The sequence below is a fragment of the Lolium rigidum genome, chromosome 4 (assembly GCF_022539505.1).
Source record: "Lolium rigidum isolate FL_2022 chromosome 4, APGP_CSIRO_Lrig_0.1, whole genome shotgun sequence".
Lineage (NCBI taxonomy): Eukaryota > Viridiplantae > Streptophyta > Magnoliopsida > Poales > Poaceae > Lolium > Lolium rigidum.
This window is the reverse complement of record NC_061511.1, coordinates 233,248,809-233,320,031: the sequence shown is the minus strand read 5'-3', so window position 1 is coordinate 233,320,031 and position 71,223 is coordinate 233,248,809. Positions and strand designations below refer to the sequence as shown.

Below are 71,223 nucleotides of genomic sequence, written 5' to 3'. Positions count from 1 at the left end.
TCTGAGCGATATAATACTAGTGGAACGGTGTTTCATTGGTGTTATATCAGACTTGCATACTACACCATGCAGTGGTATGCCGGGTCACCACAGAAGGATTCTCCATCGACACCACCGCCATCTTCATCAACGCTGCTGTCTCCCATGAGGAGGGAGTAGTTCTCCATCGAGGCTCGGGGCTGTACCGGTAGCTATGTGGTTAATCTCTCTCCTATGTACTTCAATACAATGATCTCATGAGCTGCTTTACATGATTGAGATCCATATGATGAGCTTTGTATCGCTACTAGTTGTGTGCTACTCATGTGATGTTATTAAAGTAGTCTATTCCTCCCGCATGGTGTAAAGGTGACTAGTGTGTGCACCGTGTGGTTCTTGTCGTAGGCTATGATCATGATCTCTTGTAGATTGTGGAGTTAATTATCATTATGATAGTATTGATGTGATCTATTCCTCCTTCATAGTGTAATGTGGACACTTGTGTGCACTATGTTAGTTCTTGGTTTATTTTGCAATGATCTATTATGCTCTAAGGTTATTTAAATATGAACATTGAATTGTGGAGCTTGTTAACTCCGGCATTGAGGGTTCGTGTAATCCTACGCAATGTGTTCATCATCCAACAAAAGAGTGTATGTAGCACATATGAGAAAGAGTTATTTATTATGCGATCAATGTTGAGAGTGTCCACTAGTGAAAGTATGATCCCTAGGCCTTGTTCCTAAATACTGCTATCGCTGCTTGTTTACTGTTTTACTGCGTTACTACTGCTGCGTTACTACTGCTTGTTTACTATCCTGGGCAAAACACTTTTCTGGTGCCGTTGCTACTGCTACTATATATTCATACCACCTGTATTTCACTATCTCTTCGCCGAACTAGTGCACCTATTAGGTGTGTTGGGGACACAAGAGACTTCTTGCTTTGTGGTTGCGGGGTTGCATGAGAGGGATATCTTTGACCTCTTCCTCCCCGAGTTCGATAAACCTTGGGTGATCCACTTAAGGGAAACTTGCTCGCTGTTCTACAAACCTCTGCTCTTGGAGGCCCAACACTGTCTACAAGAATAGAAGCTCCCGTAGACATCAAGCTATTTTCTGGCGCCGTTGCTCGGGGAGGAAAGGTAAAAGGTACTCACACTCCGGATCTCGGCTACTAAGCTATTTTCGCCGTTGTAAGTACTCGAAGCTATTTCCTTTAGATCCTGCAATTGCATCTTTTTGTTTCTTGTTTACACTAGTTTGGCATAATGGACGACAATGAGCTTCTTATTCTATTTCCTGATTTAAGACATGGATGGTTTGATGCGAAAATTAAAAAACCTATGGAACCTTATTTGCATGCTGGTAGTAATATTAGTATGAACGCTTTGAACACCATGGTTGCTAATGATATGGAAAATTCTAAGCTTGGGGAAGCTGGCTTTGATGAGATTTTTAGTCCCCTAAGCATTGAGGAGAAAATTTTCTTTGATGATACTTTGCCTCCTATTTATGATGATTATAATGATAGTGGTCTTTTGGTGCCACCTACTATGGAGAGTAAATTTTGTTGTGATTATACTATGCCTCCTACACTTGATGAGAATAATAATGATAGCTACTTTGTTGAATTTGCTCCCACTACAACTAATAAAATTGATTATGCCTATGTGGAGAGTAATAATTCTATGCATGAGACTCATGATAAGAATGCTTTATGTGATAGTTATATTGTTGAGTTTGCTCATGTTGCTACTGAAAGTTATTATGAGAGAGGAAAATATGGTTGTAGAAATTTTCATGTTACTAAAATGCCTCTCTATGTGCTGAAATTTTTGAAGCTACACTTGTTTTATCTTCCTATGCTTGTTACTTTGCTCTTCATGAACTTGTTTATTTACAAGATTCCTATGCATAGGAAGCATGTTAGACTTAGATTTGTTTTGAATTTGCTTCTTGATGCTCTCTTTTGCTTCATACTCTATTTTTCTTGTGAGCATCATTAAAACTGCTGAGCCCATCTTAACGGCTATAAAGAAAGAACTTCTTGGGAGATAACCCATGTGTTATTTTGCTACAGTACTTTGTTTTATATTTATGTCTTGGAAGTTGTTTACTACTGTAGCAACCTCTCCTTATCTTAGTTTTGTGTTTTGTTGTGCCAAGTAAAGTCGTTGATAGAAAGGTTGATACTAGATTTGGATTACTGCGCAGTTTCAGATTTCTTTGCTGTCACGAATTTCGACCTGCCTCCCTGTAGGTAGCTCAGAAAATTAAGCCAATTTACGTGCGTGATCCTCAGATAAAATTAAGCTCAGAAAGTTCTAAGCTTGGGGAAGCTGGTTTTCATGATATTTTTAGTCCCCCAAGCATTGAGGAGAAAATTTTCTTTGATGATACTTTGCCTCCTATTTATGATGATTATAATGATAGTGGTCTTTTGGTGCCACCTACTATGGAGAGTAAATTTTGTTGTGATTATACTATGCCTCCTACACTTGATGAGAATAATAATGATAGCTACTTTGTTGAATTTGCTCCCACTATTACCAATAAAATTGATTATGCTTATGTGGAGAGTAATAATTTTATGCATGAGACTCATGATAAGAATGCTTTATGTGATAGTTATATTGTTGAGTTTGCTCATGATGCTACTGAAAGTTATTATGAGAGAGGAAAATATGGTTGTAGAAATTTTCATGTTACTAAAATGCATCTCTATGTGCTGAAATTTTTGAAGCTACACTTGTTTTATCTTCCTATGCTTGTTACTTTGCTCTTCATGAACTTGTTTATTTACAAGATTCCTATGCATAGGAAGCATGTTAGACTTAATTTTTTTTTTAATTTTCCTCTTGATGCTCTCTTTTGCTTCAACTACTATTTCTTGCGAGTGCATCATTAAAACTGCTGAGCCCATCTTAATGGATATAAAGAAAGAACTTCTTGGGAGACAACCCATGTTTTTACTAAAGTATTTTTGTTTTATATTTGAGTCTTGGAAGTTGTTTACTACTGTAGCAACCTATCCTTATCTTAGTTTTGTGTTTTGTTGTGCCAAGTAAAGTCTTTGATAGTAAAGTAAATACTAGATTTGAATTACTGCGCAGAAACAGATTTCTTTGCTGTCACGAATCTGGGTCTAATTCTCTGTAGGTAACTCAGAAAATTAAGCCAATTTACGTGAGTGATCCTCAGATATGTACGCAACTTTCATTCAATTTGGGCATTTTCATTTGAGCAAATCTGGTGCCCTAATAAAATCCATCTTTACGGACTCGTTCTGTTTTGACAGATTCTGCCTTTTATTTCGCATTGCCTCTTTTGCTATGTTGGATGAATTTCTTTGATCCATTAATGTCCAGTAGCTTTATGCAATGTCCAGAAGTGTTAAGAATGATTGTGTCACCTTTGAACATGTTAATTTTTATTGTGCACTAACCCTCTAATGAGTTGTTGCGAGTTTGGTGTGGAGGAAGTTTTCAAGGATCAAGAGAGGAGTATGATACAATATGATCAAGGAGAGTGAAAGCTCTAAGCTTGGGGATGCCCCGGTGGTTCACCCCTGCATATTCTAAGAAGACTCAAGCGTCTAAGCTTGGGGATGCCCAAGGCATCCCCTTCTTCATCGACAACATTATCAGGTTCCTCCCCTGAAACTATATTCTTATTCCGTCACATCTTATGCACTTTGCTTGGAGCGTCGGTTTGTTTTTGTTTTTGTTTTGTTTGAATAAAATGGATCCTAGCATTCACTTTGTGGGAGAGAGACACGCTCCGCTGTAGCATATGGACAAGTATGTCCTTAGGCTCTACTCATAGTATTCATGGCGAAGTTTCTTCTTCGTTAAATTGTTATATGGTTGGAATTGGAAAATGCTACATGTAGTAACTCTAAAATGTCTTGGATGATTTGATACTTGGCAATTGTTGTGCTCTTGTTTAAGCTCTTGCATCATATACTTTGCACCTATTAATGAAGAAACACTTAGAGCTTGCTAATTTGGTTTGCATATTTGGTTTCTCTAGAGTCTAGATAACATCTAGTATTGAGTTTTGAACAACAAGGAAGACGGTGTAGAGTCTTATAATGTTTACAATATGTCTTTTATGTGAGTTTTGCTGCACTGTTCATCCTTGTGTTTGTTTCAAATAACCTTGCTAGCCTAAACCTTGTATCGAGAGGGAATACTTCTCATGCATCCAAAATCCTTGAGCCAACCACTATGCCATTTGTGTCCACCATACCTACCTACTACATGGTATTTCTCCGCCATTCCAAAGTAAATTGCTTGAGTGCTACCTTTAAAATTCCATCATTCACCTTTGCAATATATAGCTCATGGGACAAATAGCTTAAAAACTATTGTGGTATTGAATATGTACTTATGCACTTTATCTCTTATTAAGTTGCTTGTTGTGCGATAACCATGTTTACGGGGACGCCATCAACTATTCTTTGTTGAATATCATGTGAGTTGCTATGCATGTCCGTCTTGTCTGAAGTAAGAGAGATCTACCACCTTAATGGTTGGAGCATGCATATTGTTAGAGAAGAGCATTGGGCCGCTAACTAAAGCCATGATTCATGGTGGAAGTTTCAGTTTTGGACATATATCCTCAATCTCATATGAGAATAATAATTGTTGCCACATGCTTATGCATTAAAGAGGAGTCCATTATCTGTTGTCCATGTTGTCCCGGTATGGATGTCTAAGTTGAGAATAATCAAAAGCGAGAAATCAAAAATGCGAGCTTTCTCCTTAGACCTTTGTACAGGGCGGCATGGAGGTACCCCATTGTGACACTTGGTTAAAACATGTGTATTGCAATGATCCGAGTAGTCCAAGCTAATTAGGACAAGGTGCGGGCACTATTAGTATACTATGCATGAGGCTTGCAACTTGTAAGATATAATTTACATGATACATATGCTTTATTACTACCGTTGACAAAATTGTTTCATGTTTTCAAAATAAAAGCTCTAGCACAAATATAGCAATCGATGCTATCCTCTTTGAAGGACCTTTCTTTTACTTTTTATGTTGAGTCAGTTCACCTATTTCTCTCCACCTCAAGAAGCAAACACTTGTGTGAACTGTGCATTGATTCCTACATACTTGCATATTGCACTTGTTATATTGCTTTGCATTGACAAACTATCATTGAGATATACATGTTACAAGTTGAAAGCAACCGCTGAAACTTAATCTTCCATTGTGTTGCTTCAATCCTTTTACTTTGAATTATTGCTTTATGAGTTAACTCTTATGCAAGACTTATTGATGCTTGTCTTGAAAGTACTATTCATGAAAAGTCTTTGCTTTATGATTCAGTTGTTTACTCATGTCATTACCATTGTTTTGTCGCTGCATTCATTACATATGTTTACAATAGTATGATCAAGTTTATGATGGCATGTCACTCCAGAAATTATCTTTGTTATCGTTTACCTGCTCGGGACGAGCAGAAACTAAGCTTAGGGATGCTGATACGTCTCCGACGTATCGATAATTTCTTATGTTCCATGCCACATTATTGATGATATCTACATGTTATATGCACATTTTATGTCATATTTATGCGTTTTCTGGAACTAACCTATTGACGAGATGCCGAAGGACCAGTTCCTGTTTTCTGCTGTTTTTGGTTTCAGAAATCCTAGTAAGGAAATATTCTCGGAATTGGACGAAATCAACGCCCAGGTTCCTATTTTTCCCGGAAGCATCCAGAACACCCGAGAGTCGCCAGAGGGGGGCCACAGGGGCCCCAGATGATAGGCCGGCGCGGCCCAGGCCCTGGCCGCGCTGCCTTATGGTGTCGTCGCCCCGTTGACCTTCTGACGCCGCCTCTTCGCCTATAAGAAGCCCCTCGACCTAAAACCTCGAGACGAAAAAGCCATGGTACGAGAAACCTTCCAGAACCACCGCCATCGCGAAGCCAAGATCTGGGGGACAGGAGTCTCTGTTCCGGCACGCCGCCGGGACGGGGAAGTGCCCCCGAAAGGCTTCTCCATCGACACCACCGCCATCTTCATCAACGCTGCTGTCTCCCATGAGGAGGGAGTAGTTCTCCATCGAGGCTCGGGGCTGTACCGGTAGCTATGTGGTTAATCTCTCTCCTATGTACTTCAATACAATGATCTCATGAGCTGCTTTACATGATTGAGATCCATATGATGAGCTTTGTATCGCTACTAGTTGTGTGCTACTCATGTGATGTTATTAAAGTAGTCTATTCCTCCTGCATGGTGTAAAGGTGACTAGTGTGTGCACCGTGTGGTTCTTGTCGTAGGCTATGATCATGATCTCTTGTAGATTGTGGAGTTAATTATCATTATGATAGTATTGATGTGATCTATTCCTCCTTCATAGTGTAATGTGGACGGTGTGTGCACTATGTTAGTTCTTGGTTTATTTTGCAATGATCTATTATGCTCTAAGGTTATTTAAATATGAACATTGAATTGTGGAGCTTGTTAACTCCGGCATTGAGGGTTCGTGTAATCCTACGCAATGTGTTCATCATCCAACAAAAGAGTGTATGTAGCACATATGAGAAAGAGTTATTTATTATGCGATCAATGTTGAGAGTGTCCACTAGTGAAAGTATGATCCCTAGGCCTTGTTCCTAAATATCGCTATCGCTGCTTGTTTCTTGTTTTCTTTGCGTTACTCTTCGCTGCGTTACTCATCGCTTGTTTCTCGTCTCGGGCAAAACACTTTTCACGAGTGCCGTTGCTACTTGCTACTATATATTCATACCACCTGTATTTCACTATCTCTTCGCCGAACTAGTGCACCTATTAGGTGTGTTGGGGACACAAGAGACTTCTTGCTTTGTGGTTGCAGGGTTGCATGAGAGGGATATCTTTGACCTCTTCCTCCCTGAGTTCGATAAACCTTGGGTGATCCACTTAAGGGAAAACTGATGCTGTTCTACAAACCTCTGCTCTTGGAGGCCCAACACTGTCTACAAGAATAGAAGCTCCCGTAGACATCAGGCGGCAGCCGGGCGGTAGCGGGCGCTACCGCCGGGCGCCCGCGCCACCGCCCCGCGCTGGCCTCTCGCCCCACTCCCGCCCGCCTCCCGCCCCACGCCGGGCGATACCGCCCCCACTCCCGCCCCCAATGGCACCAGCCTAACAGATCCATAAACAAGACAAAATTGTAAAGTAGTAATCCTTATTTTTTTAGTTTTTTTGAAAAATTGACGCAGATCAAATCTCGTATACACGCATGACCCGTAAAAAATTTACAGGGGGCACGGAGAAAATCCCCACCCGATCTGAATATAAATAGGTTGCAAGGCTAAATCGAGTGCGGACTGTACTCCTCCTCACCTAATGGCGAGATGGAAATTCAGCCCCGCCAATTGCTTCCACCCATACACTTGCCAGAGTCTGGCCAAACTTTGACTCCACCAGCTCCCTTCGGTGAGCTCCGCTCGCATTTCTCCTAGGACCACATCCTCTTCCTAGCGATTCCGCCATGGTCATGGACCTCCATGGCCGAGCTTCGTTGCGGGCAGGCAGGGGCAGATGACTAACGTGGCCAGGTAGGGGCGGGAGAGAAGCGCATCCATACAGGGATGGGTGGGCGGCGTGGCTAGGCAGGGTGGGCGGCACGACGAAGAGGGACTGCAGGGACGGGTGCATGGCGTGGCTAGGCAGGGGTGGGCGGCACGGCTAAGAGGGGCACGACCAGGCAGGGACGGGTGCGCGACTTGGCTAGACAGGGTTGGGCGGCACCACTAAGAGGAGCATGGCCAGGAAGGGGCGGGCGGTGGAGCCCGGTGTTGGTGGGGGGCTACGAAGGGGTTTCGGAGGGCCTGCTCTCCAAAACAGCCATGCACGCAGTCGTCGGGATGGGAAACCTGGAGAGTGGCGCCAGCAAAAGAAACTTGGGCTTGAGAGGATCAGCCGATCTATTACCTCAACGTATCAAACATGAAACTCAAACTCAATTCACGAGACGCGTGTACTTGTGATGCAATGTGTGGCGAGGCGAGCGGTGGAGAAGGAGAACCTAAACATGTCATCTCTCTCTCTCTCTCTCTCTCTCTCTTGAGATAGCGAGAAGAGTTATAACGTGTGATGACCCACAAGTATAGGGGATCGCAATAGTCTTCGCGGGAAGTAAAACCCAATTTATTGATTTGACAGAAGGGGAGACAAAGAATACTTGAAAGCCTTAACAGCGGAGTTGTCAATTCAGCTGCACCTGGAAACAGACTTGCTCGCAAGAGTTTATCAGTAGTAACAGTTTTATAGCGATAGCAGTAGTGAAATAACAGCAGCAGAGTAACAAAGACAGCAGTAGTGATTATAGTAAAGAGCAGGATTAAAATACTGTAGGCACAGGGATGGATGAACGGGCGTTGCATGAATGAGAGAAACTCATGTAACAATCAAAGCAGGGCATTTGCAGATAATAATAAAATGGTATCCAAGTACTAATCAATCAATAGGCATGTGTTCCATATATAGTCGTACGTGCTCGCAATGAGAAACTTGCACAACATCTTTTGTCCTACCAGCCGGTGGCGGCCGGGCCTCTAGGGAATCTACTGGAAATTAAGGCACTCCTTTTAATAGAGCACCGGAGCAAAGCATTAACACTCCGTGAACACATGTGATCCTCATATCACCGCCATCCCCTTCGGTTGTCCCAATTTCTGTCACTTTGGGGCCTCGGGTTCCGGACAACAATACGTGTATACAACTTGCAGGTAAGATCATAAAGCAATGAATATCATAATGAATTGATAACATGTTCAGATCTGAGATCATGTTACTCGGGCCCTAGTGACAAGCATTAAGCATAACAAGTTGCAACAATATCATAAAAGTACCAATTACGGACACTAGGCACTATGCCCTAACAATCTTATGCTATTACATGACCAATCTCATCCAATCCCTACCATCCCCTTCAGCCTACAGCGGGGGAATTACTCACACATGGATGGGGGAAACATGGCTGGTTGATGGAGATGCGTCGGTGGTGATGATGGCGATGATCTCCTCCAATTCCCCGTCCCGGCGGAGTGCCAGAACGGAGTTTCTGGTCCCGAGACGGAGTTTCGCGACGGTGGCGGCGTACTGGATGGTTTCTGGCGATTTCTTCTTACCCCACGTGCGTTTTTAGGTCGAAGGCATTAAGTAGTCCGAAGGAGAGCGTCGGGGGCCAGCCGAGGCGGCCACACAACAGGGCGGCGCGCCCCCCTCCTGGGCCGCGCCAGCCTAGTGTGTGGGGCCCTCGGGCCCCCACCTGGCTTGCCCTTCTGGCTCCGTCAATATTCTGGGAAAATAGGACCTTTCGCATAAATTCCGAGGATTTTCCTGAAAGTTGGATTTCTGCACAAAAATGAGACACCAAGCAATTCTGCTGAAAACGGCGTTAGTCCGTGTTAGTTGCATCCAAAATACACAAATTAGAGGCAAAACAATAGCAAAAGTGTTCGGGAAAGTAGATACGTTTTGGACGTATCAACTCCCCCAAGCTTAGCTTATTGCTTGTCCTCAAGCAATTCGGTTGACAAGCGAGTGCGATAAAAGAACTTTCACGAACACATTTGTTCATATGATGTAAATATTCTCATGATATGGCAAGTAAGCAGTTCATAATAAGATACATGCAAATAAAATCATCTAATAGCTATGTCAATCATGGAAAAGGTACCAACAAGTTAATAATGAGCATCATGAATCATGTCTATCAGCAGGATTGCAATGTTCATAGAATGATATGATAAAGTGGTATCTCGCTTACCCGTAATTGTACAGCAAAACATAAATTCTTGGGCACCTTTGAGGTTCATGAGAAGTAAAGATTATCAAAGATAAAAGCATCAAAGTTATACCACAATTAATCACATTTTGGGACAAGCATATTATACTAAGAATGACAGTTGTGCTCTCAAGAAAGTGCTCAAAGAAAGGATGGAGACTCAATGTAAAAGTAAAAGATTGACCCTTCACGGAGGGAAGCGAGGGATTAACATGTGCTAGAGCTTTTCATTTGTAAAACAGGAGTAAAATTATTTTGAGAGGTGTTTGTTGTTGTCAACGAATGATAGTGGGTACTCTAACTACCTCGTCAACCAGACTTTCAAGAGCGGCTCCCATGAAGGACGTTATCTCTACCGGCAAGGTAAATCATCCCCCTTCTCTTTTGTTTACACACGTATTTTAGTTTTATTATGGATGACACTCCCCCAACCTTTGCTTACACAAGCCATGGCTAACCGAATCCTCGGGTGCCTTCCAACAATCTCATACCATGGAGGAGTGTCTATTTGCAATTTAAGTTGCTTACTTGATAAATCGGGGCAAAACATGTGAAGAGAATTATTAATGAAAGTTGATTAATTGGGGCTGGGAACCCCGTTGCCGGCTCTTTTTGCAAAATTATTGGATAAGCGGATGTGCCACTAGTCCATTATGAAAGTCTGTCAAGAGTAAATGACAAGATTGAAAGATAAACACCACATACTTCCTCATGAGCTATGAAACATTAACACAAATTGAGAAGCATTTTGAAGGTTTAAAGGTAGCACATGAGAATTTACTTGGAATGGTTTGAAATGCCATGCATAGGTATTTATGGTGGACACTCTGGAATAACTTGGTTTTTATGTGTTTGGAAGCACGAGCAGCGTTCCCGCTCGGTACAAGTGAAGGCTAGCGATGAGGCGGGAAGCGACAATCAAGAGAGCAATAACTGTCATAATCATGCTTGCGACAAAATAAATTAACGGAGGCATAAAAGTGATACAAGAACTCTGAGGTAAAGTGAATCATCGAGGCTTAATTGACATTTTGTTCAGTCATATGCATGTGTGAGCATGTGCCAAGTTGATTCTAGAGAATTATTCAGAGGAGGATACCACAATGTCATACCTATCTATGAATAAAGCAATGCAAGCAAATATTTATGACATGCTACTCATATTAATAAATTGGAGCTAATCATGAGAGATCATGAACTACTAGACTTTCTTAAATGACATATACCTCACATGAACCAACTAAGCATGCTCACATGGATGAGTATATGTACAAAAATGAAAACAAATAGAGTTCATACCAGCCTCTCACCACAATCAGATCGTCGTATATCGTCATCATTGCCTTTTCACTTGTGTAGCTTGAATAATATGGAATGAAAACCACGCTCCAGCCACCGAAGACCATTGAACTCATAATAAACTTTACAAAACCAAAGAAGAACATCAAATATTTTTGGTGTTTTCGAATTTGGAAGCAAGAACAAAAGGAAACAAGCAAACAAAGCAAAATCTTTTTGAATTTTCTTATAGCAAACCAACGATAGCAAATAAAGCAAGATAAAAGCAAGAAACTAAAATAAACAAGTGGTGAAGAGAAACAACAGAAATATTTTTGGTCTTTTTGTGTTTTAGGAAAGAAACAAAGCAAGAACAAGAAAATGAAAACTAAAAGAGTCACATAAACACAAAGCAGCAGAAATTCGTCAAACTTGACAGCAGTACAGTAATCGATTTTTAAGAAATTCTTCCACTGCTCAGCTCGAAAAGTGTTCAACTAATGAAAGTTAGATAACAACCTGGGGAACATGCACAAAAATTGGCAGCCCAAAATAACGTTCTGGCTGTGCTCACGAATGTTTTTAGTAACAGTCCAGAATCTGTTTTCAATCAGCACTTCCCCAAATATCATCTCCCTCTCATTAGAAAACCACTCAAAGAAACTAAACAAGTATATACAAGTATCCAGCAACCATAATATTCAAATAATGAGTGATGCCGGTATACCTCCCCCCAAGCTTAGGCTTTTGGCCTAAGTGGAGATCAACCCCATGGTGCCCATGAAGTAGCACCTCCGTAGTACGACGAAGATGGATCATATTCCGGGTATGTGCTGGAAGAAGCACCCGGATACGTGACGGTGTAGTCGTAGGAGGGCTCGGCGTCCTCGGAGTCATGCTGCTGGTGGAAGGCTGTGTATCTTCGGCTACTCATCCACCTCCTCCTTAGAGCACGACCACGGTTTCTGTCAATGCCGAACAAATCAGGCTGCGGCAAAGGGACTTCCCTCTCTTCCCCGTCGACAAACAACACTCTATAGACAATATTATCTAAACTAGAGTCAGCTGTAACAAATTGATGACTCTTCATAGCAGCAATATCAAGCCTCATAGGAGTTATTTTCACATCAGTAGGGTTAAGAGGAAGATCTAGATATACTAAAATGCGCGATGCAATAATTCCTCCAAATATGGGCCCCTTGTTAGACAAGCGGCGAGCAACAAGAGCACCAAGATGATAAGGTGTGTCCCCAGTGAGTGCAGCAATCAAGAAAGCAAGATGATAGCTAGATATATTACTAGTGTTCTCCCTACCAAGAATGCTAGTAGCAATGTAATAAGCATAATACTTAATGGCGGGGAGTTGAATGTTTCTTATCTTGCCACGCTGAATGGTGCGACAATCATCATTGGTGATTCCTCGATAGAGCTCCAGCAATTCCTTGGGGTTGTCCCCAATCTTCTTTGCTGTACCTACAGGGGCAATATCCAATGCAGCACAAAAATCTTCCAACTTCATAGTAATAGGTTTACCATAGATCTTGAATGCAAGCTGTCGGGCGAAAGTGCTTGTTGTTGAACTTGAAGCTCTCCACAAAGATTTTAGTGAGCGTGTAGTATTGCTCACTCTCATCTCCCATGTAGGTGGTTAAGCCTGCCTTACCGACGAGGGTCAAGAAATCATCCAACAACCCTGCATTTCTCAAAAAGTCATAACATGGGAAGGATGAAGCGTTAGGGACTCCATTGTCCTCTTCGGGTGCGAAGCTCGGTGCGATGAGGTCCTCATTATAGGATTGCCCGAATCGGGTGGATGACCTTGAGGGCCTCCCCGTGCTCGTCGTCTCTCTTTCAAACACTTCTCCAAAGTTGTGATTATCCATCTTCCTTTTCTGAAATTTTTCAACAAACATTATAAAACTTGATTTGGTGACATATAATTGAGGGAGACTACCATAGGAACTTGCTAGAGTACTAATCATGCATCAAAACTAGTTTCTACCACTTAGAACAAGCATGCAAGCTCACTAAACATGTTACCTACAGCAGCAAAATATTCAAGATATACTCCACCAAACAAAATTCTACTTGGATAATCGGAGGAGTCACATACCGGAGAGCAAATGTGCCAAGTTTCGAGAGCAAATCTGGGCTGAGCAAAGAGATCGAGAAATCTTGAGCTCTTGAGCAGAAACGCGAGTGAGAGGAACCTGGTGCGAGTTTTTCGAGAGAGAGAAGAAAGTGGGAGGAAGAGATGAAGTAGTGGGGCAAGGAGGGGCCCACACAACGAGGTGGCGCGCCCCCTTGTCGGCCGCGCCGGCTCCGTGGGGTGCCACCCGGGGTGCCCCACTGGTCATCCCCAGATGTTCCCAGGTGCCTCGTCGAAAAATAGGACCAATGGTATAATTTTTGTGAATTTTTGAAAACTTTGAAAAATGCACATTTCTGGGTGTCAAAATTATTATTACTGGGCAGAAAAAAGATTTTGAAATCTCTAATTAACTAAAGAACTTTGCAAAACAAAAGTGCTACAGCAAGTAGAACAAATGGAGGAAGAAAGAGATGTTGTTTAGTTCCTCTATGCATATAAAATGAATTTGTTAACAAGGTTGATCAAGTCTTGCCACCAAATAAATTTTACATAGCATAAGAAGAATTAAACCTCAAATCAATCATGTTACCTTGTATTGTATTGATATGGATCCAATCACAAGAGTTTGATATTCTTCTTTAGGCTCATATATAGGACAATCAATGGTTCCCACTTTGATAGTTCTCACATTAGAAATTGTATTAACTCCACATGCTTTCTCAATCCTCTTGGGAAAATAAACGGTATGCTCCTTGTCATCAACATTGAAAGTAACTTTTCCTTTATTGCAATCAATAACAGCCCCTGCGGTGTTAAGAAAAGGTCTCCCAAGAATAATAGACATATTATCATCTTCAGGCATTTCCAACACAACAAAATCAGTTAATATTAGGCAGTTATTAGTAACTTGAACAGGAACATCCTCACATATACCAACAGGAATAGCAGTAGATTTATCAGCCATTTGCAAATATATATCAGTCGGTATCAACTTATCTAAATAAAGTCTCTTATAAAGAGAGAAAGGCATAACACCAACACCCGCTCCCAAATCACATAGAGCAGTTCTAACATAATTATTCTTAATAGAACAAGGAATAGTCGGAATACCGGGTCGCCAAGCTTCTTTGGAACCTTACCATTGAAAGAGTAATTAGCAAGCATAGTGGAAATCTCCTCATTAGGAATTTTCCTTTTGTTAGAGACAATATCTTTCATATACTTTGAATAAGGAGGCAATTTAATAGCATCGAGTCAAAGGTATTTGCAGGAATAAAGGTTTCATCCAATCACAAAATTTGTTATAGTGTTCTTCTTCCTTTGATTTTTGTTTCTTAGCAGGAAAAGGCATTTGCTTTTGAACCCAAGGTTCCCTTTCACTACCATGTTTCTTAGCAATAAAATCTTCTTTAGTATACTTTTTATTTTTAGCATGCTTTTCAGGTTCTTCTTCAACCTCTTCTTTATCAGAAGCATCATTCTTATCATTATCTTTATCATGTTCATTACCACTTTCAGTTTCAGCATCAGAAATAGAAATACTATTAGGATCATTAACAGGCTCAGAGGATTCTACAACGGTTTTATGTTTCTTTTTCTTTTTCTTAGATGGAGCACTAGTTTCAGTTCGTTGAGAATCTTGTTCAACTCTTTTGGGATGCCCTTCAGGATATAGAGGATCCTGGGTAGAAACACCGCCTCTAGTTGTTACTTCATAAGCATGTTTTTCTTTAGAATTATCTTTTAACAAGTCATTTTGCACTTTAGTGAGTTGATCAATTTGAGTTTGAACCATTTGAAAATGTTTAACAAGCATCTTAACATCATTGGAGGTTCTCTCCACAATATCATGCAATTCACCAATAGCTCGAGAATTTTCCATTAAATGATTCTCTACTCTCATATTGAAATTACTTTGCTTAACAATATAGCTATCAAACTCATCTAAGCATTGAGCAGGAGGTTTTGAATACGGAATATCTTCTCTAGTAAAGCGTTCAAGAGAGTGTACCTCAATCATGGATGAAGGGGAGTGATCTTACATGAATCTTCTATGGGAGGTAAATTCTTCACATCTTCGGATTTAATACCCTTCTCTTTAAGAGATTTCTTGGCTTCCCTCATATCTTCATCATTTAATTTAATCATACCCCTCTTCTTCAATATTGGTGTCGGGGTTGGTTCAGGTGTAGACCAATCATCATGATTCCGGCCTATTCTCGCCAATAATTCTTCGAGCGTCGTCCGGAGTTCTTTTCTCGAAAACACAACCAGCACAACTATCCAGGTATGCCCTAGACTCAATGGTTAGTCCACTATAAAATATATCAAGTAAATCATGCTTTTCCAAATCATGGTCGGGCCGAGCTCTAATAAGAGAGCAAAATCTAGCCCAAGCCTCGGGCAGTTTCTCTCCATCTTCCTGATCAAAATTATAAATTCTCTGCAAAGAAATATGTTGAGCACTAGCGGGAAAGTATTTCCGGAAGAAAACATCAAGCAATTCTTTTGGACTATTAATAGAATCAGGTGGCAAACTATTATACCAAGTTTTAGCATCATCCTTTAATGAGAAAGGGAAAATTTTAGCAACGAAATAAGTACGCTTCTTAACATCATCTGAAAACAAGCTACGAAGAGTAGACAACTCAATCATGTGTTCTACATCACTTTCTTTTTCAGTTCCACAAAAAGGTGTTTTCTCAACAATAGATATATGAGACAAATCAAGAGAAAAATCATAATCCTTATCCTTAATGTTTATAGAAGATGTGGCAAATTTAGGATCGGGAGACAGTTTATATCTAACGAGTATGTTGTGCAAGCAACCTTTTAATTTTTCTTGCATCGGTAGTAGCATTGCATTTATCAATAAAATCATCATCAAGTTCTACATAATCTTCATCAAGATCATCACTAGAGTATTCAACGAGACTCGGGTGAATTAACAGGTGTAGCAGCATTTTCATTAGGAGTTTCAGTACTTTCAATTTGTCTAGACCTAGCAATTGTAGCATCTAGAAAAGATCCCAATGAACCATCATTATCAAGCACAACAGAAGCATCATCAATATTATAAGAATTTTCAGATCTACCAGAAGTACCAGCATGTGAAGCATGTGGTGGTGAAACAAATTTATCTATCACAGATGGTGAATCAAGAGCAACAGAGATACTCAGAGTTGTACCTTTTATTGTAGTGGATGGTAATATAGCGACTTTAGGATCGCGAGGTTTACCCATGATGGAGAATTTGCAGCGAACAATATCAATCCAAGTGAACTTACAAATAAAGCTATGCTCCCCGGCAACGGCGCCAGAAAATAGTCTTGATGACCCACAAGTATAGGGGATCACAACAGTCTTCGCGGGAAGTAAAACCCAATTTATTGATTCGACACAAGGGGAGACAAAGAATACTTGAAAGCCTTAACAACGGAGTTGTCAATTCAGCTGCACCTGGAAACAGACTTGCTCGTAAGAGTTTATCAGTAGTAACAGTTTTATAGCGAGTAGCGATAGTGAAATAACGACAGCGAGTAACAAAGACAGCAGTGGTGATTATAGTAAACAGCAGGATTAAAATACTGTAGACACAGGGATGGATGAACGGGCGTTGCATGAATGAGAGAAACTCATGTAACAATCAAAGCAGGGCATTTGCAAATAATAATAAAACGGTATCCAAGTACTAATCAATCAATAGGCATGTGTTCCATATATAGTCGTACGTGCTCGCAATGAGAAACTTGCACACCATCTTTTGTCCTACCGACCGGTGGCAGCCGGGCCTCTAGGGAATCTACTGGAAATTAAGGCACTCCTTTTAATAGAGGACCGGAGCAAAGCATTAACACTCCGTGAACACATGTGATCCTCATATCACCGCCACCCCCTTCGGTTGTCCCAATTTCTGTCACTTTGGGGCCTCGGGTTCCGGACAACAATACGTGTATACAACTTGCAGGTAAGATCATAAAGCAATGAATATCATAATGAATTGATAACATGTTCAGATCTGAGATCATGGCACTCGGGCCCTAGTGACAAGCATTAAGCATAACAAGTTGCAACAATATCATAAAAGTACCAATTACGTACACTAGGCACTATGCCCTAACAATCTTATGCTATTACATGACCAATCTCATCCAATCCCTACCATCCCCTTCAGCCTACAGCGGGGGAATTACTCACACATGGATGGGGGAAACATGGCTGGTTGATGGAGAGGCGTCGGTGGTGATGATGGCGATGATCTCCTCCAATTCCCCGTCCCGGCGGAGTGCCAGAACGGAGTTTCTGGTCCCGAGACGGAGTTTCGCGACGGTGGCGGCGTACTGGATGGTTTCTGGCGATTTCTTCTTACCCCCCGTGCGTTTTTAGGTCGAAGGCATTAAGTAGTCCGAAGGAGGCGTCGGGGGCCAGCCGAGGCGGCCACACAACAGGGCGGCGCCCCCCTCCTGGGCCGCGCCGGCCTAGTGTGTGGGGCCCTCGGGCCCCCACCTGGCTTGCCCTTCTGGCTCCGTCAATATTCTGGGAAAATAGGACCTTTCGCATAAATTCCGAGGATTTTCCTGAAAGTTGGATTTACTGCACAAAAACGAGACACCAGAGCAATTCTGCTGAAAACAACGTTAGTCCGTGTTAGTTGCATCCAAAATACACAAATTAGAGGCAAAACAATAGCAAAAGTGTTCGGAAAAGTAGATACGTTTTGGACGTATCAACGTGGACTTTTAACTCTCGGATGCTACACACTCCCATACACCCCCAAAAAAAATAGTGGTGTAAAATGGCAAGAAAAAAATTTAACCTTCCTAAAAACCAAGGGTGATCAAGTTTGTACTAGTAAAGAAATGTTTGGAAAAAAAATGATTTCCATGGTCTTCGCTCTTCAGGGCATAAAAACAAAATTATGACGAATATAAAGAGAATATTGCCTGGTCATGGGGTGTTTTGAGTTTGTTTTTTACCTAGAATACAATAAAAATAATTCCCTAGGAAAATATTTTATACAAGTACAAATACTTGGTTATCTTTGATTTCAAAAAAAGTTCAATTTTCTTTGATTTTTTTTATTTTTTTTTATTTTCCAAACATAGAGGTATGTAACACCCGTGGGCTGCTATACATTTCTCTGAAGAGCTGCAAATATAAACTATTCTAACATTATGTAGGACTAAACTTAATCAGCCAAATGCACGGGTACAAAGCACTTTGCATTAAGAAGTTGGTGTGATGTGGATTTTGGGCCTCGTTCACGTGCGGTATGCAAATTCAACCGATGTTCTTCGCAATTTCTTCAAGATTTAAAATAGCGTGCTAAAAGAAATAGTGGTGGCATCCTTCAAATGTTATGCATGCTATATCGTGCTATATTTCAAACAAAAACACCAGATAAAATCTAAAAATAAAGAATATCAGTCTAAAAATGATAGATTTGCACATACATAATCACACAGAAAATAGTTCCTCCAATTTTTTAGAAGCCTAACATCAATATTTGACGAGGCAACCATATGGTATAAATTGTTTATTAAAAATTATCAGTACAGCCGATATAATCTTCCGATTCAGAAGAGAAATCAACAGATTAACATTCATCACCACAACAAACAAAAATAAAAAAATCAGCAAGGAAAACTCATCAAATCCTTGTATCAATAAGATGTAAAAAAATAGCAAGCTAACGCTATAATGTTTTAGCACGATATAACCAGCGGCGGAGCTAGAGCATCAGGAACCCGGCACCCGGCTGCCCACATGGTGCGTTAACAGATAAAAAATAAATTTTAGGGATGCATAAGTGGTGAAAAATGCCAATTAACAAAGAATTTTATTTTGTACCGGGGTCTTGTGCACCCCTATGGCTGTGAGTAGAATGTTATCACTGGATATAACATTCATATTTCGCAAATAGCTTCATAGTGAGTAAAATTATTAAAATTTAGTGTAGATCGTCAAAATATGCTATAGCACGCTATTAGCGAAGAAAAATGGATGAAACCTCGAAAGGAAAAGAGCAAATAGGCTAGCACGAATGCACGAGGGTCGAAGGTGAAGGAGAACAGTGACATCCTCCAACCACCTTCTGGGCTGCCCATCTGCCACGCGACCGAGACGGCGCGCGAGTCCGACGTACGGGCGGTGATCTGGCAATGCATGCCGCCGAGCCTCCTCGTGGCCATGCGTGCGCCGAGCCAGCCACGCTTCCTCTCCCTTTCCGCCTGGCTCGTGCGCGTACTCGTCGACCGCCATCGCCGGACACGACGCCGACGGCGACGCGCCGTGCGACGGCGACGCCCGAGCCGGGTGCGCGCAGCTGCCAACCGCACGGGCGCACCGGGTGCCGCATGCACTGGCGAAAGAGAGAGGACGCCATGATGAGCGCGAACATGGGGCTGTACGCGCGGCCGGGGAGCAGCGGCGCCTTTGGCGTGGCAGGGCAGCTAGGCGCCCACAACTGTCGCCGCTCGGTCGTCTCCTCCAGCCGCCACCAGGAGATCATTGGCTGACCCAAACATTCCTGGCCCCCGGCCGGGCCTGCACAATACGTAGGTGGTGACGGCACCACGGTGCTCGTTCGGCGAAAATTAACCGCGGCTGGCGACCACCGCGGGTGGCTGCTGAATGCTGAGTGAGCGAGCGAGTGGTCGAGTGAGCGTTCATCTCAAAGTCCTCAACAGACGTCATCAACACAGTTTTGAAAAACGCGCCATCGCAACGTTCTAGGACTAGTGAATCAGGAGCATTTCTCCAAACACGTTTTCAGCCCACTTTATAAATAAAGCCACACATGGTAGAACCAATACAAAATGGTGAGTAAATCCTCTTACAAAGCAGATCAAAGATATAAACAAATCAAGACTTGCGACGCGACGCCCCCAATGGGTAACGACACAACATGTCGCTATCATTGAAACTTACAGTCAAGCGTTCCACATGTAGATAAGGTGCCCACATAGGCATCCCCAAGAAGGTTACGGGGCCCATGGGCCTCACCGCTGATGGCACCGGAGCGCTGAGCTTTCGTCCCGAAAAACTCACGAACCACATCCGGTATTATGGGCTGCCCACTATCCCCCAGCCAGATCTCGAATTCATAGATTTGGGAGCTGCCTCTGCTAAAGTGTCTTCTTCTAGATGATGAGGCGGCGGCTACATCCTAATGGCCGAATAAGGTCCTCCCTGCTCTATCCTCGATGCGGTGGTGTGCCTACCGCCGGTGGAGGGCGCGTGGAGGTTTGTGTCCGGCAGATCTCATGTGATTTGGCTTGTTTCCATGTTCGTCGGTGTGGTTACAGTCTTGGCTCTTCTGATCTACGGTTCTCATAATTGGCGATGGTTGTTGCTCTGATGAGTTGGTCCTTTGAGGCCTTAGTGTGATGACTTCTCGTCCGTCTAATACAACAAGCTCTCTTTCGATAAGATTTGACAAGCTCCGATGAAGAAGGGGTTAGGACGGCAGCGTGCCTTCGGCCCACTCTAGTGTGACTAGTCTTTACTACATGGTCCAAAGACCTATTTATAATTTTTGTTACCTTTAATATTCTTTGTACTGTTGTTGATGATATTAACAGATCGAATGTCTTTTTTCGCAAAAAATAGGATACCTACCAAAGCTCCGTACTTTTAAGGCTAGCCAGTAATAGCTTGATAAATAACCCTAAAATGATTAATTATGCCATTTCTCTCGCCATGTTCCAAACATTTTCTTATTTGAGTTTGAAGATGGACTGGTTTTGTGATATGCACTTATACACTCCTTTTTATGGCTGCAATCAGGATAGTTATTCAGTACGCTTGTAACGCTGATATTTTTGAATTTTTAGTCACATTTTTTAGTTGATATGAGTATATGATGCCTAATTTTTCTAGAAATTTTTTTGTGTGTTTGGCAAAAACGATAATTGGTATAACTTTCTTAGCTGTTGAAAAATGCCACCGCTAAGAAGCACACCGGTTGTTTTAAACTTTGATCATGAGTGGCTTCGCCTATGATCAAGGAAACAACAGCAACAGGAACATAATATTTTGACTCGTAGATCCAGATGCACTTATTATAAAGTACATTTTAAATATATTTTCAAATGTCAAAAAATTCTTAACAAAAATTCCCAGATATTCTATGATTGCACACAAAGTTTTGTGAAAAAAAGACATTTTGTGGAATTAAGCTAGGCATATTAGTGGAGAACACTACCGTCAAATCCTAACACTGTCTTACACAGGCCAAAATGTCTCTGTTTTGCGAAATTTTGTGTGCAGACATAGATAGAATGTTCGGATATAGAACTGAATGTTTTTTCAGAATTTTTGTATATTTTATAAATTATTTTTTAAACAATGGATGCATCACATCTATAAGCCAAAGTATATCTCCGCAATGATGATCCTTTCTGTCCTAAGCTAACTCTGGAGGTCAGTTCAGATTTATTTTTTCTTCGTCCACGGCTCTTGTTACCAGTGAATGGTGCCGTGCGTGAGCTAGTTGCCAAGTCAAGAGTGAACGTCACATATACACGGATGTATATATATGTACACAATCTGGTGACGGGAACAGATAAATGATTGGCTTGAAACGGAAGAGACTTCTTCTGCTCCGTTGTTTTATATACATACACAAGGACCTCTTCATCCTTAGCTTTTCCCGTAAGGAATCACTGCGATGAAGAAATACTAACGGGGAGGTGACGAAATTCCCATGCTGAACGAACCACGGATATGAGTTGTCAGCGCCTGATGATTTGCCAATTGTATGTGGAAACATTCAACCGGACTTCCATGATTCGCCAGCTCGTGGAGGAAAGATATAAATATTCGTGCGTGAGATAAAGATCGTGTTCGTACACCACGCACATTTCTTGAGATTCCTCAAAAACAAATGTTAGTTAACAAGCTCAGTCAATGCATTGCCATGTCAAATCCTGGCTTGCTTTAACAAGCTATGAAAGTGAACTATGCTAAGCTATGCATATTAGTGGAGCACAACATGAGCCTGTGATCTGTCAATAGCCCCATTCACGTCTCTTTGCAATATCTTTTCATGATTTTTTTATGAAAGGTCTCCTAGCATATGTTTACTCGTAATTAGTTAACAGGTTAAGCAGGGGCTTCGACCTTTTCTCTAAGAATTAATTAACAGGTTCTTCCTCTTTCGGCTGACAACATATAGAAAAACGAGTGGACGTTTTCAGAGAGAAGAGGGAGCAAACTACCAAACTGCTTCTTGTCCATGTAATACATGAACAGAAGAGCAAGAGATGCAGGGGCTGATAAAGTAGAGTTTCGAGTTGACCTACTAGCATGTTCTGCGTCTGACTTTCGCAACGGGGGGCGACGACCTTGGACAAGTCATGTGGCATCGCCACGAGAAGTTGCCCAACAGTTTCTGGATCGATCCCACTACTCCTTCATGATGATCTTAGCAACATGCGCAATCCGGCATCCATGAGAGATTGATAATTGTAGGTTCAGATGCCTCATTATATGTCATCCTCCAGGGAGGAGGAGGCCTGAACCTGCACATAAACACACTGTACTTCACATTAACCTAATCAGACGCAGCTTATTTCGGTTGCTGCTTCCAGTACTAATTTAGCACAACTAGGCTAATCCGACGTCATGTAATGTTACATCACCGAATCTAGGAGCACCCAAAATCACGTCTGAAAGTTTATCTTTCCCAGGCTGCCTTGTCTACGCATGCTTTATGTTGATACAAATACTATACTGCAGTACTGTACTGACCAACCGACTCAGGCAGGAACTGGCCACCAACTGAGTGCGATTTGAGCACTCAGCAGCCCTAAATCTCTTCGCATCCATCTCACCGCACCTAGTATATGATAATGAACAGACACCAGATCGGCCATGCAAAATCGAAAACGATGTTCCGCGTCGTTTCAGGGGAAGATCGCTTTCGTTCTTGCCATCGGCATACCTAACAGTAGTCTGAAATCAAGAGGAACCTACCCCAAGAGCCTCCCAGATGAAGGAGAAAGCAACGGCAACCCAAAGATGGACAATGACACCATGTGCCAACTGCTGAATGATGTCTGTGCTTAGAGTTTAGGGTTACCAAAAAGGTCCCCAGGAGATGCAGGTTCCATCAGGAGAAGGGGCGAGTTAAAAGCAACAGGGTTAGAGAAACGAGCATGTATAAGGATGAAAATAAGTAAGTTACACAACTGGGGAGCTGTGAATGAAACGCTAACAGCAAGAAGGGCCAGGCAACGTGCAGACATATTGCTGTTATGGTAACTTTTGCAAGTCGACATGATTGTCTGTTCTTCCAAAAGAAGATGAGATGCGGCCAATTCAACAGAACTTCACAAGAACTCCAAGACTTCAGATGCAAGTTTCATCAGGACAGGCAAGAAGTTAAAAGTAATAGTCCCAGAGGGCATGTGAAGGGATGTAAATTACCAGAACAGGGGAACCGTGCATGAAATGCTGCCTGCAAGAAGTGGACCAACAAATGTGCAGACATATAAATGTCATGATAAATTTTGCACACCCACATTTTATAGATCGGCATGCAGTGGCTATTTAAGGATGGTCTGTTCTCTGAAGAGAAGATGATGCGGCCTATTCGACGAACCTTCACAGAGATTCCACGACTTATATGAAAGCAAGTACTAAGAAAAAACTGTCGACCCTAAATGACCAGATCTTCTTTTGTCATGCTTAAAAAATGGGTAGTCTTTTGGTTGCCACCTTAGCTTTATTATACACAAGACACAAATGACCAATTCTAAAGGATTATTGTCCGTAAACGTAGCAACTTATCACAAAAGATGTGCAAGAAGTACAGTACATGTAACCTCTGTTCAACAGGCAACCAGACATAATAACAGATAGAATGTGATGCGCTACCCACCCACCGCATCAGTACATTGCAAGGTTACAACCTGAGCTGTAACATTATCAGTTTACTTTCGATGCAACAGTAACTAGTAGATTGAATTGTTGAGGAAGGATTTTTTTATAGAATGCTAGCTAATCCTTCCTTCTTGACAGGCGGCCTATTCCCGGGGAACGCAGTGCGTGATACATCAACAAGAGCCTTGAAGCTGTATGGCTCATGCATCGACAGCTCTGAAAGCACCTTCCTGTTGAGTTGGACATTCTCCTTGACCAGTCCATGCATGAAGTTGCCATAGTTCACCTGGATGGTCAGTTAAGACAAGTACATTAAACAAGTGCCTACAGTAGCAAATTAGAAACCCCAAAACTTATGGCTATGGCATCTTATTCTGATTGTACGTAGGAAAACATAGCAGATGGTTTATTTGAATTTTTATTTTACAATAAAAAAAAGATTGACCGTACTGGGGAGAAACCAGCAGCGCTGTGTTATTGATAGAAGTAATTGTTGCACAACACCGAGAATGCGAGTACGGAGACTCGAACTCGGGCGGGCTGGGAGCCAATCAGCAGCTAACTGCCACCAGGCTATGCCTTGGTTCACAATTTTTATTTTACAATAAGAATGCAAGAAACACATTTCCTTGTAAAACCTCATGCGTAACTGGATACATACCCCATGGAGCCGTGTGCCAGCGTTGATTCGCTCAATCCAGAGAGATCGCATGTCCCTTTTCTTGTTGCGCCGATCCCTGTACGAATATTGCAATGCTTTTTCCACACGCTCCCTGGCTATTCTTATGCAGTTTTTAGCCCTTCCTCTGAAACCCTTGGCTAACTTAAAAATCTTGCCCTTGTTCATCTTCAAGTCCTGAACTCACACACTATAACCTCCCTATATTCGTAACATCAAGAAACAATGGACTAATTATCAATCACTGTAATGAGATAAGAGTTCAGACTGCACATATACTTATGACATTTATTCCCTGGGTACGGAAATGCATACAAATGAGACATATCAGGAGATAATTTCCATATTTAGCTTCATCAATACCTTACACAACCAGGGATAGTTGTTTAATCTTAATTCTCAAAAAATAGTTGTTTAATCTTCTATTCTGTGTGTAGAAGTTTTATCCTGATAAAGGGATACATAGTCTGCACTTTTGTAAACGATGACATGAATTGTATGATGTTCAGAAATCAATTCCCTTATCTCTGTACAAAAAGGTCAATTAATTTTGCACATAGGCTTGAACTATCATAAAATTTATCCCATCGACCCATCTTATGACACCAATTAGTAAGCTAACCTATGACACCATATAATGTGCTATCACGAACAATCTCAGACAATGGGTCACCAACACATAATCTATTTCACAGCATAATCCTGTGATTTATATGTTTGATAGCTGTCAATTAACAGGCACTGCACCAAAATGCAACTAGCGCAGTTCTCCTCACTCAAATTACAAGGTAAAACTATAAGATACTGCAAGTCCGCAACAAACATAATCTCGTCCAAATCAAATATATACCAGTTAAAGCACTTGCCCTGTGGTTTTCTGGATACAATATCACCTAAATATATGTATATTTGTCCCAAAATGGACAAGCCTTTGGGACTGTAGCTTGCAAATTTATGCCGATGCCTGCAGGCCTCACCCATCAGAACAATCTAGTCTGCAGTTGCCCCTACAATCCAAATCCAAGCGAATGTTCCCAGCTATGAATCCTGTCAAATATCGGGCCTAATAAAGATTCTTCCGGTTCCTCTCGTTAGGGTTTATCTCGACCAAAAAACCGGAAACTGCTAACGAATCCCCTACCACCTACGGATCTCCCGCGCCTAGAACCCTAGCGCTGAGGTTCCGCACATGAGAAACAAGCATCACAAACAAAATCCGGAGTTATATTGTGCAGTGAATACCTTTCTAGACGGCTACACTCCCTGCAGCGAACTACCTCGGCGCCGCGCAATGTTCAGGCCTGGCAAAGCAGCGAGGGAGTACGGTGGCGGCGGCCGGCGGCGAGATGGTTACCTGATGTTGTGGGGAATGTGAGGGGAATGTGAGGAGTAGACTCTTTGTTCAGACGCGCTGAGTGGGCCGAATGGTCTTTACACGGTTTGAGATAGGTTCGTGGTCCGTTCGGTAATGGGCTCTAGTGGGTGGCCTCGCTGAACAGCCCATTTGTGTGGTAGAAGACTAGAGTATATTATTGCTAATCAACTTCCGCATTTTTGTAGAAACGTGAGTACTCCGTATATTTTTATGGAATAATAAAATAATTAAAAAATCTCCATTTTTTTTTAGCAAAGGTAGTTTTCTAAGATTCCCGAAGAAAAAAAGAGAATACAAATCAAACTCTTCCTTGCTACACTACATCCTCCTCTCTAAATTATAATTTGAATTATTTTGCATGTGGTCAATATTATAAAATTTTACCACCAATGTGCGCAGAAGTAAACGGATTGTGTACGCAATAATAATATTGTTGTTTTTTCTTGTACAGTACTTTATGTCATATATATATATTATTTTACGAAATAGTGTTTTATTACAAACTAAAATCATGATCAGTGTTGTGCATGGAAACTATGAAAATTCAAATTCGGCCTATATCTTTGGAAGGATGGAACAAAATGGATATTATTCTATGAATTTCCTTTTCTATACATTTTGGTAGGGAGTTATCATTTTCAATTTTATGTATTATTATACACAATCTGCCTCTCCCGAGAATCTTTTCATCGATCATCCAAATTTACCCCTCCAAAACTGCTTTTGCATACACTTTGTTACATGTCTTTTTGTCGGAGGGACGGTCCGACTTTATTACTTGACCCTGCTAATAAAATACTCCCTCAGTCTATGGATACAACCCACTAGATATTTTGTGCCATTACGACTCACACTTTTTTGGGAAAATTTCACCGATCTATGAATAATCATCAATAGTACCACAAATAACTTAAAAAGTAATAGAAATTATAAATAGGTACTCGGATCACCTAGCAACGATTACAGACATTAGCATGAGCCGAAGACGCGTAGCAGTCCTCGCCCCTCCATCACAAGAGTCGGGCAATACTTGTCGTAATAGAGCTTGTTGTAGTAGACAAACGAGAAGTCATTGTGCTAAGCCACCAAGGACCAGCGCACAGAGCAACAACCATCGTCAATGCTAACAACCATAGGTCGGAAGAGACTGATACGAAACCACACCAATGAACATGAAATCCGATAGAATCTCGGGAGATCCACCGGACACACGACTCCACATGTCATACAACTGCGCTATATGCACCACCAGAGCGAGGATAGGGCGGGGAGGATCTTATTCTACATTCAGATGTAGTAAATGCCTAACATCCCGAAAAAGACATTGAAAATAACCTAAATAAGAACGGAAACTCCCCACCGGCGAGGGGTTGTGGTCCACCAGACCTCAAAGGCCCCAAGGTAAACGGCAGAGCGGACTGGTGGCGTCGCCGGTGAGGAGAACATAACCGTGGATGGGTTTGTGCCCGCCGCCTCCTGATCGCCTCTTCCGGCTGCTCTCACATACCAGTTCGGTTCTTATGACAAATAATTTGACCAGCAAAATATGAGGTATATCTCAATAAACTATATCATGCGATTTTTTTTTCAAATGTGAATCAAATGACATAATTATGTGACATATAACTCACATTTTTTTGATAAATTTAATGGTCAAAGTTGCGTCCAAAATATAAAGTGCCCTTGTGTGGATAGAAATATATGCCCTACAAAGTGATAAACAAATATATATCCACTATCAGTACGACGAATCAAGAGAACCCTCCATCAGGCCCGCTGCATGAAGCCTGGAACACCATCGTTACATCAGTTGTCGCACCAAAATCATAATGGCATTTGTGGTACGCGTAGTAGTTTTGACAAAGGAACAGAATGGATGGAGTGCGCTAATTCTTGTGTAAGAGAGAATTACACCCTACAACACAGGGATGGGTAGGATATACAGTACATGATAGACAGAATGGAATCAATTGGTAAAAAATGTAAGATTAATTTGCACGATTACCTGCATTATTTACAAGGACGAGGACTATATATCTGCAATGACATACATTTTTACATGCACCATGCATGGAATCAACAAGTACATATCTGGATCAGCTGCTGTATAATTGTATATATGGTGACCGGGAGGTAGGACAAGTTTTTTTCCTTCTCTTTCCGGAAGTGAGTACGCTGGGCTGTGTATATATATGTAGATCAGTGTGTACGATGTACGCTCTTCGCACAGACGATTAAATGACAGGTTAGAGCTGCGAGAGGAACTGGAGCTGCCTGAGGATGGGGCTGAGGGCCTCCATGAGCTTCTCGCAGGGGTGGTTGTGGACGCCCTCGTACGTGGTCACCACGATGCTCGTGTCCTTGGCCAGCCGCTGTACTTGCTTCTTCACGTTGCACGTGTGGTGTGTGCACCGGTAGTAGCTCCTGAAACATCACAAAAATGTTGTCAAGGGCATGCATTAATCGGCGAAAAGAATAAGTAAAGCCAAAATTGCATATACTAGTACTGGCATTGCATACTTACTAGTTGCTCCATAATCAATCGGTGCATGTAGCTGTGTTTACGGTTTGGGGTTTACGGCAACAACGATAACGGATGTGTCATTTCACCATATGCATGCATGGTGTGTATTTGCATGTGTTGTTGCGGTACATTACAAAATGTTTTACAGATTATACCACATAAGTTTCAAAAAAAAAAAAACACTAGTGAGGCATAGAATTGAGCTATGAAATCAAATTATAGGCGCTTCAGTTCGATCTACTAGCTATCTCTCCGATATGACTATCTAGGGTCAAATGCGAAAATATAGGGATTGGACGCCTGGTCAACCTAGCCATGTTATGGAGTGAACGCTTGAATACCGTCCGATGTGTGTAGGGGGTAGATGTGAAGGAAGAAAGAAGACATATACGTGGAAGAAATAATTCAATGGAGAGAAGGAAGGGAGAGGGACAGAGGAAGCAGGTGGATGAGTTGACCATCTACAAGTTGACCATAATGGCGATGGGGGCGGCTACCCTCTTTGCTTCTCCTTCCCATCAATCTTAGTCGAATTCCTGGTTGTGTCATCGCAACACTACTAGACATAATCTTACTGGAAGGCATCATCGTGGCGCAACACCCCTATAAGGCATCACATAGCTTTTGTGCCTACGATTGAGGAACGGGTGCGATGGTGGAAGAAAGGAGTTAGAAGAGAAGGTGGAAGTTGGGGAGACGAGAATGCGAGAAGTCATGCACATAAGAAGACGGTGTATGTGGTGTATGTGTTTGCCGTTCGGTTCGTGTAGCAACCTCAAACATGATGCAAATCGCAGTTCACCCTTCAACCATCCCAACCATGAGTTACGCTGACATGACAACTTTAGTCCGTTAGTAGCGTGGGGCCTAACTATCAACACTTCTTGCTTCCTCCTTCCTTCATATGTTTAGATTTATTCCTCATCCCTCTTTGTTAGGTCTTCCCATCGCTTCCTCTATCACATACAAGCCTTGATCCCATAACAACGTGTAGTTCCACCTCATACTTCCTCGCCAAGTCACGATCGTGCCGATGCAAGAAACAATGTTGATAAGTATAGTAATGACTCAACAATGGGGATCAAACTAGACGAGGCAGCGCGCGGGAATTACCAAAAAAGACCCAATTGACATTCTCGAAAGAATCAATGTTTATCCTACTAGTTCCTTGGCTATTCATGCGAGAATCGGGTAGCAGAAGCAATCCATACAGAGTCTACTTTATGAAATTCAACTGTTGAGCAACACAAATGCAATTATTTTTTGGAGAGATCACCCACAATTTGATTATGATGTAGCTTTATGATATATCTTCTTAGTGTGTAATTGAGTTAGGAATTTTAATAGATGCCATCTGCCCTAAGGTTCAAGCAAGAAACTAATATGGCGAATGTTCTTGGGAATATCAGCAAATCTATGCCTATTCTCAATTGCTCTAAGCATTTTTGTCCCTTGCTACGCCCATTTAATCTTGTTCGACTAGCTACACTACACCGAGCACACAACAAAAATAACACACATTAATTTGGACGTATGCATGCATCACATGCTAACCTGCAACGTACCACAAGTTCCAGGATGAGAAGCAAGCAGTATAGTATACCTTGGGAAGGCGCTGTTCTTGACGGCCTTCTGGCCGTACTTCCTCCACCGGTAGCCGTCGTCGAGCACGTCGTTCTCGCTCTTGGTCTGGAACGCGAACCGCGGCCGGGTGGCCTTCCTCCCACGCGAGCCGCCGGCCTTCCTCTCCTTGGTCACCTGCTCCCCGCCGCTTACCCCGGCCCCTGCGCTACTGCTCCCGCCGCCGCCGCCGCCACTAGCGGCTGTCTCCATGCCGCTCATCATCTCCTCCTGACCCGTACCCGCCGGCGCGGCGACCTGCTGCGACGTGCCGGCGCCTGGCCCCAGCGGGAGGAGCAGGGACGCCCAGTCGACCAGCTCGGGGATCGCCGACGACGTCTGCGGCTGATCCATCAAGGCCCCCGGATGAGGCAGCGGCGTCGGAGGGAGGTACTGCAGGTGGCGAAGCAGCTCGTCGTGCGATTGCAGGTCGTGATCGTCCACTCCCTCTGGAAAGTTGTCCATGGATAACCGATCGACGATACGCACGCACCGCGCGCGGCGGGGCTCTCGAGGGGCGGGATAGAGAGGAGCTAATCGGCGACCGGAGAGCAAGAATGACGGAGAGGGCGCCGTGGTATATGTACAGGCGGATGGTTTGCAGCTGCCGGTAGCTGTGACTGGGGGGTGAGAGGGGAAGGTGGGATCGGGTGGGCAAACCGGGCGTGCATGCAAGCAAGCCAGGGGCGAGATGGATCCACAAGAGTGATAGAGAGGGAGAGAGCTAGCTCGTCTCACGCAACCGTTTCCCAACTACCTGAATCTGTTCGGCTCAACTGCCCCGTCCGTCCCCCGCACGCACGCACGAGCGAGCCCTCGGATTTTTTACGTGTGCGTTCGAGTACGTATTGGCTAGCTGCGTTGTCTCATGTGAGGGGCTGCTTTGGTTACGTGGAGGAATGCGAAATCTGTGTGCGTAACGTTAGGGAAATCTGTGTGCGTAACGTAGCTCAAAGTCAAAACAGAATGTCGTCGGTCTGACCCTGATCGATATGGACTTGTTGGATGACCTGAGCTTACGGCCCAATACAGTGACTCAGGCCGGGCCTTGCGGCTCAGGTTAGATCGCAGGCTGATCAAACGAAAGGAGCTACCTCGGCAAAACCTATCCATCGCTCGCTCAACCGGAGGGACTGTCCGCCGACCTAGTCGGCCCGGGCGGACCGCCGCACACCCAGGCGGGGAAAGTTGGGCCGGCCAAGTTTCTTTTTTTCCTTTCTCAATTTTTCCCACTTCTTCTCTTTCATTTTTCAAATTCATTGCAGATTTGAACAATTTTTGAATCTGGTAATTTTTTAAATTTTAATAATTTCGAATTTGAACACTTTTTTGCATTTGAATATTTTTCGGATTTAAACAATTTTCTAACTTGAACATTTTTCAAGAACAAACTTTTTTTCGAATTTGTTTTTTATTAAATTTAAACAATTTAAATGTGCATATTTTTCAAAAATATGAACTTTTAAAAAATTTAAACGTTTCTTAAAATTTGCACATTTTCCAAAAAAAAAATACTTCTAAAAATCTTTGCCCGACCTATTCGGTGTATATGCAGGACACTATATGCCGACCTGGTCGGAATGTTGGGCCAGCCTAGTTTCCATTTTTTTTTCTCTTTTTTGTTCTCTCTATTTGATCTTTCTTCAGTGTTTTCTTTTCTTAAATCTGAACATTTTTCAAAAAACTAGCATTTTTCAATATGTACTTTTTAAGAAAATTGAACTTTTTCAAACTTTGAACATTTTCAAAAGATATTTTGTATTTTTGAAATTTCAAGATTTTTTGAGATTCAACATTTTTCCGAAATAAGCATTTTTCTATTTTTTTGAAATTTGAACATTTCAAAAAATTAACGCTTCAAATTTTCGAAATTGAACGGTTTAAAATTTGCACTTTTAAATTTTTTAAAGTTGAATCTTAATAATTTTTTGAATCTTAGAAGAAAGGGAAACTAGAAAAAGAATCTGGAGAGAAAAAAACAAAAGAAAATCGAAGAAAAAGTTATCTTACTTGTAAATTTAGAGTGGGAGTCGGAGCGCATGGAGGAGCAAAAGTCCTTGGAAGGCTGGAACCAAACTTTTGAAGCATAAATGGCCTTTTAATTTTCTACCTCGTATTGTTTGGAAACTGCAAGTTCCACCCAAAATCAATTTTTTTATATGGAGAGCTTTACATGGTTTGATCCCTGGCTAACCGTCATATTAAAGTGCCGGCTCAATGCCCTATATGTAAGATGGGGGCTGAAGATATTATGCATTTGATGTTCACGTGTAGCCGAGCAAAAGAAGTCTGGACAGCTTTAGGTTTAAATGATTTTATCATCCATTGGTCTAAACTTGACTGGTCCGGGAGTGTAGTCTTGGAAGAAATTCTTCGGTCGGATTTGATCATCCACTAGTTCTTGGTCCGCTTAGTTTGAAGGAGACAGTGGCGGTGGCGGCATGGCATATCTGGTGGCAGCGTCGAGAAGGAGTGAAAGGAGAAAAGGTTGCTTCACCAATTAGTTCAACGTTTCCATTAAAGCTTTAACTATGAATTTTGCTTTGTCAGAACCGGGAGCAACGCCAAAGGTGATAACCTGGAGTAAACCCCCGGCTCGCCACTATAAGCTGAACATAGATGCATGCTTTTTCCCTAATGGGTCGGGTGCTACGGCGGCTATTATAAGGAATGATCATGGTAAGGTTATTGGTGGCGAGACTTGGCCATTGCTGAACATATTAAGTCCAGCCTCTGCCGAAGCTACGGCTTTGAAGAATGGCATGTTGCTGCTGGAAAATATTGGATGTTCTCCTGTAGTGGTGGAATCTGATAGTTTGGAATTGATTACAGCTTGCAATGGAGAAATTGAGCTTTGGAGTCCTTATTCAGCAGTTCTGGCGGATTGCTTTCAGATTGCTTAAAGAATTGGAAGAATCCCTTTTCAGCATTGTCCCAGAGAAGCAAATAAGACGGCGCATAATCAAGTTTTGAGTCTAATAATTTTTGTATTTGGGATAGTGATCCACCTCAATCTGTTTTGACAAATGTTTTGAACGATGTAACTGTACTAAATGTGTAAAGCAGCAAGTACCGGACGCACTTTTTTCCTTACCAGGGTACCGAAGGGGACTGGAAGGTTTTTAATGAGGCGGCTTGCTGGCTTAATATATTGATTATAGCAAAACAGATGGATAGCCAAATCTGTGGCACCCAAGTTCAAGTATACATTGGAGTAGCTATTAGACAACGGGGTATTTTAGGCTCACGGGTGCATATGCACCTATTGTGTGAAAATACATTTGAAAATTTCAGAAATGCCGAAAACAATTACGCACGCTACATGTAGACATTATATGTATGCACACAAGTTTTCAAGGGAAAACTTTTGTATCATGTGTTAAAAAAACAAATTTTGATGTTCTAACATGTCTATTCACGGGACAATGTTTTTGTCCTTTTTTACACATGGCACATAAAAAAATTTCTTCCATGAAAACTTGTGTACGAACATAGAATATTTGAATGTACACGCGAAATTTATCTCAGGATTTTTGATATTTTTAAATTTTACATTTTTTACATATTTTATATAATAGTTTTATATGGACCTATGTGTCGGAACACCGCCTCAACAACTTGCACGACGTGGTTTCCTAAGACTTCTCGCTTTTCACACAGTGCACAAAAATGCCCGAAATAATTTACCCGTAGCGTGTAGAAGTACAGAAAAAAACACAAATTGGTACTCCCTAAAGCACCCTTGTTTTCCGTGGTTTTTTTCTTTGACTAAGAATTACTCCAAATATATAAATATTGTTGGCATAAAATTAGCATCATTAGAAAGTGTGCGCCTTCGGCTCATTTGATTGCTTGTAGTTGTCGGCTGGTAGTCCAAAGACCTATTTATAATTATTACTAGTTGAAGGCCTGTGCGTTGCTACGGCGACTCAAGTTTATTCCCTTGTACAAAAGGCACATACAATTCATGTGTATAGAAAAGATAAACACATATTGGAGAACCAACCTGAGGTTGGGTGGTTAGGAGGGTGGTTGTACCCCCAGCCCACCAGAGTTCAAACCCCAGGTTTGACATCTGCGTGTCTCATAAAGGCGGAATATTCATTCAGTGGGAGGCGACGTTCCCGTCGACAGCGAGGCGCCTGTGGTGACTTCGTCAATTTCAAGATCCAATCCGCCGGCTCAGTCTTCCGGAGGTGCTCATAGGGGTAGGGTGTGCGTGTGTGCGTTCATAGGGGTGAGTGTATGCGCGTGTATGTGAGCGCCTGCGTTTGTACTGTGTTTCTCAAAAAAAAAAAAAAAAAAAGATAAACACATATTACTCGAAATATATTAGAATTATATTTGCAGAAATATTATTTTGGTAAAAAGGTAAATCTATGTGGTATGCAACCTCGTTTCACCCCATACCGAGTGAACCCTCTGGTCTAATGCTTCCGCCAATGGTGTGGGAGTAGCAGCGATCACATTCTTCGTTGGTCTCATTTTGTCTCCCTACCTTAACTTTGTCGAGATGTAATCAAGATACAAGACAAGTGAACATGGGCTACATCAGATGCATCTGTTCGGAAGGACACTTACGAACCGACATACCAGTTCCACAAAAGCAACCGTCACCGCTAACTACAAGCATGGATTATCAGAATTAATTAAATCCTAACATGCTACAATCAACCACCTCCCATCCCGAGGAGTTGATAAATGGAAACACCTGACCTGCAATAGGAGTGATAGTTAGCTTCCTTTCTAGATTCAATTCGCATGCTGCAAGAACTTCACATCAACCTGATTAGAGCAAACAAAAGCATCCAATTGAGTACCTCGGGAACTCTCTGGTTCAAAAATAAGATAACCAGTGAGTACCACACATGATTAGTAGGTTAATACAAAATACAATCAATGGTGAACATGAGCTCACTGTAAGTCTAAGATAGTGAAAGGCACATACCAACAACTTGTGATAAAATCTATCCTCTACCCTGTGTAATAACTTCGCACCATCATCCATTACCTTAAGGACATCAACAAAATACTACTAATACTAACATGGCACGGCTAATAATAGACACTAAATCCACGTTGTATTACAACTTTAACCAATAGTTCACGTTGATAGACATCGTTACCGTTTTGTTGGAGTAATGCACTTCCAGCTCACCGGGCGGTGCCACCTGAGCAATTGTGTAGGGCATCGTCGTCAGACCACCGAAACCAAGATGACAATACACAACTTTGAAACAAATGGTCCAGCCTAAGATAGTTCAATTTGCAACAATTAGTATTACCCACCAAGTGAGGTAACAACGGTTGTAAGGAGCATACATAATAATAATGTATAAATGCAGCTGGAAGCAGGGTCATGTAAGAAACCCTATAAACAAAACATTATTCAGGTGCCGATTAGTGACTCTCTCAATGGAGATAAACATCGTGTGGCAATAAAAAAATCAGTGGGACACTTCCTTTTCTAAGTTCCTGGTTTAAGAAAATATACATTATTCAGTAATAAATATTCTCTGACAAAATTCTTCTCAGTTAGCTTCTGAAGCTCACTGCATATAAGAAAGCTATATGTGATCAAGCAATCTAAACTTTAGCTGACAGAAGTAGTTGCAATCAATTTTTTCCAGTGAAAGAGCAATGGCACCACAATTACTGAGTCTAAAAATGATGCTCGTTTAGACTGAAGTTACGTTGCTGCTTGTGCAGTTGTGCTGGTTAGGTCTTGGACAATAGCATATGATGCAGAAAAATATACCCGGCCTAATTTTTACCTTGATGCAGATAAGGGGATCAGGCTGTAGCATGTATAGTACTACGGTTCTGGCTACGTCAAAGGTAGGAGCGCTTCAGCGAGGCAGCAGTGCATTGTGTAATCGAGTGCCACCCAAAGAATAACATGCAAATTTAATTGATAGTAAGAGAGGAGTGAAATTATTAGCAAATTTTTTGCTGCCGTTCACCTTGAATAACTTGCATCCTCCCTTCACATGAGTGGCAACCGCAGTGGTGCCTAGAGCTGGTGCGGACGGAGCACGGTGAGACCAATTCGAGTCGGATAGGGACGCAGGGCGAGGAAAGCACACATCAGCGGCGCGACCGCCTGTGACACGTTTCACTGTACATCTCACTGCGATCTGGACAGCTACGCATCGTTGGAGGTTGGTCGAGGAGGGGCTTGAGGTAGCAGGACAACAACAGGCGAGTCAGTCAAGCGCCCTCGCATGGAAGTGCGCCGTCGTCTGGGGAGCCGGCGTAGGCGGCTAGGCGGCAGCGCGTGGAACGGTCGAGATGGAAATGAGAGGAGATGGTGATATGCAATAATATAACTTCTCAAAACCTGATGTTAGATTAGACAAACCTGATGTTATTCACAATGAGAAGAAGACAATTCCGTAAATTCTCTGTGAAGGCGGCGTCGAAGTCCTGATCCTAAGCGCCAATTTTTCTGCATGTCCTCCTTCAGCTCCTTGGATGCAGAGGCCGACAGAGATTCATTCCCGTTGTCGGGTTTGTTGTACATCAGCTATAACATTAACGAATAACGACTCTGCACAAGACGCACATAAGCTTGGTTACCCATCTCTCATATTCATATGTCGATATTCACTAAGACAGATTACATTCTCTGACATTGCCTAGCAAATGTGATGGTAGAGCCATCTAAGAAATGAATCCGAAGTTGCAGAGGCATGCACCTAGGACGTTCTCCCCTTATATATATATAAATATATAACCTACATCCACTCAAGTGTGTGGCAGCCATGAAAAACATAGATTCCAAACAGGACCATATAACATATGAGATTGTACAAATTACGAATAGAGCAGTGGGAAGGTAGGGAGGCACGAGCGTCACTCGTCCTTCATCCCATGCGCCAACTCCTCGAACGTCTTCACGGCCACGACATCTCCATCCCATGTCGTGCCGCCACCACGGTCGCAACCGTGGCGCGCGCCCGCGCCTCCGTCGCGAACGAAGATCACGGCATCTCCTCAAGCGTGTGGTGCAGCTCGTCAACCTCCAGGGAGGAGACGACCTAGATCGAAGGCCGCCCCGGCTGAGGATGATACAAATTATGTGGGTGCAGGGACTCGAGCCGGCAACGCGCGTTCAAAGCTCTCTACAAAGGTTGTGGGTCGTGAGACGTTTAAAAAAGATGCGTGAGGGTGGATGGCATTAGGAAAACAATCGATCTCCTTGGGTGTTTGTGACTTGTGCGTATTAGCTCGTTTTTAGTTTGATAATAATAAGGCAGCAATGGATACTGATTTCATTGCATGCAAATTTACTTCGATAATAACAAGGCGACAAGGGATACTAATTTGATTGCATGCAAGTACTATTAGCAAAGAAAAAATTGATTCTCTTGGATGCTCCTGACTTGTGCGTACTAATTCGTTTTTATTTCAACACTAACAAGGCAACAAGGATACTTATTTGATTGCATGTAAGTAGGAAAGAAAAAATTGATTTCATAAGATCCGGACTTAACACTAACAACCAGGAGGGTGGACGAATTAAGCCATCGGACGGCTCAAACATTGAGGTGGTGTGGTTGGACGGTCAAGATGTCTCCAATCTTTGACATCAAACATTTTTTACTACGTACGGATCACATATAATAGTAAAGAAGATTTCGTTGTATGGTAATTTTTTGTGATTGATTCCCGTTGAATGGATTCCCGTGATGTATGGCAATTTTTTTGTGATTGATTCCCGTTGAATGGATTCCCATGATTGATATATGGGAAAACATATTTATGGGAAGTAAATGGATTCCCGTCCGTTGTAAATTTTGTTGTATGGCAATTTTTCCGTGATTGATTTTCTGTGATTGATTTCCGTTAATGGATTCCCATGAGGATTTCCGATCTGATTTTGTCGTTTGTTTTGGTAAGTATATAACGGATGGCTGGATGGCAAGCGGGAGACGTTTAGTAAGATTGGATGGTCAAGATGTCTCCAATCTTTGACATCAAACATTTTTGACGACGTACCAACTCGAATATAATAGTAAAGATTACTTTTGGATGTTCTTTTACTACTATTCACTCAATCAAGATATTGTTGTTTAATTTCTTTAGGTAAAGTTACGGCTTATTTATCGAAATGGAGGTAGTATAGAACTGTGGTTAATTAAGTGGAATTAAGTCTGGACATTAAATCCAAGTATCCATGCAGCATACCCCCGATAAAAGGTGAGAGATCAACTGCGCTGGTACTCAATATTGTGCAGGTTGCCTAGATACAAGTTCGTAGGGGAGAAAAAGGATAGTTCCAGCTGAGCTGTTTACACATTGTATGCCTTGGCATATTTTTTCTGTTAGACCAGGAGTCTAGACTAGGTGACAGATCTATGAACCTTTTGCCATGAAGTCAAAGTATTCTTGTAGTTCACCCTCCCCCAATGGTATTATTATATATTGCATTCACCCTGTTAAACAATGTGCGCGGATGTCACACGAAACAAAACCTAAGGACCATACTTACCAAGTATCTATTGCGATAGGTTTGATATAACTATATAAGAATCAATTTCCAAAATGGCAGGGTAAATGATAGATAAAATAACATTTTCATATCTAGAGTCAGATTGACAAGTACATGAAACAACACATATCCACCGAAGCGGTTCCTTAAATGCAAGTAACTTTCTCTTTGTTATTAAAGAAAACCGGTGCACTGGAAGTTGTGAGATAAAAGCGAAAGGCTTATATTTCAAGTAATCACGGTTCGATCTTCTTAACTATGCACCTGTGATCATCATATGACCTAGATAAACCGATTGCTCCAGATAGAGGAAATTATGTAATCATCATTTGAAATTTGAATCATGATGCTTCTGAAGGATGGCAATAGGTTATATAATCAAAAATAAATTTCATCGTGAAAGGATCAAACAATCATACTAATTAATAATCATCGTAGGCTTCATGAAACCATGAGTCATCCAAAAAAAAAAGCTGAATTCAAAAGAGAAGCAGCTAATATCGCAGAGTTAGCCTCATACAGAAGACAGATCCACATAAATAAAATTCAGACATATGCTTGTCTACTTTAGTTTAAGCCTTGCCTATATAACAAAAGAATAAAAACAAAAAAGGGAAAAGATCAAAAACCGAAAGAACATGAGGACAAGAACAATCTGATATTTCCATAAATTCATTTCTATACTTCTCAAAGATTATCTTGAGCAACTCAGATTGCACCTTTTTACAGAAAATGAACTACCATGATGAAATATAACCGTACCCGCAAGTAAAAAAATCAAAAAATTGAAGTGGAGTGACCAAAGATTATGATGTGCCTCTTAGTTCTAGGGGGCATCACCCGAAGATCTTTCTAACTGTACGCATCTTGGTGTGATGGTGATAAAATCATCCTCCTTCACATGCGTGCTCGTTGTAAGAAATGTGTTCTGCAAGAGGACGCTAGCGGGGGGGGGGGGAGAGAAGATAATATCATCATCACAACACGGGAGCGAGAGCTGAAGGATAACCTAAGGCAGTACAGAGCGGAGAGATGAGCCTATGGTATGCATGAGAGAGTTCGGCTAGAGGTGTCATATATAGACAAGGTGAACGCTAGGGTAGTACGCAGACACGAGGAGGAAGCGGGATAGGGTGAGCCACAAAACGCTACTCTCACGTCAGATTTTCGAATGGGCTGGACTATTTCATCAAATCTTTCCATCCTTTACTACGGTATCAAGACAATTATGATGATCTTCTAAAAACACAATTATGATGAATATCTACTGCATTGAATTGAATCCAATGTGCTAGCAGAGGACCCGGTAGAGCGGCCGCCCTACCTAGATTTTGGGGGAAAATGTTTTATATGTATGCATCGCATATGCCGCTAGGTTCCATTCTTGTTCGTGGCTTACTGCGATCATTTTACCGGCGTGTTCATAACGGAGCTCAAAGTGAAAACATAATGCCGTATATCATCGATAGACCTAGCTCGACAAGCGAAATGAACTTCTTGAATGACCTGAGCTTGCGGCGCAATCGATGAATAGGGCCGGGTCTTGCAGTTCAGGTTAGATCTGTAGGCTGACCTGACAAAACGTGCTAGGATTCCCATAGAAAAAAAACGTGCTAGGTCATGTAAAACTTCAGCTATTAAAACAAAGGTAAATCCTTATGCCTCGTTCGTTGGCAGTGTTTTCAGAAGTGTTTGGGCCGGTTTTGGAGTGTTTTTCTCGGGCCAGATTAAAACACTACAAAACACTTCAAAACACTCGTGGGCCGTTCGGTGGACCGGTTTTGGCTAGGTTAGGGCCCAGAAAACACCCGAAGACACGTCGGGTCGGGGTGGAATCGAAACGCTCCACCCCCCTCGCGTTTTCGTCGCTGGCGGGGAGGGAGGACGACAAGACGCGACGTGGGGGACGAGAGGCGACGCTGGCCGGTCGCCGCCACCGACGCTCCAAGACCACGTCGGCGCCGCCGCTGTCACCGACACTCCAAGACGACACCGCCGCTCCCTCACGCTGTCCCGCAGCCGCTACCTCACACTGTCCCGCCGCCGCTCCCTCACGCTGATGCTCCCGCTGACGGCGCCGCCGATGTTCCTCGCCGCCGACCGGGAGCTCCTGCCGCTGCCCCCTCCTCTCGTCCGAAGCTGGAGTCGTTTGTGAGTTCCATCCACCTCCTCTCCCTGTAGTGAAGACTCTAGGGTTCTTGATTTCTAGGGTTCTTGATTTCTAGGTTTGTTCTTGAATTCTAGGTTCTTGATCCCTGTAGTGATGATGAATCTTGTAGATTTCTGCTGCTTGTGACATTTGACTGAACTTGTGACATTTAGCAAGCCTGGAGCTGGATATTTTGTGGTTTTTGGTAGTAGCTAAAGATAAGCAGTAGGAGTACTAATAATGCCATCTTCCCCACCCCTTCTCTATCTGGCTGAAGATAAGCAGTAGGAGATGCTGGTAAACCTACAAGTCATGCGAGGGTTGCTTGTTTCTTTATATATGGTGCTAGGATCTTATGATGCCCTGGATTGACCACAATTGTCTAGCACAACCAACCTGTTTGTGTATCTAAGAATAAGAAATCGGAAGGTTAAGTTGTGATGCGTCAGCAACTTGCATGTGCCAGTCCCTTCTCAGCCTCTGTTTTCGTTTGGTTTGCACACGAAAAAGATGAAGACCCCGCTTAAGAAACATATTTCCATAATTTGCAGCTCCAAATTGACTCCAAGCCAAACAGCAATGGCACAATGGAACTGGTTTTATTTTGTTGTCTGTGTGAAAATATGAATGTTATTTTCTACGAGGTTTTGTATAAACTTGGTTATAGTAACCTGTTGTGGTATATACAGTGATAATATATCTTAGTATTCTGGCTCTGAAGAAAAATGAGAGAACAAGCAGAGGAGCATCTGGATAGTTGATTGGCTTTCATCTGGTATTTAAATGACAATTTGATTTTTCTGAAGCATCCATAATGTCTTCCTGTACTCCTAGCCGAGGCAGATGTTAGGACTTAGGATCATCTATATTCTGGCTGGACTGTGGCTGATGACTGATGTACACTGGCTGGTAGAACAAGTTTGGATTTGTTTTCTGATATATTATTAGGAAGTGTCCTGCTTTTTTTAAATCTCCTTGGCTGTGACTTGTTACAAAATATATTTCAATGCAGTTGAAAAGTACATCATGGACATGGTTTCAAGAAAGAGTAGCTTAGTTCTGACGTGTAGTCAACAATTTCTTGATCTAGATATTTGTTTTTGATTCAGCATTGAGTTCTATCTTCATAGTAGCTTAGTTCCTCAATGCATACTAATGTTCAGACTTCAGAGATAATCGTGCCATGAATATGAGAAATTCATTTCTGATCTGGGGTGTAGATGCTCTCTATTTCTGAACCAATCAAGTTCCATGTTCTTCTGACTTTGTCAGTGTATTTAACTATGTATTCTATCCGTAACTCTCTTTTTACACAGTGCTTGAGTACTGTCGTACAGAGATAATAAATGCTTGCAGCTCATGGGCATGCTCGGCCTCAAAGGAGCAAGCAGCCAAGGTCGTACGCATGTGCCGTGCATGTCGAGTTGCAGGAAGCTCATACCTACAGCCGTGACGTTTGCCCATCCAATCATCAATGCTTGACCACCGTTCACAGCAGTCTATACGGTACAGGTAAAGATATTTCCTGAATTATTGACACATCGCACCTGTTGGGATAAACATGTCTGGCACACACATGCATGCTACCTTATTGGTCCACCAAAACAGGAGCAAATGAGCTCGAGATCAAAAACGCCGTGTCCCATGAATATAATCTATTTAATTTGCTAACCAGGATAATGTGTAAAGCGAATCTTTTCTTTTATATTTCAGTTACATGTTAGAAGCTGCTGCACTAGTAGCTAGCAATTATGCACTATGTTTGACTCAAATCATATGCACAACTACTTCTTATTTTATTATCTGTATATGTTTACATGGGGACTCAAGTGTGTTGCCACTAAAAATTCATGGTGTCCCAGTATTATCTATATATATTTACATGCTTGCGGTGGAGCAGCTCTCCGTTGCCATTGGGTGGTGGTTTCAAAATGACCAGATTGTAGTTTCGTTTTTGTATAGCTGTTATATTATTTCGTTCCTAACTTGCCTGGGTTACTTTACTTAGTTGTGCAGATCGAGTGCATAGAATATTAGCTAGAGTAAGTACCAATATATGCTTCACTCGTATCTACTGATATGTATCTTCATAGTCAAGAGTTGTTATGTATCTTCTTGCATGTGTAATGCTAATGTATATCTTTGTTGCCTAGATTGATCATTTGTATGCACCTCTACTACCAAAGTACTGTAGCCATGAAACAACTAGCTAATGCATGTGGTTGTATATTAGTATTTGATGGTTTACATCTTGTTTCCTGGGCAGGAAACAAGTTGCTTGGACTGATTTTCTTGTGATATTGAAGGGAACAAGCATGTTTTTAAGAGGACTGTCCCGGGCTGAGTTGGTGCCTTATTCAACATCTTGTAGTTTCAGTACTTTGCTCAGAAACTATGCCTGTCCACTTTGAATTCCTCTATTTGTTTCATGTTTCCGAAAAATAGATTATGAGATCTGATGCCATGAGCTAACTGTACCATGGCTGTAATACATTTATGTACTGGTTGCAAGATTATGATCTTCTAGTGTGCTACAAAGATTTGATTTTATTTGTGATACACATCTACTATTAAAAAATTGTCTTTTTATCTATTTATATTAAAAACCTGAAAACACTAGTTTCTAAAACCGGTGTTCTAAACAAGTGTTTTGACAAGTGTTTTAGGTGAAAAGGATTTGTAGTGTTTTGGGTAGTGTTTTGGGTGGTTAGTGTTTTCACCCAAAACACTCCATAAAACACTCCTCAAAACACAAAAATACACCGGCACCGAACAAGGCCTTAGGTGTAAATTTCAAGTGGGAGCCGAAGTGCGTGGGGGAGCAAAAGTCCCTAGCACCAATATTTCCAAGAATAAGGATGTCATCATTACAGAGTTATCTGACCTAGAACCAAAATATCTGCTCCTCGTATCGCTCCCCCGGCGACGCCGAGAGCCTTCCCTCGTTGCGCCGCCAGCAGCCAGCCTGCGCCGCCCCTGCCGCCAGCCCTTGCCGCAGTGGCGGCGGGCCTCATCTCCAAAGGGGTGAGGTGGGTCCAGGATCTTCTCCGTCGGGGTGGCCGGCCCGTGTGGCGCGTCGCCAGCTTGGAGCGTGGAAGCCAAGGTGGCGGCCCTGGAGCCCCGTCTGCTGCTGGGCGCTGCAGGGCGAGGCCGTGGCGCGGTAGCAAGTGGCGATGGGCGGGCCGTCCCAGGCGCAATCTGAGTCATGGTAGGTTGTCGACGTGCAGGTCGCCTGGAGGTGGTGTGGCGGAGGTTGGGTGCGGTGGCAATTGTTGTTGCCGGCGGGGCGCGGCCCTGGAGGTGCGCTGCTGCCTGGGTGCTTGGGGTGGTCTTCTTCCCGAGCGAGTGTACGTAGTGGTCAGGGCACGCCCCTGTGTGGCGTGGTAGTGCTGGGGAAGACACGGTTCAGGGACATGGCCTTCTTCAACGGGCGGTCTGCCTTTGTCGTGGGTCATGATGCCAGGGCAGCCACTGCGTTTTGGGCGCGGCCTGGCATGGCATCAGCCGGGGCAGAAGGGTGTTGCGGCAGATGCGCCATGCGATGAAGCTCGGTGGCTGGCGACATGGAATGGCGGCCTCCTTGCGGCTCCCTATGCTTTACGGTCGGGTTGAACTCTGAGTGAAAGCCCTGCACCAACTTTGGTCACTGCCGACGATGGTGGCACCTTTGGACGTCGTTCTTCTTGTTGTTTTGCGTCGTTGTGGAGTTTCGATCCCGTCTGACGCGAGTGGTTTCAAGTTCTCCGGGTGAAAACCTAAGCTTCGTCGGGAGCGGGCGGCGGTGGCGAACACGCCACTACCTTGTTGAAGGTTGTCGCCTCGAAGCTCTTGGCCTTTGCGGTGCACCAGGTTCACCGCGGTGGGGGCACCTGTCTATGTGGTCGCGAGCAGTGAACGCCTGGGCAATGGCCCCAGACAATGGTGGCACTTCGAGGCGACGGCCTCGATCTTCATTGCAGTTGCGGCAGTCCTATGGGGCCGGGTCGTGGCACTGCTTGGTTTGGGTGGCTGATTCTGGTGTTGCATGGGTAGCAAGGTCATCAACCCAATATCTAGGTTGGCATGAGGTCAGCTGGAGATGTGGAGTAGCAAGACTGTGCGTGTCTGAGTGTCTTCATGCTAGCCTTCCCCTTTTGTGAAGTCGAAGCTGTCCTTTACAGCACAGGTCTCGTGTTTGTCCTATTATTTTCGTCCATTTTTTTTCCTAAAAACTAAACAGCTTCTTGCTTAATTAATGAATGAGGTGCTCTTGCCTCCGTTTCAAAAAATATTTTAGGCGTGTGTAATTGGCTTTTCCAGCAGATCTCCTGAGTTTATTACAGAGCTAATTTTTCTAAACAAACAGTCCAACAAGATTTCTCTACAATTTAGAAAACGTACATTTTATTTTCTGGGCTTATTCTTTCGTAGATTTTTCTTTTGAGCTTACACTCACAGTTACGGAAGAATGAAACCGACAGACCCAAGGTGGGGAATGTACAATCTATTTTCTAGTGTGGATTTCTTCTGCCATAGGCAATGGCTACTTCTTTTTTTTGGAGACACTCAATGGTTACTTACGAACTTAGGAGATCTTTTTTGAAATCCTGAGTAGCATCAAGGTCCAATCTAGCTTCTCGTCAAATAAAGGGAATAATAAACATGTCAAAGAAAAAGTTTTTCCAGTCACAGGATTAAATCAACTCTATTTTCTGGGTACACTTCAAGCTACTGAAGGATTGAGGCCCAAGGTGGAAAATGTACATTCTATTTCCTAGGCCTATCCTTTTGTAAATGCCCATTGTTCAGCATTATGAAAATCCAGCCCACTACCCTTTGCCTTGATTTCGCTTACAATGCACAAGTGAGACTGAACAAGTAGCAAACAATGAAGGACAACAATTGCAGAAGGACAGAGTTACACAAAGATACAAGCATATAACAAGGACAATTTTAGATGAGATACCACAATGGATTTAATGTTACTGCATTTACATTTTTTCCACATAGGATCTACTACCTGAAATGAATACAAAGACACTAAATCCATAGAATCCTTTCCTAACATCATCTAAAGTAACAACTTACATGAATTTTAGTAAAATAAAGTTTAGTAAGATCTTGACAATATCATCATTAGAGTCAGATACAAGAGTATGTCAATCATCAGATATCCACCAAGGCAGACAATAAGAGTGGAGCGACATATTTGAATTCATCATCCTCATAACAGCTTCGTAGTTGTATCATGTAAGGGTTGAACCTGGCAACGTTATTGTTTTGAAAGACAAATTCATAAATCTAAAGTACATACTAAAAAAACAGAGTCAGATTCTGAAGTATGTCAATCAGCACAGATCCACCTAGGCAGACCCTAAGACTGGGGCGACAAATTTGCAATCATCATCCTCAAGTTTAAGGTTTACATCTTGCAAAAACGAGCTATAATCTCTAAGCCTAGTCGGGCACAAGTCCGCTAAGTAATTTTTTAGGACAGTAGACAAAAAGGTCGTCAGCTAGGAGCGAAAGACTATTTTGTTCAAGTAATCACATTTTGATCATCTGAACTATGCACTTGTAATCATCAGCCGACCTTGCAAACACAAAATCTTAGTTAGTTCGAACAACATCGGAAATTGATTGACCTCATTAACAAAATATGATTTCCACATAAAGATAATTGAGACATATGCTTGTCTATTTGTTTAGTCCAATCACCGGCCAAAGAATAAACAAAAAAATGTAGAAACGGAATTTATGCAACGAGGACTCGGAATATGGGTGGTGATATAGCAGGATGGTCGGCAAGGCAAAAAAATGCCAGTTACGACGAACGAGACCAAATATCAATCTTCATAGTCCACACTAACTTAGTGGATGCAGTTCTACAAATATCAAGTGTACAACAAAAAGCATGAAGACAAATTTGATTTATTCTCTAAAGAAAATTTTGCTGTTGGGGTCGTCAGATAGGAGCGAAAGACTATTTTTGTTCAAGTAATCACGGTTTGATCATATGAACTATGCACTTGTGATCATCATCCGACCTTGACTTGCAGATTATTCAAAAGAAACAACAGAGCAAAACGGAAGGGAAAAAAACGACACAACAATTCGATGAATCGTGAAGCCTCAGAAGGAAGGCAGTAGGTTATGTAATCATTAGTGATTTCATTGAGAAAGGTTCACACTAATCATCATCAGCTTCACGAAAGCACACGTAATCAGAGATAAAAGAAAACAAAAAAAGATTTTACTTCATAACTGGCCTCATAGAGAAGATTAGATTGATCCACATGAAGAAAATTCGGACATATGCTTGTCTATAAATTTGTTTAATCCTCGGCCACGATCTACAGAACAAAAACTGAAACAAATCGCAACAACAGTCAGATCTGGTTGTGGGGAAAAGATTTTTGATCGAGAAGAGGACTCAGAATATGGGTGGTGATATAGCAGAATGGTCGGCAAGGCAAATTCATGCCATTACGACGAACGAGACCAAATATCAATCGTCACCGTCCTCAAAACAAGATGCAGAAACCAATTTATTCCCCAAAACTAGAAAAACGGAGGCAGAGTCGAGAAACAAGAAAGATCGAAATCGAAACCCACGAAGAGTGGTAGGAGTAGAAGGATCTATGCTCAGATGAGATGGGATGGGAGGTGGCGGCGAGGATGAAGAAGACTTCTCCGGCTGGTGGTTATATAGGGGGCCTCCAGGGATTAGGGTTTTACAGGGGCGGCGCGGCTCTCTTCGTGTGTTTGTGGACATGGGCTGTATCCCGTCGCGGCCGATCAGCCCCGGGCGTGAGACGGTGGATGCATCTGGTCTGGTCTACTCGGCCCATAGTCTAAACCTAACGAGCCCGACACTTGGCCTGTTTCAGTACTTCATTTTTAATCCTCTAGAACACTTCATTCACTTTTGGAACTTTTTGTAGGCGCAAATCAGAAATCACACATGCAGAACCCTTCAGTCCAAAGCGACCCTTCCTATCTTTACTCACGATATCTTGACAACCAACCGAATCTTCTTTTTACCCATTGTATCTATTAAGGCGAATTCAGTGAGCTAAGGCACAAATGTGTTTTCCCTATATATGTATACCAAAGGTCCGAACTCGGAAGATGAGTGGCTCATGAAGAGACCTGTTATTTGGTGTTTGTCTTGTCGATTTCGAATCCGCATCACCCCAGTTTAACATGTTATGAACATGGGTTCGGAAGCGTTACAACACGATCGGGATGAGCGGCATTAGGAAACCAATTTAACCTATCATGGCTCTTTACCATGCTTGGTTCCCGAGTCTTGGAATTACCTATTGAGAGCTTTTGTCAAAGCCAACCAGCTTTGAATTTATGCTCGCTTTCTAGTTCTAGCATTTCCACTAGTCTAGTCCATGAGCATGTCAAGTTGATGCATATCTTAGAGGTAGGCTATCGAGAACATGCCATCTCAGGTGGCACAACATTTTCAATTGGCTTCATTGCAAGGGTTGCCCAAGCCCACCCAAATATCGGCTGATGGTGTGCATTCAATCCAAGGCCAGCGCAACCTTAGAGCCCTTGCAAAGAAGTCGGCCTTGAGGATACCAAGACCGCCAAGTTTTTTGGGCCTACATACCAAGTCCCATTTCACCTTGCATTGGCCACCGGATACCTCTTCTATGCCGCCACTACCATCACCTTGGGAGACGATGAAAGACCCCTTTTTGGGAGAAGCCTAAAGATTGCCCCGTTAATCTACAAAAAGTTGTACGAGGAAGAAGTGGTGTGTGAAGAAAACCATTCACAACAACGAATGGATCTCAAAGATTAACATGGAAGTGGATATCTCTCTCGAGCACATTCACCCTTTGGATGCAACTTAGAACCATCAACCTTCTTGAGGGAGTTCCGGATGGTATATCTTGGAACCTCACCGATGATGGTCAATACTCCTCCAAATCCGCTTACAAAGCTCCATTATATGGGGCAACCGCATCGCCCGCTACCGCTAAGGTTTGGAAGATTTGGGCAACTCCCAAAGTGATGTTCTTTACATGGTTTGCCATCCAAAATAGGCTTTGGACCGCCAACCGCTTGGAAAAAAAAGGGTGACAAAATTGTGAGGTTTGCAAGAGGGTAACGGAGTCGGGGAATCACCTTTTTGCCAATTGTCGCTTCACCATTCGTCTTTGGGGCCTTGTCAAGGATTGGCTTGGGCTTCACTCTATTGACCTACAACCTTGGCCAACGATCTCAATGCACCAATGGTGAGAATCTATGACTAACCGTACGGATTTGGCCTTCATCACTTTCCTCATCTCTTGAGAAATTTGGAACAAGAGAAATGTGCGAGTCTTGAAGAACAAGCAAGCTCCTCTTGCGGTCATACTTGCAAAGATCAAGAGGGAGGCGAAGCTTTTGGTGTTGGCGGACGCTGAGTAACTTGATACCAGATAGTAGATTTTTGCAAGTTGTAATCGTTTCTACTTACTGGTGAAACTTCTATCTTAATTAATGGAAAACGGCAAATATTTTGCCCTCGTTTCAAAAATAAAATATTGGCTTTAGAGGTTAGATAAAAATTTCATTCAAATCAATCATTTATGATAAATTATGACTTCTACTATTTTTATAGAGAATTCTAATACACGGTTTGTTCACAGACCACACTAAAAAAACTAAAAATCAAAGCTCGAATTAATCAGGCCACTATGCCTTCGATTTTTCACTCCTTAGTGATCAGCTCAGTGTCACTATGAAACTGCAACCATGCGAAGTTTAGGCATAAAGAGAACCATCCACATGGTCATGTAGCACAAAAGATTACTATGATTACAAGCAACACACTGAATCTTTGAATGGTGGGGTAGAAGATTAAGAGGACAAAATAATGCTGAAATTTCAAGCAAGGCACCGAGAGAACGTTAATTTGTCCAAGAATTCAACATAACGCACCTCAAACATTTTCTTCGCAGTAACACCTCAGACATAGTTGATACCAAAAGCATGTGGCACTCAGAAAGCTACAAGAAAACTAAACAATAGTAAAAAAAAGTTACAAATATAACTACAAAGCATATGAGGTGGTACAAGGAACAAGCCATTCTACAAATTTCATCAGATCAGCAACACGTGTCATCACCTACTTCTACTTAATTACATATCCCTGTGATCCTCGAGCCTGACAAGTTGCTAATACATTGTGCTCAGGATCTTGTTCACCGCACTTGTGTAGTCTGTGAGAAACTTTTACTTGTTATAGATGACCAGGTACGCAGGGAGTTTGTCTCAGCTTCTGCTCGCTCCGCTTCGGTCTGTGTGGATTGTATGAGGATCCAGGGTTGACAAAATCTGGGGCATGGACATACCACCAGATACAACAATCTCTACAAAACAGTGCATATATGTTGCATCATTCCACATTTTCAAGTAGATTATCAAATGAGATACTGAGAGGAGAGTTCGTGACTTACCAATGCCTTCGCGCACAGAAAGATTTGGCCTGATGACATCCTTCGAGTTCACCATGAAGATGTCACCAATATAAAGATGGTTGGTCGGGACATAGACACAGTAAAGTTCCTCTTGACCAGCATAGCTCTGTTACAACATAATGATGGGACCAAATATTCAGACAGGGTAAAACTATATGGTAATCAGAAGAAATAACAGAAAGGTTAAAATAAATCTCATCATTTGGGTTTTTTGTAAGTATTCTTTCTATCCTGCACATGGTGAACCAGTTATTTTTTGCTTATTTCACCCAATAATCAGTACAATTGAATTTCAACCTTCAACCATGCAAGTACTCAAACCATGACAAAGACTGCAAGGTAGCATGGTTAGAATAGAATAGATAAAATAAAATCATATGCCAACATTTTGAGTACTTTACAAGTACTCAACCTTCAACCATGCAAGTACTCAAACCATGACAAAGACTGCAAGGTAGCATGGTTAGAATAGAATAGATAAAATAAAATCATATGCCAACATTTTGAGTACTTTACAAGTACTCAACCTTCAACCATGCAAGTACTCAAACCATGACAAAGACTGCAAGGTAGCATGGTTAGAATAGAATAGATAAAATAAAATCATATGCCAACATTTTGAGTACTTTACAAGTACTACCTCTGGTCACATTTAATTGACGCGAGATAACACTACTTGCATGCTAGGATTAGCACCACTCTGTGTCAATTTAATCCGAATGGAGGGAGTAGTGATTAATACCCAACACATTGTAGAACAGATATGCTTTTGTTAATTTCATATTTCACCCAATAATCAGTACAATAATTTCATCACTCCACCACACAAGGATTCAAGCCAGTGACTATGATTAAAGGGTAGCATAACTACAGTATGTGCATAAAATAATAGCATTAAGCATAAAAGAAGCTAGCCTTGCACACCTGGAGAGAGACTGATGAGGTGATGAATCCAAATGCATATTCTCCAACACGAGGATGTCTTATGATGACTGCTTCCTTGAATGCCTGTTTGTTCTGATCTGTACAAACAACAATTCAATAAGAACCCAAGTGACTTTGCAAGTTGAATACAATTGGTTGAATATATGGATAACTGTGAATTTACCTGGTGATATTGCGGCACTTATTTGCTTGGATGCATTGTAGATATGGCGCACAAGTGGCATGCGCTTAATGATCCATTCACCAAGGCCGAGGACAGATGCTCCAACCCAAGATGACATGAAGACTCCAACGAAAAATATGAACGTAACAGAGGTGATGAAGCCAAGACCTGCAGATTCAAAAGAGCAGAAATATTATTGATTTCAACTACCAAATTTCAAGCCAAGTTTCTCACATCTTAACAGAAATTTAAAAATCTAATGCCACTGGATAAACTATAACTTAAAATAAGTATGCACCAAAAGGTTCAGCATATAAATTATGCAGACTATCTTATCCGCAACAACATAATAGTGCAGTATAATACTCCGTATATAGATAATAACGCTACAGGATCAAGCCCCAAACTGGTCACCGAATGAAGGTAGAAATTACAACATAATGGCAAACCATTCAAGAATTTGATATTTCTATTAAAAACAAATTGGAATATTTTACATACCAAAAATATTGATTCCCAGTTGTGCATAGATTGGAGAGAAGAATCCATCAACAAAATGAATGAACCACCAGGTGAAGTAGAATGTTATCGCTATTGGGAAGAGAATTACACTGGCAGCGTCCCAGAAAAGAAAGGACAATAAAACAGTATCAGTGCATGTATGGAAAAAAAGTTTTGATATAAGATCGTTGCCAAATAATTACACATGAGCATCGTGGTGGTAATGGCTGGTAGGTTACTTGGTTATTGCAGAATAAACAATGCAACCTTGAGTGAGATTTATTGTGTTCAAGCAGTATTTGTGATGCCTGAATTGGTGCCTTTAAACAATGCCAGACTTCAGAAAAAAGAACGAATATATATATTACAGGACAACTGGACTAGATAAAAATGGGGAACAAGATTTTCTGAATGCAGAAGTTAACTGAAAACAGGATTCCAAAATTCAGTGTTAATAGTAGCTTCTCGGCTAAGCACCTGGCAGGCATGCTATTGGAAAAATATGGTAACATATTTCCTCTAGATTCATGCTCCATTCTAGTTGTTGGATAATCGCAAATGTAGATATCAGGAAAGTGAAAAGTTGTAAGAAAAATAATATATTCATGCATCAAGCATGGCCTGGAATCAAAGACGACGCACTGGCCACTGAGAGGCTATCCGTACTAACTAGCTACACTCCTAGCAGCCTTATGACATAACCTGCCTAAATTATTTCCTACAGCACAAAAGAGCACTGGAAGTGAATGGTGGCAGATTATACAGATCTACTATCTGTTACTTTGACCTTTTTGGTTCACATCTGAACACAATTAAGGATTTACTAGCAAAAGAGCCCGTGCGTTGCACCGGAAAAATAAATATTCAAAAACTTCCAGCAACTTATCTGTTAATTACATGTGTCCCTAATAACACATCGGTTTTGCCACTTCGCTTCTTTACCAACATCATCGATGTGGTTAGTTGTTCACCTATTCACAATGAACATCATCACATTCTAACACGCCGCTTCGCGAGTTCACATAAGCCCTTGTACTTACTTCGATTTTCTAAATTTTATGTGAGTTGCTACATTATAAATATAGATATTTGTTAGGAGCCATTCGATGGCTATCTCAAGCTCTGTAAATTTGCAAGTTCCTTCCCCCGCCGCTCGAAGGCATAAGACGACCCTTTGTCGAAGCCCTGCTGCTATTTCGGACGGCGACAGGTCCTGGACCTTGCCAGCAAGCTTAGGCTAGAGCGCCTACGTGTCCATCATGTGTTGTGGTCGGGCTCCCACGACTCCACCAACAACAAGAACACCGAGCAGCATCAACAGCCTCGATGCTAGCCAGATCCCACGGTTGGGATCTTGCTAGGCTAGATGGATTTTTCGAAGTGGCCGGACACCTTGCTAGGTGGATCCGAGGAAGCAGGCAGCCGTTGTGCGCGATGTGGAGCTGGGGTCGACTCGGTGGGAAAATGTGCCGGGGGTGGCGTGGTTGGGGAAGGAAGGCCAAGCGGCGCGGTTGAGGAAGGAGCTGTGGGGAGAGGCAGTCGATTTTTCTTTTCGGGGTCGACCATTAGCTATGAAAATGTATTTTGCATCGATGAACCGTAGAATTAGGAATATCATGACTGTCTTTTTCAGTTTTTCCCCCGAAACAATTAGAGTTTCTATGTTAAAGAATTTCTCATATTCGAGTGAGGTTTCAATGGACCATCCCTATTTGTAATCAAACATGTGTTTACGAATTATTTGAAGTACGTACAAGCAGTCCATATTTTTCATGTCAAGGGAGTATCTAGATCCCATCCAACTGAAACAAATCGCTTGAGCCCTCAAGCAAGCAGGAAAGACCTCGCCCTGGATAAATCCGAGACATCATAATCCAGAACTTGATTCACTTCAAGGATATTAAATATATATAAATAGTTTATTACTACAGCGATTAAAGCAATATCATTTTTTGTTGAAAATAATATTATGTTTGGAAATAGTTGATGAAAGATGAGAAAAAACAAATGTGTACACGTTTTTTGTTCGATTTCTCTAGTGTGATTGAACTTGTAAATTACAGGAAGAACGTCCCACGTGTCAGTGAAAGGTGCTAGGAAAAATGAAAAGAGATGGTGTATTGTGTTGTTAAAGTACACAAGCCCTCCACGTGTGTGGTATAGAGAAAAGGATATAAGGTTCCAGAGGGGATCTCTTCAATGACGCGACCCATCTTCTATCTTGCTTGGGCAGGAGCCTTCCCCATCTCTGTCGTGTTCAACCTTGGACCGACGCCACCGATTCCTATCAGATCCGACCTTCCAACCTTGCCTTCTCCCTTCTCTGAGCTCCCCCTTCTGAATTACTCTGAATTTCAATCAGTTCCGCCTATTTCCAGATCATATCTGAGCTTTCCTCTTCTCCCTCCTTTGAGCTTCCCCTCCGAATTCCTCTGAATTTCTATTCATGCCGGCTTCGCAAGCGGTCAATCTTGGCTCTTGTCTCTCTAGGCTATTGATCCATTAGCTCATGTAGTAATTGCTTGCTGATGGTTGGAATTTTCGAGCGTATATAAACCGGATGAACTCGCTATAAAGAATCGATATGGGACTATTTAAGAGAGAATATCAATACACCCTCGCTTTTCGTAGGCAGGGAACCATCCTGGCTATTTTAAAAGCCCATATCTACCAGCCAAATCAAAGCCCAAGATCGCTTCCTCGTATGTCTGCATCGGGCGTGCGCTAGGCGGACAAAAATCGGAAGGGAATTATGGAGCTTCAGGCCGGACGACGCGCCTGATTCTTCTTCTGCTCGCGGACGAATCGGTGTCTCCAGGTTGTGGGGCATTGGCAGAGCGAAGCCCACGTGGGCGGCGGGCGGCGTTGACCTACGGCGAGCGACGCTGGTGCGCCGGGATGTGGCCGCGGCGAGTTCCGTGCGCCCGCGCACCTGCAGACGCTCGACGGCGTCGCGCACGGCATGGAGCTTCCGTGAGCCTCCAACGCGAGTAAGTCACCGCCGCACTCCAATTGGTCGGCCACGTCCGCCTCCGGCCGTTGTTCTGCATCACTCTTTCCCGTGACCTTGCTCGCGAATGGAGGTCTCGACTACCGTGGCGCGCTGGCGCGTGGCCGGCGAGGTCGCCGCGAGAGAGAGCGACGGGGCGGCCTATAGCGGGCGGGGCAAGGGCAGGTGGCGCGCGCGGAAGGGCTCCCGGGTGGAGCGCGGGCGGGCAGGGGCGAGCTCGAGCGGGGTGGTGCTGTGCGTGCGAATCAAGCAGAGCGGGAGCGCAGCGCGTGGTTGGAGATGCAGCGGGCGAGGCGCGGTGATGTGGGCCAACAGGTGGAGCGGCGGCCGCGCGATGGAGGTGTCTCGCGCCGGTGCGGCGTGCAGATGCGCATCGACGTGTCGTTCGTACGGTCGGAGAGATTGTTCGGGATGTGAAAAGAAAAACCAGAACGAAACGGTATGTAATGGCATGGTGCATATTATGCGATTTTGTGGGAGGGCAAAACGGTCCAAAAAAAAGCGTTGACGAAACTTTTTGGCAGAAACCTTAGCTCCTTTATTATTAGGTATAGATTGTAGTGGAAAGACTTACCATCCAGTCATGAATTTCTTTGAGGCCCAGCTGCGGACCACCTTATGGAAAGCCTGTATTCCAGAAAAGAGGACGGGAAAAAATCAATTCTAGGTTGTTCAAACATCAAATCTGATAAATGCAAAGACAGCTACCAAATCTCAAGAGCATGCTTTTTGTACAAGGGAAGTATTGAAAAAGAAAAGCATCAAGGAACAAGAACAAAGAAGAGCAGCATTCTACTTTCATCTTTCTCAAATAATGATTGGCTTGAATTTTCTGCAAGCACGGCAAGCACCCTAGGCAGATTAAGAATGACTTGAGGTTCTAACACAAGAGAACATCTATGCGTCGTGTGTTTGGAGATTGTAACATTTCTTCTCAGGTCTCATTCCTAAGGTAATACCAATAATACAGTCAACTGCACAAATAAGTAAGGTCGTCAGTGAATTACTCATCCCAGAGTAGGCTTCGCATGAAACATTCGCCTAACATCAACATCACCAGCCCTACGAACTGCAAACGTTACCATAAACTGCTATTCCGAACCGACTTTTCCCACAACCAAGCAAATTATACAATAAAACTGCGAGTGCTACGGAAAGAGCAGCATAATCGCATACTGATTTCAAATCAGCCTAACAACGGAACCAGAACTGTAGCTGGATGTCTGAGAAAACCCTAGGGGAACAATAACAGGAAGACGAGAAGCGCGAACCTCGCGGCCGGAGGAGGAGAGCGCGGCGGAGGCGGACGACGAGGCGGTCCTGTCGACGTCGTCGTCGCCGGAGGGCGAGCCGCCGCTGCCGCTGCCGCCGGAGACGGGGATGAGGAGCTCCAGGTCGCGGTCGCGGCCGCCCATGGGGCTGAGGCTCCGCGCGGACTTGTCGTCGCCCATCATCGGAGGTCTCCCTGCCGGACGGCTCGGGTCGTCGCGGCCGACCGACCGATCGCCGTGGAATTGGGGGCACGGGCTCCGCACGCGAGAGAGAGAGAGGGAGGGAGACGAGACTTTTTCTTCTTCTTGTTGTTTTTTTTTCGCGTGTCCTTTCCTTTTCGTGTTTAATTCCGTTATTAAGAGTTGTGAGCTGGCGAGCCGCTCGACGCCCCACGTACGTGTGAGCTGAGGTGGCGTGGATTAGAGGTTTCTTATCCACGGTGTGTGTTGTGAAGCGTCTCTTGTTTATTTTCTTCCTGCGAGAACTCGTCGCTTTTGTGCGTTTAAAAATTGTATGTAAGCCGGCAAATCCAACGTCGTGAAATATAATTGTCCGCGTAAGACCCATGGCTAAAAATGAAATGAGAGGCGCACAATGTTCTTAGGAGATGTTTGGTTTCTAGCCATAATTTGTTAAGATGGAGTTTAGCGGAGTTTGTTATATGTAATGTATGTTCGGGGCTCGGTTTCTACATAATTCTGGCGTGACTAAATTATTGGGGAATGAATCTGCCGCCCTGTGTTGCCATGAATTGGCGAATGAACTGTGTCCCTCCAATAGATGCCAACCAAACAGAAGTCCAAGGGCACTGAGGTACCAAAATTTTGGCAAGGCCGTCATTGGCCACAAAACAAACATATCTTTATAGTTTACCGCACTTTATTATCTATAAAGCCTATTTGTTGTAGAGTGAAGTCTTTGCCGACCTTTATCGCATCGTGCGATTTTCAATTTCTCAGCCAAGCTACTATGCTTGTCACTTGTCAATGCGCAGGAGAAAGTGTGGCTAAAACCATACAACACTTAGTGTACGCGAGACAATGGTACTAGAAGATATGGTTGTTTAACATTCAAGGGGAATCTTAATTTTCTTCAAGAAAACCACGTGCGTGGCAACTTGTCACGAAACCTTAAAATTTTATTACTTTGTACTAAGCCATGCAATACTTACTACACACCATGTACTAAAATGGTGTCTACATAGAATAATTTGACGCAGTAAAAGGGCACCTACTCGTCTATTATTGTAACTTTTCTCCTCTCATTATATATAACTATTATAGAGACGTGACCATACCTAAGGACTGAGGTAACCAAGCAAAGAGATGTGCAAGTTAGCTACTGTATTGTTTTTGTCTTTTCATCGGGGTTTCATAGCATTAAGTGAGGTAAACCCTCCTGCGGATGCTATCCTCGTACGATTGTGTCTTAGGAATGAGTGGCATTAGGAAAAGTAATTCAAGATTGGAAGGAGTATCCAGTCCACAACCGGACTATGTCGCCACGAGGCATCTCATTCCTTGGACGGTTCATTCTAGCACCGTACTAGTGTTCACGTTGACTGGTTCTGGAATGCCATGACCATTATCAGCAGTAGCGTGACAAGACTCACAAGAGAAACACCTTCATACAATTTCTTGAGATGGAACACATGGCATAGTGGGAAAAAGATGATCAGTAGCCTCTTGATTGATGGAAGTCGTATTTAGAAAACTAGAATGTCTCATTTTTTCCAAAAATTCCACCAATCTATTCATAATCTTCAACAGTAGTACAAGAGAACCTAAAAGCAATAAAAATTACAAACAGATCCTTGAACCACCTAGCGATAACTACAAACCCTCGAGCGAACCGAAGGCAGCATTAAAGCCACACCTACCAGTCTGGCATCATACCCTTTTCCTCTTTACATATACTAGTGGTTGGGGCACCCCTTGGGGCGCCTCCTCGCCGGAGCTATGCGTCTGACGGTGTAATATCCCAGGATTCCAGATGTTTGCGGGGTAGAATTAGAAAAGGGACGTGCATTGCATCACAAAACTTAGGGAAATTTCGTGCTTAATTGCATAAAACATAAGTGGGAACAAGTTTCTCTCTCGACACCAGATAGGATTAGGGTTTCGAGAGTGCGACAAACTTGACATGATCTCTTTTGAATTAGGGTTTTGAAATGAGGGAAAACATTTGAGTTTAAAACTTAGAGTTGAGTGGTTGAATTTGAAATGAGTTTGAGGTGAAATTCAAACTCAAACAACACATAGAATATAAAGACAATTAATAATTCAAACAATAATATTATATTTGGATAATACAAATAATAAAAGAATAGAAATATATCACAATAAGCTCTTTAGAGAAACATTGTGCTTTATTGATCATCACACACAAGATACATTGTCTTTACAATATCCAAATATAATAGTTATTACATAATCATTTCAAAAATTATAAAAGAAAAGAAAAGGAAAATTATAATGTATTGATGAACTACCTAAACTAAACCTATCTATCATCTTGATCTTCTTGATCGACTAGAAGATGAAGCACTTCTTGATCATCTCTTGATCCCTGCAAACACAAGATCAAAATAGAAATGCATAATAGATGCCAAGTGGAAATGCCACTTGGAAGATTAGAAACAATGGTAATAGGCAGGATAAGATCAAACCAGCCGGAGCTGATCCACAATTCTATAAGTTCCAACAGGGAACCACACAAGCAGCTCACAAGGATGTGTGCATGCACACCATCACACACACACAGCTGAGGAGTCACCAAAATGGCACCAGGACTTGTTGTCGACCAAGGAGGCCAGTACAGACCCATATAAAACGTGTTTCATCACAAACCCTAGCCATTCATCGACCAGCCAGCCACAGCTAGCTAGAACAGCAAGAAAACACACAAGAACACGAACGCAGAACATCATAGTTCCAGTTCTTTTTCCACAAAGAAGAAGAAATTGTTGGACCAATAGATGGAGTAGCCCTAGCACAAGCCAGCTAGGAGGAGCAGGGCAAGCACCAAACCAACAGACAGAAGCAATCCTCTACATCAACACAATCTAGGAGCTGGAGTGAGGTATACCATTGAATCATGGACAAACCAGATGGTTTTGTCCATAATATTGCACATACATGCTACACACCAACACACAAGGGTGGAAAACCTTGTTTGATCATCATTTGGTCATAGACCAAGTGAATCTGGTGGAAATGGCAAAATTCAGAGATGAATCAAACATATGACCATGGTTATGCCAACCATACAAGTGGTAGCATCTTCCAAATGGAAATAGAAAGAAAACCATCCCAGATACTTAACCCACATCTACCAGACTACACTAGCTAGCCCTTTGAAACAATCAGAAAAATACAATAATAAAAGTATCTGCCAATATTTTTCAACACCAAAAGCTGTTGGCAATCAATATGGATCACCCAGCAAGCACTTATCCCATCATAGCTGATACGTCTCAAACGTATCTATAATTTCTTATGTTCCATGCTAGTTTTATGACAATACTCACATGTTTTATACACACTTTATATCATTTATACGCATTTTTCGGCACTAACCTATTAACAAGATGCCGAAGCGCCAGTTCCTGTTTTGTGCTGTTTTTGGTTTCAGAAATCCTACACAGGAAATATTCTCGGAATTGGACGAAACGAAAGCCCAGGATCTTATTTTTCCACGGAGCTTCCAGAAGACCGAAGGAGATACGAAGTGGGGCCACGAGGCGCCGACACCATAGGGCGGCGCAGCCAAGGAGGGGCCCGCGCCGGCCTATGGGGTGGGGCCCTCGTGCCTCCCCCGACTCTGCCCTTCCGCCTACTTATACTCTCCGTCGCGGAAACCCTATTACCGAGAGCCACGATACGAGAAAACATACTGAGACGCCGCCGCCGCTAATCCCATCTCGGGGGATTCAGGAGATCGCCTCCGGCACCCTGCCGGAGAGGGGAATCATCACCCGGAGGACTCTACATCACCATGATCGCCTCCGGACTGATGTGTGAGTAGCTCATCCTTGGACTATGGGTCCATAGCAGTAGCTAGATGGTTGTCTTCTCCTCATTGTGCTATCATGTTAGATCTTGTGAGCTGCCTATCATGATCAATATCGTCTATTTGTAATGCTACATGTTGTGTTTGTTGGGATCCGATGAATATGGAATACTATGTCAAGTTGATTATTGATCTATCATATATGTGTTGTTTATGATCTTGCATGCTTTCCGTTGCTAGTAGAGGCTCTGGCCAAGTTGATACTTGTGACTCCAAGAGGGAGTATTTATGCTCGATAGTGGGTTCATGCCTCCATTGAATGCTGGGACGATGACGGAAAGTTCTAAGGTTGTGGATGTGTTGTTGTCACTAGGGATAAAACATCAATGCTTTGTCTAAGGATATTTGTGTTGATTACATTACGCACCATACTTAATGCAATTGTCTCGTTGTTTGCAACTTAATACCTGGAAGGGGTGCGTATGCTAACCCGAAGGTAGACTTTTTAGGCATAGATGCATGCTGGATAGCGGTCTATGTAATTTGTCGTAATGCCCTAAGTAAATCTCATATTAGTCATCATGATATGTATGTGCATTGTTATGCCCTCTCTATTTGTCAATTGCCCAACTGTAATTTGTTCACCCAACATGTTATTTCTTATTGGAGAGACGCCACTAGTGAACTGTGGACCCCGGTCCATTCTTTTACATCTGAATACAATCTACTGCAATCATTGTTCTCTGCTGCTCATTGCAAACAAACATCATTTTGCACACCAAACACTTAATCCTTTGTTTACAGCAAGCCGGTGAGATTGACAACCTCACTGTTAAGTTAGGGCAAAGTATTATGATTGTGTTGTGCAGGTTCCACGTTGGCGCCGAAATCTCTGGTGTTGCGCCGCACTACACTCCTCCACCAACAACCTTCACGTGGCCTTCATCTCCTACTGGTTCGATAACCTTTGTTTCTTACTGTGGAAAAACTTGCTGCTGTACGCATCACACCTTCCTCTTGAGGTTCCCAACAGACGTGTGCTTCACGCGTTATCAAGCTCTTTTTCTGGCGCCGTTGCCGGGGAGATCAAGACACGCTGCAAGGGGAGTCTCTCACATCCAATCTCTTTACTTTGTTATTGTCTTGCTTTACTTTACTTTATTTACTGCTTTGTTTGCTTTCTCTATATCAAAAACATAAAAAAATTAGTTACTTGATTTACTTTATTTACTGTCTTGTTTGCTTCTTTATATCAAAAACACACAAAAAATTAGTTACCCGCATTTACTTTACTTTACTTAATTTAGTTTGCTTTATTTATTACTGCTAAAATGGGTACTCCTGAGAATACTAAGTTGTGTGACTTCACAAGCACAAATAATAATGATTTCCTATGCACACCTATTGCTCCACTCGTCACTATGACGAGAATTTTATGAAATTAAACCTGCTTTACTAAATCTTGTTATGAGAGAGCAATTTTCTGGTGTTAGTTCTGATGATGTTGCTGCCCATCTTAATAATTTTGTTGAACTTTGTGAAATGCAAAAGTATAAGGATGTAGATGGTGACATTATAAAACTGAAATTGTTTCCTTTCTCCTTAAGAGGAAGAGCTAAAGATTGGTTGCTATCTTTGCCTAAAAATAGTATTGATTCATGGACTAAATGTAAGGATGCTTTCATTGGTATATATTATCCTCCTGCTAAAATTATATCTTTGAGAAGTAGCATAATGAATTTTAAGAAATTGGATAATGAGCATGTTGCCCAAGCATGGGAAAGAATGAAATATTTGGTAAAGAATTGCCCTACCCATGGACTAACTACTTGGATGATCATCCAAACCTTTTATGGAGGACTGAATTTTTCTTCGCGGAACTGATACGTCTTCGACGTATCGATAATTTCTTATGTTCCATGCCACATTATTGATGATATCTACATGTTTTATGCATACTTTATGTCATATTTATGCGTTTTCCGGAACTAACCTATTGACGAGATGCCGAAGGGCCAGCTATCGTTTTCTGCTGTTTTTGGTTTCGAAATCCTAGTAAGGAAATATTCTCGGAATTGGACGAAATCAACGCCCAGCATCTTAGGATTGCATGAAGCTTCCAGAACACCCGAGAGCTGCCAGAGAGGGGCCACAGGGGGCCCACACATGGGGCTGGTGCGGCCAGGCTAGGGCCCGCGCCCCCCTATTGTGTGGTGGCTCCGTACCCCCTCCGACTCCGCCTCTTCACCTATATAAAGGTCCCTAACCTAAAACTTCGAGACGAAAAAGCCACGGTACGAGAAACCATCCAGAGCCGCTGCCATTGCGAAGCCAAGATCTGGGGGACAGGAGTCTCTGTTCCGGCACGCCGCCGGGACGGGGAAGTGCCCCCGGAAGGCTTCTCCATCGACACCGCTGCCATCTCCACCGCCATCTTCATCACCGCTGCTGTCTCCCATGAGGAGGGAGTAGTTCTCCATCGAGGCTAAGGGGCTGTACCGGTAGCTATGTGGTTCATCTCTCTCCCTATGTACTTCAATACAACAATCTCATGAGCTGCCTTACATGATTGAGATTCATATGATGATGCTTGTAATCTAGATGTCATTATGCTAGTCAAGTGAGTTTTACTTATGTGATCTCCGGAGACTCCTTGTCCCACGTGTGTAAAGGTGACGAGTGTGTGCACCCCGTGGGTCTCTTAGGCTATATTTCACAGAATACTTATTCACTGTTATGAATGGCATAGTGAAGTGCTTATTTATATCTCTTTATGATTGCAATGTGTTTTGTATCACAATTAATCTATGTGCTACTCTAGTGATGTTATTAAAGTAGTCTATTCCTCCTGCATGGTGTAATGGTGACAGTGTGTGTATCGTGTAGTACTTGGCGTAGGTTATGATTGTGATCTCTTGTAGATTATGAAGTTAACTATTGCTATGATAGTATTGATGTGATTTATTCCTCCTTTCGTAGCGTGAAGGTGACAGTGTGCATGCTATGTTAGTACTTGGTTTAGTTGTGTTGATCTGTCGTGCACTCTAAGGTTATTTAAATATGAACATCGAATATTGTGGAGCTTGTTAACTCCGGCATTGAGGGTTCGTGTAATCCTACACAGTTAGTGGTGTTCATCATCCAACAAGAGAGCGTACGAGCCTAGCATCTATCTATTTATTCCGTTATGTGATCAATGTTGAGAGTGTCCACTAGTGAAAGTATGATCCCTAGGCCTTGTTCCTAAATATCGCTATCACTCGCTTGTTTATTGTTTTATCGCATCTGTATCGTTCGCAATATTACCACCATCAACTACACGCCAGCAAGCACTTTTCTGGTGCCGTTACTGCCGCTCATACTTATTCATACCACCTGTATTTCACTATCTCTTCGCCGAACTAGTGCACCTCTTAGGTGTGTTGGGACACAAGAGACTTCTTGCTTTGTGGTTGCAGGGTTGCATGAGAGGGATATCTTTGACCTCTTCCTCCCTGAGTTCGATAAACCTTGGGTGATCCACTTAAGGGAAACTTGCTGCTGTTCTACAAACCTCTGCTCTTGGAGGCCCAACACTATCTACAAGAATAGAAGCACCCGTAGACATCAAGCACTTTTCTGGCGCCGTTGCCGGGGAGGAAAGGTAAAAGGTACTCACACTCCGGATCTCGGCTACTAAGCTATTTTCCGGCGCCGTTGTAAGTACTCGAAGCTATTTCCTTTAGATCCTGCAATTGCATCTTTTTGTTTCTTGTTTACACTAGTTAGGCATAATGGAAAACAACAAAAATATGAGAGATCTTTATGAACTTTATCTTGAATTAGGATATGATGTGTTTGAAGAGAGAATTAAAAAACCCATGGAACTTTATATGCATGCTAATGTGAATGTTATTAATATGAATGCTTTGAACACTATTGTTGCTAATGCTATGGAAAATTCTAAGCTTGGGGAAGCTGGTTTTGATGAGCATGACATTTTTAGTCCCCCAAGCATTGAGGAGAAAATTTACTTTGATGATACTTTGCCTCCTATTTATGATGATTATAATGATAGTGGTCTTTTGGTGCCACCTACTATGGAGAGTGAATTTTGCTATGATTATACTATGCCTCCTATATTTGATGATGAGAATAATAATGATAGCTACTTTGTTGAATTTGCTCCCACTACAATTAATAAGAATGATTATGCTTATGTTGGGAGTAGTAATAATTTTATGCATGAGACTCATGATAAGAATGCTTTATGTGATAGTTATATTGTTGAGTTTGCTCATGATGCTACTGAAAATTTTTATGAGAGAGGAAAATATGGTTGTAGAAATTTTCATGTTACTAAAACACCTCTCTATGTGCTGAAATTTTTGAAGCTACACTTGTTCTATCTTCCTATGCTTGTTACTTTGCTCTTCATGAACTTGTTTATTTACAAGATTCCTATGCATAGGAAGCATGTTAGGCTTAAATTTGTTTTGAATTTGCCGCTTGATGCTCTCTTTTGCTTCAAATACTATTTCTTGCGAGTGCATCATTAAAACTGCTGAGCCCATCTTAATGGCTATAAAGAAAGAACTTCTTGGGAGATAACCCATGTGCCTATTTTACTACAGTACTTTGTTTTATATTTGAGTCTTGGAAGTTGTTACTACTATAGCAACCTCTCCTTATCTTTATTTTGTTGCATTGTTGTGTGATACGTCTCCGACGTATCGATAATTTCTTATGTTCCATGCCACATTATTGATGTTATCTACATGTTTTATGCACACTTTATGTCATATTCGTGCATTTTCTGGAACTAACCTATTAACAAGATGCCGAAGTGCCGCTTGTCGTTTTCTGCTGTTTTTGGTTTCAGAAATCCTAGTAAGGAAATATTCTCGGAATTGGACGAAATCAAAGCCCAGGGGCCTATTTTCTCACGAAGCTTCCAGAAGTCCGAAGGAGAGACGAAGAGGGGCCACGGAGGGGCCACACCATAGGGCGGCGTGGCCCCCCCCTTGGCCGCGCCGGCCTGTAGTGTGGGGCCCCCGTGCCGCCTCTTGACCTGCCCTTCCGCCTATAAAAAGTCTCCGTGACGAAACCCCCAGCACCGAGAACCACGATACGGAAAACCTTCCAGAGACGCCGCCGCCGCCGATCCCATCTCGGGGATCCAGGAGATCGCCTCCGGCACCCGCCGGAGAGGGGAATCATCTCCCGGAGGACTCTACGCCGCCATGGTCGCCTCCGGTGTGATGTGTGAGTAGTCTACCCCTGGACTATGGGTCCATAGCAGTAGCTAGATGGTTGTCTTCTCCCCATTGTGCTATCATTGTCGGATCTTGTGAGCTGCCTAACATGATCAAGATCATCTATCCGTAATTCTATATGTTGCGTTTGTTGGGATCCGATGAATAGAGAATACTTGTTATGTTGATTATCAAAGTTATGTCTATGTGTTGTTTATGATCTTGCATGCTCTCCGTTATTAGTAGATGCTCTGGCCAAGTTGATGCTAGTAACTCCAAGAGGGAGTATTTATGCTCGATAGTGGGTTCATGTCTCTCGTGAATCGTAGGAGTGACAAGAACCACTAAGGTTACGGATGTGTCTGTTGCCACTAGGGATAAAACATTGGTGCTATGTTCAAGGATGTAGTCACCGATTACATTACGCGCAATACTTAATGCAATTGTCCGTTGTTAGCAACTTAATACCGGAGGGGGTTCGGATGATAACCTCGAAGGTGGACTTTTTAGGCATAGATGCAGTTGGATGACGGTCTATGTACTTTGTCGTAATGCCCAATTAAATCTCACTATACTCATCATGATATGTATGTGCATGGTCATGCTCTCTTTATTTGTCAATTGCCCAACCGTAATTTGTTCACCCAACATGCTCGTTCGTCTTATGGGAGAGACACCTCTAGTGAACCGTGGACCCCGGTCCAATTCTCTTTACTCGAAATACAATCTATCGCAATACTTGTTCTACTGTTTTCTCGCAAACAATCATCTTCCACACAATACGGTTAACTCTTTGTTACAGCAAGTCGATGAGATTGACAACCTCACTGTTTCGTTGGGGCAAAGTACTTTGGTTGTGTTGTGCAGGTTCCACGTTGGCGCCGGAATCCCCGGTGTTGCGCCGCACTACATCTCGCCGCCATCAACCTTCAACGTGCTTCTTGGCTCCTCCCGGTTCGATAAACCTTGGTTTCTTTCTCGAGGGAAAACTTGTCGCTGTGCGCATCATACCTTCCTCTTGGGGTTGCCCAACGAACGTGTGAAATACACGCCATCAAGCTAAATTTCGCGCCGTTGCCGGGAACGAAGAAAAGTTACACCACAAAGATTTCTAACTCCCACGTCAACTACACGCCGCAAGTAAATTTCGGCGCCGTTGCTGGGAGATCAAGACACGCTGCAAGGGGAGTCTCCACTTCTCAATCTCTTTACTTTGTTTTTGTCTTGCTTAGTTTTATTTACTACTTTGTTTGCTGCACTAAATCAAAATACAAAAAAATTAGTTGCTAGTTTTACTTTATTTGCTATCTTGTTTGCTATATCTAAAACACAAAAAAATTAGTTTACTTGCATTTACTTTATCTAGTTTGCTTTATTTACTCGTTGCTAAAATGGCCAACGCTGAAAATACTAAGTTGTGTGACTTCACAACCACAAATAATAATGATTTCTTATGCACACCTATTGCTCCACCTGCTACTACAGCAGAATTCTTTGAAATTAAACCTCGCTTTATCGAATCTTGTTATGCGAGAGCAATTTTCTGGTGTTAGTTCTGATGATGCTGCTGCCCATCTTAATAATTTTGTTGAATTATGTGAAATGCAAAAATATAAAGATGTAGATGGTGATATTATTAAACTAAAATTGTTCCCTTTCTCATTAAGAGGAAGAGCTAAAGATTGGTTGCTATCTCTCGCCTAAGAATAGTATTGATTCATGGACTAAATGCAAGGATGCTTTTATTGGTAGATATTATCCCCCGCTAAAATTATATCTTTGAGGTGTAGCATAATGAATTTTAAACAATTAGATACTGAACATGTTGCTCAAGCTTGGGAAAGAATGAAATCTCTGGTTAAAAATTGCCCAACCCATGGATCGACTACTTGGATGATCATCCAAACCTTCTATGCAGGACTAAATTTTTCTTCGCGGAATTTATTGGATTCAGCTGCTGGAGGTACCTTTATGTCCATCACTCTTGGTGAAGCAACAAAGCTTCTTGATAATATGATGATCAACTACTCGAATGGCACACGTGAAAGGGCTCCACAAGGTAAGAAGGTAAATTCGTCGAAGAAACCTCTTCCTTGAGTGATAAGATTGATGCTATTATGTCTATGCTTGTGAATGATAGGACTAATATTGATCCTAATAATGTTCCGTTAGCTTCATTGGTTGCACAAGAAGAACATGTTGATGTAAACTTCATTAAAAATAATAATTTCAACAACAATGCTTACCTGAACAATTCTAGTAACAACTATAGACCATATCCTTATAATAATGGCAACGGCTATGGTAATTCTTATGGGAATTCTTACAACAATAATAGGAGTTCACCCCTGGACTTGAAGCCATGCTTAAAGAATTTATTAGTACACAAACCGCTTTTAACAAATCTGTTGAAGAAAAGCTTGGGAAAATTGATATACTTGCTTCTAAAGTCGATAGTCTTGTCGCTGATGTTGATCTTTTGAAATCAAAAGTTTTGCCTAATGAGAATCATCATAATAAAATTACTACTACAGCAAATGCCATTCAAGTTAGAATTAATGAGAATATAAGATTAATGGCTGAACTGCGTGCTAGGTGGGATAGAGAAGAAAATGAAAAACTAGCTAAAGAAAAGAATATAGCTAAAGTTTGGACTATTACCACCACTAGTAATGCTAATGCTACACATGTTGCTGCACCTCCCACTAATACTAATAAAAGAATTGGTGTTAGCAATGTTTCCACTTCTAATGCAAAGCGCGAAAACTGCACTCGAAATCGCTAAAACCGCTGAAACCGCCTCGTGATAAAGTCTGCTGAAATTTTTTCCAACATTGGGGATGATGATCCCATTGCTTTAGATTATAATGGTTTGAATTTTGATGATTGCCACATCTCTGAAGTTATAAAGTTCTTGCAAAAACTTGCTAAAAGTCCTAATGCTAGTGCTATAAATTTGGCTTTTACACATCATATTACAAATGCTCTTATAAAAGCTAGAGAAGAGAAACTAGAGCGTGAAGCCTCTATTCCTAAAAAGTTAGAGGATGGTTGGGAGCCCATCATTAAGATGAAGATTAAAGATTTTGATTGTAATGCTTTATGTGATCTTGGTGCAAGTATTTCGTTATGCCTAAGAAAATTTATAATATGCTTGACTTGCCACCGCTGAAAAATTGTTATTTGGATGTTAATCTTGCTCGATCATTCTACAAAGAAACCTTTGGGGAAAGTTGATAATGTTCGCATTACCGTTAACAATAACCTTGTTCCCGTTGATTTTGTTGTCTTGGATATTGAATGCAATGCATCTTGTCCCATTATATTGGGAAGACCTTTTCTTCGAACCGTTGGTGCTGTTATTGATATGAAGGAAGGTAATATAAAATATCAATTTCCTCTCAAGAAAGGTATGGAACACTTCCCTAGAAAGAGAATGAAGGTACCTTTTGACTCTATTATGAGAACAAATTATGATGTTGACACTTCGTCTCTTGATAATACTTGATACACACTTTCTGCGCCTAGCTGAAAGGCGTTAAAGAAAAGCGCTTATGGGAGACAACCCATGTTTTTACCTACAGTACTTTGTTTTTATTTTATGTCTTGGAAGTTGTTTACTACTGTAGCAACCTCTCCTTATCTTAGTTTTGTGTTTTGTTGTGCCAAGTTAAGCCGTTGATAGAAAAGTAAGTACTAGATTTGGATTACTGCACAGTTCCAGATTTCTTTGCTGTCACGAATCTGGGTCCACCTCCCTGTAGGTAGCTCAGAAAATTAAGCCAATTTACGTGCATGATCCTCAGATATGTACACAACTTTCATTCAATTTGAGAATTTTCATTTGAGCAAGTCTGGTGCCATTTTAAAATTCGTCAATACGAACTGTTCTGTTTTGACAGATTCTGCCTTTTATTTCGCATTGCCTCTTTCGCTATGTTGGATGAATTTCTTTGATCCATTAATGTCCAGTAGCATTATGCAATGTCCAGAAGTGTTAAGAATGATTGTGTCACCTCTGAATATGTCAATTTATATTGTGCACTAACCCTCTAATGAGTTGTTTCGAGTTTGGTGTGGAGGAAGTTTTCAAGGATCAAGAGAGGAGTATGATGCAACATGATCAAGGAGAGTGAAAGCTCTAAGCTTGGGGATGCACCCGGTGGTTCACCCCTGCATATATCAAGAAGACTCAAGCGTCTAAGCTTGGGGATGCCCAAGGCATCCCCTTCTTCATCGACAACATTATCGAGTTCCTCCCCCGAAAATATATTTTTATTCCATCACATCTTATGTGCTTTTTCTTGGAGCGTCGGTTTGTTTTTGTTTTTTGTTTTGTTTGAATAAAATGGATCCTAGCATTCACTTTATGGGAGAGAGACACGCTCCGCTGTAGCATATGGACAAGTATGTCCTTGGTTTCTACTCATAGTATTCATGGCGAAGTTTCTCCTTCGTTAAATTGTTATATGGTTGGAATTGGAAAATGATACATGTAGTAATTGCTATAAATGTCTTGGGTAATGTGATACTTGGCAATTGTTGTGCTCATGATTAAGCTCTTGCATCATATGCTTTGCACCCATTAATGAAGAAATACATAGAGCATGCTAAAATTTGGTTTGCATATTTGGTTTCTCTAAGGTCTAGATAATTTCTAGTTTTGAGTTTGAACAACAAGGAAGACGGTGTAGAGTCTTATAATGTTTTCAATATGTCTTTTATGTGAGTTTTGCTGCACCGGTTCATCCTTGTGTTTGTTTCAAATAATCCTTGCTAGCCTAAACCTTGTATCGAGAGGGAATACTTCTCATGCATCCAAAATACTTGAGCCAACCACTATGCCATTTGTGTCCACCATACCTACCTATACTACATGGTATTTTTCCGCCATTCCAAAGTAAATTGCTTGAGTGCTACCTTTAAAATTCCATCATTCACCTTTGCAATATATAGCTCATGGGACAAATAGCTTAAAAACTATTGTGGTATTGAATATGTAATTATGCACTTTATCTCTTATTAAGTTGCTTGTTGTGCGATAACCATGTTCACTGGGGACGCCATCAACTTTTCATTGTTGAATTTCATGTGAGTTGCTATGCATGTCCGTCTTGTCTGAAGTAAGAGAGATCTACCACCATATGGTTAAGCATGCATATGTTAGAGAAGAACATTGGGCCGCTAACTAAAGCCATGATCCATGGTGGAAGTTTCAGTTTTGGACAACAATCCTCAAATCTCAAATGAGAAAATTATTAATTGTTGGTATATGCTTATGCATAAAAGAGGAGTCCATTATCTCGTTGTCTATGTTGTCCCTGTATGGATGTCTAAGTTGAAGAATAATCAATAGCGAGAAATCCAATGCGAGCTTTCTCCTTAGACCTTTGTACAAAGCGGCATAGAGGTACCCCTTTGTGACACTTGGTAAAAACAATGCATTGTGATGACCCGGTAGTCCAAGCTAATTAGGACAAGGTGCGGGCACTATTAGTACACTATGCATGAGGCTTGCAACTTATAAGATATAATTTACATGATGCATATGCTTTATTACTACCGTTGACAAAATTGTTTCATGTTTTCAAAATCAAAGCTCTAGCACAAATATAGCAATCGATGCTTTTCCTCTATGGAGGACCATTCTTTTACTTTCAATGTTGAGTCAGCTCACCTATCTCTCTCCACCTCAAGAAGCAAACACTTGTGTGAACTGTGCATTGATTCCTACATATTTGCTTATTGCA

General features: G+C 42.2%; 3 protein-coding genes and 8 non-coding genes across 12 annotated transcripts; all 11 read right to left on the bottom strand.

The window, feature by feature from the left end:
* Positions 1-23,895: 23,895 nt before the first annotated feature.
* LOC124649814 (50S ribosomal protein L20-like) lies at positions 23,896-26,081 on the bottom strand. 2 transcript variants are annotated; one of them, XM_047189384.1, is made up of 4 exons: positions 25,954-26,081; positions 25,657-25,758; positions 24,694-24,914; positions 23,896-24,318 (listed from the first exon to the last, which is right to left on the bottom strand). In XM_047189384.1, exons 3-4 carry the CDS (start codon positions 24,877-24,879, stop codon positions 24,136-24,138), a joined length of 369 nt encoding a protein of 122 aa, XP_047045340.1. In that variant the 5' UTR covers positions 24,880-24,914; positions 25,657-25,758; positions 25,954-26,081; the 3' UTR covers positions 23,896-24,135. The 2 variants fall into 2 exon arrangements, with proteins under 2 accessions (XP_047045340.1, XP_047045339.1); XM_047189383.1 differs by lacking the exon at positions 25,657-25,758 and having other exon boundaries at positions 24,694-24,912.
* Positions 26,082-28,289: 2,208 nt separating this feature from the next.
* Positions 28,290-30,455, bottom strand: LOC124705956 (probable WRKY transcription factor 43). Its single transcript, XM_047237638.1, has 2 exons — positions 30,214-30,455; positions 28,290-28,510 (listed from the first exon to the last, which is right to left on the bottom strand). Exons 1-2 carry the CDS (start codon positions 30,453-30,455, stop codon positions 28,333-28,335), a joined length of 420 nt encoding a protein of 139 aa, XP_047093594.1. The 3' UTR covers positions 28,290-28,332.
* An 8,463-nt stretch (positions 30,456-38,918) lies between these two features.
* Positions 38,919-39,010, bottom strand: LOC124650725. Its single transcript, XR_006987149.1, has one exon. It is a non-coding gene; the product is annotated as a small nucleolar RNA snR60/Z15/Z230/Z193/J17 (small nucleolar RNA).
* A 6,981-nt stretch (positions 39,011-45,991) lies between these two features.
* On the bottom strand, positions 45,992-46,078 carry LOC124650785. The gene has a single exon (XR_006987199.1). It is a non-coding gene; the product is annotated as a small nucleolar RNA U31b (small nucleolar RNA).
* Positions 46,079-46,176: 98 nt separating this feature from the next.
* Positions 46,177-46,263, bottom strand: LOC124650783. The gene has a single exon (XR_006987197.1). It is a non-coding gene; the product is annotated as a small nucleolar RNA U31b (small nucleolar RNA).
* A 93-nt stretch (positions 46,264-46,356) lies between these two features.
* LOC124650719 lies at positions 46,357-46,449 on the bottom strand. The gene has a single exon (XR_006987143.1). It is a non-coding gene; the product is annotated as a small nucleolar RNA snR60/Z15/Z230/Z193/J17 (small nucleolar RNA).
* A 169-nt stretch (positions 46,450-46,618) lies between these two features.
* Positions 46,619-46,714, bottom strand: LOC124650750. Its single transcript, XR_006987169.1, has one exon. It is a non-coding gene; the product is annotated as a small nucleolar RNA Z43 (small nucleolar RNA).
* Positions 46,715-46,809: 95 nt separating this feature from the next.
* Positions 46,810-46,903, bottom strand: LOC124650721. Its single transcript, XR_006987145.1, has one exon. It is a non-coding gene; the product is annotated as a small nucleolar RNA snR60/Z15/Z230/Z193/J17 (small nucleolar RNA).
* Positions 46,904-46,980: 77 nt separating this feature from the next.
* LOC124650759 lies at positions 46,981-47,058 on the bottom strand. Its single transcript, XR_006987177.1, has one exon. It is a non-coding gene; the product is annotated as a small nucleolar RNA U83 (small nucleolar RNA).
* Positions 47,059-47,281: 223 nt separating this feature from the next.
* LOC124650747 lies at positions 47,282-47,376 on the bottom strand. Its single transcript, XR_006987167.1, has one exon. It is a non-coding gene; the product is annotated as a small nucleolar RNA Z43 (small nucleolar RNA).
* A 2,414-nt stretch (positions 47,377-49,790) lies between these two features.
* On the bottom strand, positions 49,791-56,450 carry LOC124707267 (protein LIKE COV 1-like). The gene is made up of 7 exons (XM_047238932.1): positions 56,228-56,450; positions 55,531-55,583; positions 51,947-52,056; positions 51,446-51,613; positions 51,262-51,359; positions 50,317-50,443; positions 49,791-50,229 (listed from the first exon to the last, which is right to left on the bottom strand). Exons 1-7 carry the CDS (start codon positions 56,408-56,410, stop codon positions 50,132-50,134), a joined length of 837 nt encoding a protein of 278 aa, XP_047094888.1. The 5' UTR covers positions 56,411-56,450; the 3' UTR covers positions 49,791-50,131.
* Between the last annotated feature and the right edge of the window lie 14,773 nt (positions 56,451-71,223).

What these genes read in the sequence shown, in the direction of transcription:
- LOC124649814 (XM_047189384.1), bottom strand. Translation starts at nt 24,879, where the DNA reads ATGAACAAGGGCAAGATTTTTAAGTTAGCCAAGGGTTTCAGAGGAAGG. An exon ending in CTGGCACACGGCTCCATGGG is followed by an intron (nt 24,319 to 24,693) that starts GTATGTATCCAG and finishes CTGACCATCCAG; the next exon opens with GTGAACTATGGCAACTTCAT.
- LOC124705956 (XM_047237638.1), bottom strand. Translation starts at nt 30,455, where the DNA reads ATGATGAGCGGCATGGAGACAGCCGCTAGTGGCGGCGGCGGCGGCGGG. An exon ending in AAGAACAGCGCCTTCCCAAG is followed by an intron (nt 28,511 to 30,213) that starts GTATACTATACT and finishes GTGATGTTTCAG; the next exon opens with GAGCTACTACCGGTGCACAC.
- LOC124707267 (XM_047238932.1), bottom strand. Translation starts at nt 56,410, where the DNA reads ATGATGGGCGACGACAAGTCCGCGCGGAGCCTCAGCCCCATGGGCGGC. An exon ending in ACTGGGAATCAATATTTTTG is followed by an intron (nt 51,614 to 51,946) that starts GTATGTAAAATA and finishes TTGAATCTGCAG; the next exon opens with GTCTTGGCTTCATCACCTCT. An exon ending in AAGTGCCGCAATATCACCAG is followed by an intron (nt 51,360 to 51,445) that starts GTAAATTCACAG and finishes TTGTTTGTACAG; the next exon opens with ATCAGAACAAACAGGCATTC.